The sequence below is a fragment of the Cyclopterus lumpus genome, chromosome 1, assembly GCF_009769545.1.
Source record: "Cyclopterus lumpus isolate fCycLum1 chromosome 1, fCycLum1.pri, whole genome shotgun sequence".
Taxonomy (NCBI): domain Eukaryota; kingdom Metazoa; phylum Chordata; class Actinopteri; order Perciformes; family Cyclopteridae; genus Cyclopterus; species Cyclopterus lumpus.
In genome coordinates, this window is record NC_046966.1 from 20372677 (window position 1) to 20435302 (window position 62626).

At 42.6% G+C, this 62626-nt stretch overlaps 2 protein-coding genes across 3 annotated transcripts; both read right to left on the reverse strand.

Moving 5' to 3' along the window:
- Positions 1-17644: 17644 nt before the first annotated feature.
- Positions 17645-25576, reverse strand: LOC117734859 (cytochrome P450 4V2). The gene is made up of 11 exons (XM_034539166.1): positions 25340-25576; positions 25089-25201; positions 24499-24584; positions 23420-23610; positions 23234-23303; positions 22977-23103; positions 22690-22869; positions 22184-22286; positions 21319-21453; positions 18157-18336; positions 17645-18043 (listed from the first exon to the last, which is right to left on the reverse strand). The coding sequence occupies exons 1-11, from the start codon at positions 25530-25532 to the stop codon at positions 17874-17876; spliced, it is 1548 nt and encodes a 515-aa protein (XP_034395057.1). The 5' UTR covers positions 25533-25576; the 3' UTR covers positions 17645-17873.
- Positions 25577-26198: 622 nt separating this feature from the next.
- Positions 26199-31452, reverse strand: tlr3 (toll-like receptor 3). 2 transcript variants are annotated; one of them, XM_034540017.1, is made up of 6 exons: positions 31298-31452; positions 30739-30892; positions 29695-30161; positions 29391-29585; positions 27380-29229; positions 26199-27245 (listed from the first exon to the last, which is right to left on the reverse strand). In XM_034540017.1, exons 3-6 carry the CDS (start codon positions 30148-30150, stop codon positions 27014-27016), a joined length of 2733 nt encoding a protein of 910 aa, XP_034395908.1. In that variant the 5' UTR covers positions 30151-30161; positions 30739-30892; positions 31298-31452; the 3' UTR covers positions 26199-27013. The 2 variants fall into 2 exon arrangements, with proteins under 2 accessions (XP_034395908.1, XP_034395916.1); XM_034540025.1 differs by having other exon boundaries at positions 31266-31452.
- Between the last annotated feature and the right edge of the window lie 31174 nt (positions 31453-62626).

A 62626-nucleotide genomic window follows, 5' to 3' on the forward strand; every position in this document is an offset into this window, starting at 1 on the left:
TTCTGGCTTCAATGATTAACCGCCTCAGTTTGTTCACATCTATTTTCAGGTCACTCTAGCTTTAATCCTTTTTGCCTCTAATGAAGATTTATATAAATTAGCTACACTGCTACCTTTATTAAAAGGTAAGTCTTCGTAAGGGAAATAGACGGCAACATTAAAAGGTGCCTTTCAATTACTCACACTGTCTCTTGTTTACTTTTTTTTTAAAGTTATTTCAACAAAGAAAAAGAGAAAGCACTGACAGAACAGATTCAGTAGGATGCTTCTAAGCTCCGTTCAATCTTGGCTTGTCACTTGAAACGAGCCGAGGAAGGAAAACAGAGTGGAAACTGGGACACGAGTGAGAACGCATCGAGACAGATATGCCACTAGAAGGAAAGAAAGAAACTCTCAGAACTAGCAATGGGTATACGCATGTCTGATTGGAGTCGATCCGCCAGTGTCACGGAGACGGCAGAGGAAAGAGGAAGGTCTGACTCGAGTGTGACCAATTGATCATGCCTTGCGGAGCGGCCCTCTGTTAGATGGCCAGTTCAGGACGAAAGCAGAGGGAGAGCAGGCCGGCTGTGGGTCAGTGGTTAGCAGGTCCGTCTTTCAATCAGGGGATTGGCGGTTCAATCCCCATCCTAGTCGATGTGTCCTTTAGCAAGACACTTAACCCTGAATTGTTCCTTGTAGCTGTGTCTACGGTGTATGAATGTAACATGATCGTAATTCACTTTGGATAAAAGCCTCAGCTAAATGAAATGTGATTAAAGAGAGAGCGTTTAGCGATGGCAAACAGCGAGTCACTGGGTGATACATCTTACGACTTAAATTACTTTTGTAACCAGTCAAAGAAGTTCAAAAGGCAGCTCTGAAGGGTGTTCAGAGCCGGAGAACAGGATGAGCATGCGCTGCATCCTCCGGTCCCACCGGCAGACTGCGCAGCCGCAAACTGGCAGGACTGGTGGACGTGAGATCTCCACGTGTGGCGCCGCACATCTGCTGTCAGCCTCATCAGTGATAGTGACACAAATGTATGCAGCGCTATCTGCGCTGCTACGTGATGTATTGCGGATGCACTGATTACCTTTATTATAGTGACAGCAAAGGTTACAGGTATTTCATCATCTGGCACTGAATACTAATTCTCTGAGCTGATTCCATGTGTGCTAATAGTAAAGTGTAAGGAGTGTGGCACATTTTTCAATGGTTATTCACAATCAATTACTGTACTTCCATTAACAATATATGAAGTGATTAATTAGGTTCCCATTTAAAACCTCTAACAACTAAACGGTGACACACACGGTTGTACTGTATCAACACAATAAAAAGGGACTGTTGAGGTGTTTCCATTGTTTGCTCTGTTGATCACTGTGTTAAAAAAACACTGTTCTATACAGTTTTGTCCTCAGCTCGTTGTTGCTATGGTCACCAGAGGTTTCATTGAACCAGCAACTGGAAGTCAGCTGGGTCAGTTGGAGAAAGACTCTAATGTGGCGAATGTTCAGGCTCAAAAGTCCCATAATTCCTAAAAGAAAAAAGTACGATATGTGCACAGTGAGCAACTTTAAAAGTCTTAATAACCCTTTCACATTAAAGTTAAGTCGAACATTTTGGTAGCCTAAAATGTTTTAGTCAGCGTTCAGTTGAGCTTAACTCCACCCTCTCATTTCACTTCTGGTTGTAAAAAAAGATGACGGACAAAATGTCAACCTCCAGGCTGTAACCAGGTTATCCACAAACCAATAGGTGGTGTAAAGTTGAATATATCCACCTCGCTTATACAGTCCATTATTAAACTGTTGGCCATTGCTTTGGGTGTCCTGTTGTCCAACTTTTATAGATTTAGTTTCATCTCATGCTTATCAGACTGAAATTGATGGATGCGCTTGAAAGCATGTGTAATTCTCATCCAGCATGAGTCTGCCATCAGACTAAGAAATGATCATCAGATAATAGCAGCCTTGTCTGAAATTAATTATGCATAATTGTCCAATAACTGCTCTATTATCGGTGTCTGGTTGACGGTCACAAATGGAGGCCCATGGGACATTTTTGACTTTGGTACAATTAAATCAGCTGAAATACAATTTGAAGGAGACTACAGCTTATCTCTCTCTTTACAGGTTTTTAGATCATATTTTTTTGAGAAACAGTTTGTACTATCCAGTTTATACCAAATGGCTTCCTCTGGAATTAAAGAAAAAATGAAATTACAGCCAGTTACAAGCAGAACAACCCATATTGCTACTGTACTTTTCTGCAAACCACAGGATCTGTGGAATGTTTTCGATGAGAGATTCATTTCATGTCAGCCTTTCCAACATGTTGAAACGAGTGGTTCGGTGTAGGTAACAACTGCGTTGGCATCAAATTACGATGCAACATAACAATGTAATTTAACACTGAGCAGCGTAACAACATGGGACACAAGCATAAAAGTCCTGTGTTTGTTTGACCCATCATGTGGGAAAAGCCCGTTGGAGGTAAGACGGTAAAAGGTTAATGGTTGAATTTGAGAGTTTGTGCATTCCCGTATTAACCTCATATCAGACAGTGTCACAGGCTAATCCTCTTCACTTGGCTCATAAATAACTTAATTAATATGACCTATCCAATTCCACTCTGGTACACATGTCCCCTGTTAATGTATGTGTGTGTGTATGGAATCCCAGAAGTAATTGTGACACTTATATGGTGACTGCAATTATCGAGTCGTTCCACCACTGGGGAAATGGAGGCGATGACCTGATCCCTTTTTCCCAAAAGCATCTTCAGCACGAGCTGATATAAAGGAATAAGATCATCTCTGCCTTAGCTGCTAAATGCTCTTAATATGTTCACCAGCTAGCTGACATATGCATTGTTGCTGGTCAGGGAGTGGATAAGGGGTTTATCAGAGCTTTTGAGATGAAAACGGCTGGCTTCTGAAACCAAAACATGAGCTGAGAGACACAAACGCTCTGTAAAGCTGAGGTAAATGTTGAAGTAATGTGATAAATCAGTCATCCGGTTCTGCCGAGTAAAGCCAAGGCTGAAGTGTCTTAAAACGGGCTTTCTCTCTACTGTCCAGCAGGGGGCGACTCCTCCAGTTACAAAAATAAATCCAACTGTATGGAAGTCTATAAGAAAACGGGGACAGTCGTTCACCGGTTGCAAAAAGTCAAGATGGCAACGGCCATAATCCAAGATTATTAAGATCCTGATTCGATGTGAGGTCCTTGGACGGGGATGTTGTATGTGTACAGATTGTAAAGACCTCTGAGGCAAATTTGTGATATTGGGCTATGCAAAATAAACTGAATTGAATTGAAAAGATGGCGAAAGACAAATAGCCAAACTCAAGGCATAACGGCAGTCCACAAACCAATGGGGTGACATCACAATGTCCACAGATCATATACAGTCTATTGCTTCACACTACACACATTTTCTGATCCCATCGGATATCAACTTTTTAGCCTCTGTGGGCAACGGCCAATATTTCTGGCCTTTCCGGTGTAGCCGACGCATATCCGGGGCCACAGAGTTGAGCGACGACTACATCCATGAGTCTACGACCTGATTGTACATCTGCATTCATATGCAGATATCTGTTGATGAAGACAAACAAGAAGGTAAATCGTTGACGGACGATTGCCGATGGGTTCTAAATTGCATTTCAGGCAGCGCGGTCAGCCTCTTTGGCTCTGTACACAGACTATTTACCACCAAGCAATCACAACCCGCTCAAACCTGATTGGTATAGTTTTCGGACTGCAGTCCCCTCGTTCTCTGGTACTTTTCCTTTCTCCCTTTTTTTTAGCTGAATATTACGACTCCCCTGAGTTGATTAGAGGCTTATTCCGATCACCTGTTGACAACGTCGTCCTTTCTTTTACTCTCTTAACACCCTTTCTTTTAGGGCTTTGGGGAAGTGGGGAACTGTAGAGCGAGGGCACTCTGATCCTTCCTCAACACTGACCTTGATTTAGCAGAATCAGTCTTTTAGGCCCTTTTTTAGAGTTCTTTGCTGTCTTAACTTTTCTGATTGAGGGTGATTTTGAGCATTCTTTACCTGACTGGAGGGAATATTAAAGAACATCTTTCCGCTAGGTATAATAAGCCAGACCGTTGTGATATCCAGGCAAGAGTTTATGCTTGAAATGCAATGCCTTCAGAAATATTGATAAAACACCATTAACGTGGTGAAACTCTCTTAATCCAAGAAGCTCGTCTTGTTTTTTTTTAATATGAACGCAGCAAATGTCTGTTTGTTTGCTTTACTGCAAACACAATAACACAGGTGGGTTAAACATGTATGTATGTATGTATGCACATGGTTGTTAATACACATGGTTGTTAATACTATGTGAAAGAAACAGTTCCAACTAAATTGGGGCAGAATGCATTTCCATCGCTTCATTCCATCCATTTCAAACGCATGCGTTTCTGCAGCTGAGGAATTTGAAAAGGGAGCGAGAGGACTGTGATTGATCGCTCTCTCTCTCTCTCTCTTTTGGTGGTGGTTAAGTTGCCATAACACACACTGTAGGTGAGAGAACTGTTCAACACAACTCTGCTAAAGTGCCTGTCTGCCCGTGCAATAGCTCCACATGTTTTAGCTGCCGCATTAAGGAGTCTCCAGCGTGCTTAAATATTCAAATATGAGGCTTCAGTGGATGTCCCACTTGTCACGAAAAGTAATAATGTGCACAAGCGGAGCCTCTCAAGAAGTGTTCAGAATGAAAGCGCAGCAAGTTTTATATTTGGGGCACACTTGCATACAAGTTCGCTCGAGGCACAGTGCATTGAGCCAAAGATGTGTGCTCGAGTTTAAAATGTTTCAGCTTGAGCACAAAGCCTGTGCATATCCCTCCACACCAGCCAAGCAAGGAGTTTCGTAAACGGTAATGGCTCCTTTTACACCACCTTCAGTTATCAAGCTCCTCTTTTATGGAACCAGCTTCCACTTTCAGTCCGGGAGGCAGACACAGTCACCTCATTTAAGAACAGACTTAAGACTTTCCTCTTTAATAGTGCTTATAGTTAGGGCTGAATCAGGTTTGCCCTGGTCGAGCCACTAGATATGCTGTTATAGGCTGCTGGGGGATGTTTTAGGATACACTGAGCACCTATCTCCTCTTCTCTCTCTCCTTATGGATGAATTTACATCTCTCCATTGCACCTTATTAACTCTGCTTCCTCCCCGAAGTTGTTGTGACTTTCTCATAGAGTCCATTGGACCTGGCTGTGTCTGAAGCTGGTCCTGGGTCCTTGCCCCTGCTTCCTGCATCCAGCCTCTGGCCTAGACCTGGCCTCCTTCCCAATGGCCCTGCCTACCTCATTGGTCTGGACTCTTTCGCGATGCCTCATGCCTGGTGGGCCGGCCCCCTGCCATGGCCCTGCTGATTTCTCCTTCCGTTTCATGGATTGTGGAAATCTGGATCGTGGTTCATGCCTACTAATTACTCATAATGTCTGTCATATTTATTGAATGTGTTGTAACGCTGTTCATTCTGTACACATGACATCTATGGCTTCTGTCCATCCGGGGAGAGGGCTCCTCCTCTGTTGCTCTCCTGAAGGTGTCTTCCCTTTTTTCCCCGTGAAAGGTTTTTTTTGGGGGAGTTTTTCCTGATTCGATGTGAGGTCCTGGGACGGGGATGTTGCGCATGTGTGTCACTGAGACAAAGTCAGTTAAAGCCTTGGGTAAACAGAAAGCACATACACATTTTAAAAAGCCTTGTCTTTACGAGACAACGCATTTGGAGGAGATTAATGTTCTGCGTTTAAAGGAAATGAAGCTGCAGTAGGCGTTGAACTATAGTGGATGCAGCGGGGCTCATATTTGCAATATAAAAGAAACATATTATTCCATTAAAATTATTTACATACCAATAACACTTTCTACTGAGTTGTTTCACTCTGCAGCTATTCATAGTTCCTTCACATAATCCTTTTAATGCTATGGAAATTCACAAAGTTTTGCTCATTTAAAAAAACACATTGCAGAGCAGCCACTGCAGATTAAAAGCAAAGACTTCTCCGTGACTTAAAACAACAAAACTCTTCATTGTCTCTCTTTTTATACTTTCAAAGACATTTTACTTTTCTCAAATTCCTTTTTCAAGCAAATTATAAAGAAAATCCTCTCCTTACTCACTTTTATGTCGGCACATTTTGAAGCCTGTTTTTATTAGTCTAGACTGGAGGACCAGTTAGTTGTTAGTCTCTCACGAAGTCGCACTTCATCAAAGCCCACAGATGAAAGCAGCCAGCTGTCTAATTCACCTTTTTAGTCTCCAGAGACTATTAACAGCATGAAGTAGGTGCAGAATAACCTAATTGAATCGTTTTATAAAATATGTTATTCAAGTAGGAGTTATCGGTGAGTGAAAACATCTGTGCTTGCCTTTTTTCTTTTAAATCTGCCTTATTAAACATAGTATAAAGGTTGTGGCGTGTTTATCGGCTGACCTTGAAGCACAAACGTTCTCCCTGACTCTGGAGATGTGCGTCACGTATAGATTTCTGTGAAGCCCCGCAGTCTCGCGATCCCCCCCCCCCCCCCCACTCAGTTATAAAGCATCCGCCTCATCATAACTTAATGCTCGAGTTCCCATGCGGTAAATCGGATATTATGGGCTTATGCATTCGACCCTGAAGTGATCAATGTGGGAATCACGTAACAACGGTTTGTGTCTCCCATTACCCCAAAAAACGGCACATGTAACGCAACCAGCACAGGATATTATTTACACAAGTCGATTTGTATTTTGAGATGTGAAATAGTTCCACTAGTTGGGGAACAAAATGTAAAGTTAGAGAATAGGAGGTTAATAATCTGGAGAACACTAACAGGAATGTGTTCTATTTGTTCAGTCTGATCAATACTGAGCAACGAAGCTGCAAGTTTGGGGAAATTGCGAACACAAAACACGTTTCCAGAGGAGATGAAAATGTGATGAATGCGAATGATTCTCAAGCAGATGTTGAAGTCGGCTCAAGTGACTCCCCTTGTGTGTGTGTTTGTGTGTGTGTGTGTGTGTGTGTGTGTCCCTCTACGCCACTCAAAGTGTTTCTGTATTCGTTAGTGTTTTCTCACTCTTGCAGCTGTTGTCAAATTGGTAAAGATATTGTCCTAATTTATTGTATTTTATCTAAATTGGTTTCTTTAGTTGTAAGTGTTTGTTGAGCTCCCGGGATAATAATCTGTGTTTATTATTTATCAACAAGAATCCATGTGGTGACGTCTAGAGGGCCAAAAACAAACTGGTTTAGTTCCTCTTTAACCTGCCGGGGGCCCCACAGACCCCACATGTCATATCTCACAGGTGCTCTATTATTCCAATTTGAATGACTTTTCTGGTCAAGCAATTTGCTCACAATGTCATTGTTTTCTATTTCTGTTTAGTTAATGCGTTTTATGAAATGCCAATGTGTTGGGATCCTGAGGGACTCCAGTCGAACACAATTTATCCTGCATATGCAGGTTTAATAGGTATATTAAAACCAAATGGAAACAAATAAATACAGCTATTTATTGAGTGTTATTGATGTTAGCACACATTAATTTCACATCTAATATTGTTTTGAGAAGTTTACATTTTGCTTTGATGGTTGTTTCTGACAGTAGTTTTTATGTAAGATGAGGGTTTAGACCGTGGATAGCGCCGTCACCGTGGTTACGATAATGAACACATGGTTATGGTTATGTCACGATCGTGGTCATGCAACTGACGGAACATCTCTCAAGTCTCTGAGACCCCCCTGACCTGTGTTGCACGCAGCCCAGAGGACATTTGTTCCTCCGAAGAGAGAAATCTTTTAAACCAAAACATAATTACAATCTTACAAAAGGCCATAGAATTTAAAACGGCTGAGCAAATATCACAAGAGGAAATGAATTAACTATTTTCAGCCGTGGATTAATGCGCATTGAACTCCAAGGCCTGTGTTCATGATAATAAACGGGTATTTGGCTGGGAAAGCAATAGGCCTACTTGACATTGTTGGTTTTGGTCTTTTCATGTGTTCCCTGTATCTTTTTATTAATCTTTTTGTTACAGTAACTTTGAGGTAGCAACCAGAAATATAATGTTAAAACACATCATTACACTGGCGTTGCTGTTACAAATATGTTAATTAAAGTACTCGTAACACTTAACGCCAAAGAGTGGCGAAGACGTAGGAAGTGAATCATTAATCGTGTTTGAGTTTAATTAACAGGTGCAGAGGTTTACTGTGACGTCAAAGAGTAATCCGAGTGTGGGCGTCTGTCTGCCCGGGTGTTTTGATAGGTGTCACATTTAAATCGAGGAATCCATCTACAAAAATGAATTTGCTGTAATCCATAGACATCCCACATAATCCATCTATATATAAGGAATGAACAAAACTAGACAGTTTAAAGACCGATAAAAACCCGCAACCTAATTTCTTTTGAAAAGACTATATTCAGTATTCCTTCAGGGTTTTCTGCCAGATAGGGTCTTATTTCAGTTTAAAAACAATATATAAATAAATAAATACAAATGCGTTGTCTTCTTACCAACCGCTTTAACAAATCTAAAAAAACTCCTGATGTTGATGATGTCGCCTGAAGGTATTCTTCCTCCCAGAGGATGATGAGCCACTACCACTGGGGGGCCACGTCAGCCACCGGCTCGTGGTTTCCCCCAACGCGAGTCCGTCGGGACTGAGGGCTCAACAGAGGGGGGCCGCCTCCCGATGCCCTCATGCGTCAGACAAAACCTCCCTCCCTAAAATATCAAAAGGATAGACACGAATGCTTTTACGTGGAAGTGAACTGAGTTTATAAATAAATACAATATCTCGCCTTCCATTTGTTGTGCAGGTGAGACATCCCTCCAGGCCCATCGTCTTGATGCTCTCTCTGGAGGCTACAACGAAACATGTCAACTTCCTAGTATGATCCCGGGCACATGATGGCGATGTTTCATAAAAGGGCATCTGTTAATGTGGCCGACGGATACGAGATCTTTTTCACCTGTGGAACTGTTATTCAGAGTCTATATGTTGTGAGCAATGTGTATTTGATCATGCAAAGTGAGCTGAGGAGCTGTGGAGATGGAAACAAGCATGTGTTGCATTAGTGTAAAAAAATAAATAATTCTAAGCATCAAATAACGGGCACTAAACACTCGTGTTGTTTCTCCGCCATCTCACTTAAATGCGGCATGATGTCAATTGGAGGCGGCGGACACACGTTGGCTTTTGACGCTGCCCGATTTCCAGGAGGGCAGCGTCAAAAATGGTGCTTCTTTTTTTTTAATGGTGCATTTTTTCTCTCGTACATCCTCGCTCCTCGGAGCAAGAGCCTCGGGACGGCCGTCAATATGGCGGAACAGAACAGGTTCAGGAAATGACAAATACGGGACTTGGGACGTACCCCGTTCTGATCAGAGTCCTTTTCTTTTCTTTTTTTTGGCGTAGCAAACAACAGACTTGAGTAAAAAAAGCTGTTTAAACTCGCTGTTTACTATCTGGACTTAGTCTACAGGCTGATGGACTAAGTATAGGCATTTAAGTTATGCAGGCCAGTGCCTTGCGTGGCAGCTCCGCCATCATCGCTGTGTGAGTGGATGAATGAGAAGCAGAAATTGTAAAGCACTTTGTCCCTGGAAGGAGAAAAGCACTCTATATGCAGTCCATTTACAATATATATATATATATATATATATATATATATATATATATATATATATATGCGCCCAGTTGTATGCTGTAAAACTATTTTATTAAAATAATGATTTGCGTAGAGGGAAGCCCAGGAGAGCACTTATATGTCGCCATGTTTTGAGTGCAGTCACCATGGCGGTTGTTAAAAGGATTATTTGCTTTCTCGCTTTTGATTAGATGAGAATATAAATACTACTATCATAACTGTATGGTAACAAACAATGCTCATGGGAGCATTTCCTAAAATGTGAAACTGTTGCTTTTTCATTTAATTAATATGTACTTTTTACAGTAATATATAAATCGAATATCCAGCTGTTGAATTTGAATCAAACTAATTCTGTATAAATAATTGCCTTTTTATGGGAAGGTGATTGGAGTACTGGAGAGATGGAGATGGACGTGAGGTTAGGAATGGAGTCATTTCATTAAATGTAATTTATTTCGCGTATTGTTCCATCTGCAGATGAGCAGACGCGCATAATCTCTGTATATCTAATATCCTAATTATGTTGCGTAATTTGAAATGAAGCTGCTAAGGTCACTCTGATTTAGTCCACACAATCCAAACAAATCCTCCCCATCATGCACAGTTAATATTTGGGCAAACATGGCTGCCAGAATAAATATTCCATGGCCGTTCTGGCTGTTTGGTCAGGCCGTTTCGACCCATCAGCCGTCATCCTACTTCGCTGTTATGTGCTGGTTTTACTTCCCCCAACTTCCCCTTTTTTTTTAAATATAGGCACGATAAATAGAATGGATCAAGTGACTTAGTAGGATTTAAGATCGTTGTATTATTTAATTATTTGTGTTCACATAAATGGTCCAGACTTTGAATACTGTCAGTCAGATGAAAGAGCTTGAGGACAAGAGGTCGAGGTATTCTAATTCAACCTCTGTGATTAAAGAAAAACAAATTGAGTGGCTCTGGTTCGAGGGACCGTGGAGCTTAAGTTTTGATATCCATCTTTGGAGAACATGTTCAGCTTTTGGACAAGAATGTGTCGGAGGGAAGAGGAGTGGACAGATGCTTTGTGCTGCTTCTTCTTCATATATGGAGCTGCTAAGGATTCAGTCCTGCTTTAACCTTGGTCCTCTTGTGCGTGTCCGCCCTGCTAATGATTATGCCCCCCGTCCTTCTCCTAACGCACTGCTCTGCCCCTTAAAATGGAAATGCACTGCTCTCTGGTACAATTTTGGTATACAGTCTCTCTCTTTTTTTTTTTTTCTTTCTTTATCCCACGGGGCACCCTGGGGTCTCGCCGAGAAGCCAGTCGGAGAGTCTGATAAGGTGTATTGTTTTTAAAAAGCATATAAATCCCCTTTTTTCTTTCTGTCTGTTAGCCTCGATATCCCACCACAGTGTTGTGCGATGTGCTGTAGTTGTCATGTACTACTATTTTTTTTTTTTTTTTAACCCCTGTAATATTAAACCTCAACTTCCGGCCCACTTAACTGTGGCAAATATTTTTGTACAATTTCCACTCGATTTATCCGCAGAGGGGGGGACATTGTAATTATTCATGGCAGGGCTAAAATGTTCATTATCACTGAAAGAGAATTATTGACTTCATCGGTTTATGCGTATCGTGATAATTGATGTAGTTAATTATAATAATACACCTGGTGGCAGAGTCTACCATACATGGTGCCACCTGTTCCTCAGGAGATGAGCATTCATAGCGTATTGTGTCACCACTCGCCACAGGCTCGGGGGTTTGATCCCCTTCTCCCCCTGTCGCGATTGTTGGAGTGTCTTTGGGCGAGACACTGACCCCCAAATTGCTCCTGATGGTTGCCCTTTGGATGAAAGCACAAGATAAATGCAGTCCATTTACCATGATTGTATGATAGCTGCATCTATGTGTGGCGTTATAGCTTTGCTTAGCCATGTGGGTGTGTTTCCTCGCTTTTAATTCTTGTTATTGAGAGCTACGGAGAACTAAAGTCAAATCCCTGGCATGGGCATGGGCTGTAGTTGCACAGTATACTTCATTCTGAATCTTTCCTTTTTTAAAAGGTGTTTGTGTCAGGATTTGACGTCAGGCAGATTCTTTTAATTGCACATTTAATTCTGAGAATTAAATTCCCTCACTCGTTTCCCTCACTAGCACCCTCGATCCTCTTGTGATGCATCTGCTGCACATCTTTGACTGAATTAAGACAACTCTGGGTTGTAAAGTCTTAGCCGTGGCTGAGTTGTAGCGAGGCACGGCGGTGTGTTTCCTGCTAGTTCTGTTAGCGGTTAGCCGAACACACGGTATCAAAGCCAAACGGTAAAAGTGAGCCACTGTTTCTGCCGTGAGGTACTCAGCAGTATGTGAACTGTTGGAGCCGTTAGCTGGTGAGCTGACCAACACACCATCCAGTTCATTACCTGTGGGTTAAATACACTGTCCATGTAACTAAAAGTGTTCAAAATGTTTCTATGGGGCGCGGAGTAACGGCTGTGGATCGGTGATGCACTCAGCTGTGTTATCGCGATACGGCAAAGGACTCCCGCATCTGAGCAAGTTGACATCTAATGTGAATATAATAACACTCAATGTCCATACAGGACCACAATGCCTTCAAATGATATATGTAAGAGAATAAAAATAAAACTCCAATCCAACACCTTTTTGTTTACCCGCGGCTACTTATAATTGAAACTTAACACGAAGCATGTCCAGAAAGTCTTCCGCTTAAAGAGAAATGACTGTACGAAGATGATTCTGGTGTCAAGGTACAAGAGGGCCGAAGCACTGATGTATTGAGCTGTGGCTGGATTTCAAGTCTTACCCCACTGTCGTAAAAAATTGGAGCCATGACCCACATTTCAAACAATTTAGCTGTGAGATTAAGTATTCGTGTACTTCAAGGCCTTCGCCGCCTTCAGCAACGCACACACCCCGTCCACCTCCAATGTTTGGGGATAACTGGCTCACATGTTTCTATGGGAACAGTTAAGATGGCAGACGGACAGGTTTATTTTAACCCCCAAGAAATCCTTTGTTGGCTGTGACTGCCAATGTCCTCGGCAGATGGTTCAGATGATCTGATTTGTGGGATCATTGCTCCTATGCTTTCAGTCTGCCTGATAACTCATTTGCTTTCCTTCCTTATCATCTTTCTGTGTCTCTGTCCCCTTCACTCTCTCCATCCACATCCCCCTGCCTCGTTCCATATTGGACGACACATTTGAACCCTAGTAGTGGCATTCAATTGGTGTGTGTGTGTGTGTGTGTGTAACCAACCAATAGAGATAGCAGTGTGTCATGAAGCTCCAGCATGGTACTCCGTCAGATCCAGGGATACTGTCACATCCCATCCTCCTCAACACTGGTGTTGCTCTGTAGGCCAGGGAGGTCTATAAGACACCACAGAGATGTAGATATAAATACTACAACGTCCCACTACACCTTCTCCTCGTGTCCCCGAGGCAGCCGCAGCATCTCCTCCATCGATGTTAATGGGTCATTAACAGGGATTTGACTATTGTTTTAAGCTAACGGCATCAATAAACGGAAGGTCATGGTTCGTGACTCGCATAAATGGCTTGTTGTAATTAGTTATGGTCTTTAAAGCACAATGAGAACCATGAATGAAACCTCACTAAAAAATGCATCAGTTTTTGTTGATCAGATGGATTTTAGAGGACGGATTAAAAAAAACATTTTATTTATTTTTCCATTCGTCACGTTAATACACAATTGACTTTTTTGTTGTTTCTTTTTTTTATTTCATTTTTTTACATTGAATCATCCCTGGCATTACAAGTAAAATAGATTATTTTCTTATGTAAAGGATAAGCCTGAAGTCTTTGTCAACAATAACAAACTAAATGTGTATTACTCTGTCTCTCGTTGTACCCTTTATGTGGAACAACGTGGTTATTTGATGTGCCACACAGACAATACCAATACCCAAAGTCTAATTTGAACTAATATGTAATTTCTTATAATTAAAGGAACAATATGAAACACTTTAAGGGGATAAATTGGCAGCAATGGAATTGCCCTTGTCATAACTACGTTTTATTCAGTTTATAATCACCTGAAACTAAGAATCTTAGTGTCCTAAAAAAAAGACATTTATATCTACATATATCTACACCACAGAGTCCGGCCATGTTTTCTACAAGTATTGATAAGGCCCAACGTTAATGGTGTCTTCATTAGTTCTTTTTGATGTTTAGAGATAGTTTATTATCACACTGCAGCGTGCATTTGCAGCCCTCTGTCGGGCTGAGCTCCTCCAACTACACACACACACACACACACACACACACATAGTATACACAAACACACACACAAAGCGAGAGTAGATAAGGCCGCTGTGGTGAAGTGAAGAATACTTGAGTTGACGGCAACTATCCTTGTTATTGTACGTGCAATAAAACACGCGAGAGTAAAAAGCCACAGTGTGAGTCATGGGCTGTGAGAAAATTAAACACATTAATCACGGTGGATGAGTTCGTTCTGTACGGATTTATTCTATACTTTGTGTGTGTGTGTGTGTGTGTGTGTGTGTGCAAATGACAGCCGGAGGGTTCAGTTTACGCCGTTTGTCTCGTGGTCAGATTGATCTTGTCGAGTGTAAATCAGTGTCAGGATAGTTTCCTCACTGCAGTAAACGTTCCAGGCTGCAATGTTCCAGAGAATGGACATGTCTTTAATGAAGCTTTTTTTTTTGTTTTTTTAAAAGGGAGATTGCACATCTGTCCTGTCATTCAAGTGTCAGAGCATGGGAAATCTGAGACTCACAGGCTATAGACTACACATGCTAAATGCAGCTGTCAATCAACATGAAGCCGCCGGGCTTTCAGACAGGAAAAAAAAAACATTCGGACCGAAAAAAAGAAACAAAATTTAGATACATTCTGCTGTTTGTGCTGTTCTTACACCCCCTCACACACACACACACACACACACACACACATACACACGCACACATTCAGAAAAGCATACACTGCTGCCTCTCTCTGGCCATCAATTTGAACTACACCTTATTTAAAAAGCACAACAGTTTTAATAACCATCATTTTATAACCCACTGCTATCACTGTCTTGTACGCCGAGACCGTATTGTGTCCTTGGAGCATATGGGTTATGTTCTCCCTGTGCAGTCACAATATTCCATAATCCGATGAAATTGGAAATCTATCTTCATTTGGTGCTTTTTAAAGTGGTTTCATTCAATTTCATCACAGGGCCCGAGGTGCCTGTGATGAAAGTAGCTGACAGTAACGTCTGATTTGAAGTCTTTGATGTTTTTATTGTTGTTTCACAATGTTTCTCATGTGTCTGCTGGCTTGTCTGAAAGGAGATCAACACAGTCAATGTTCAGCAATGGCTGGTAAATAAAAGACATCAAATACTTGTTAGAACATGTGTGAGGCTTGAAACTCCTCAAGGTTGAGCGATGTCTGTGATGGTAGAGATGTAACTGCACTGAGGTCATGACCTCAATAGGTTTCTCCTTTAGAATATGACCCAGAAGCAGGTTACTTATTATAATGTAAAGGTATAAATAGCTGATATCGACATCACTTGACGCAGTGTTCAAGTCCAAGTCAAGAAAAAACAGGAGATTCATGAATAATTAAACCATTAAAAGAATAGTATTTTTAATTAAAGGTGAGAACAACAGCTTGTTTCGCCAGCATGTCGAGAAACTCTTGAAACTTTGATTTGTTTTTTTATGAATAAAGAATTCCTTTTAAACGAATGAAGCCCGGAAAAATATCAACATTTGTTTTATTTCTTTTTCATAGTTTTAAGATCTCCGCAAAAATGATCTGGGCTGCAAGAAGTTATGACCTTGCTGTGATAATGTCCGTGAGCATCTTATATGGCTGATGAGGAATACAAAAAATCAAACAAATATAACAGAGAAAACGTTGGATTGCAATAGCATTGATGTTTTTCATTTGTTTCTCCTCGTTGTTAATCATCTCATGAGCCCTCGGATTTATCTCGTGACCCCTGTGGGGGGAAAGGTGTGAGGGGGTGTGGAGGGGAGGGGTTGGTAACCAGTGCTTTACTGGTTCATACAGTATCTTTTTTTTTGGAAAACGGCACACGGACTTTGAGCCGGTTGCAAACGTTCTTCTGCACACATCTGCACTGATGATGATTATTATGTTCAACAACTCTTCATGAATTAGTGTTCTTCCCTCCCTGTGTAACTGTAGGAATGATACACATGGAGCTTTCTCACCGTTGCGGCAAGTTACTGAAAATTATTACATAACCGCAATGCGCAGCAAAACAGAACGGAGGCACGGCGTAATGGGGTCAGTGCACCCTCCGCTTTTTCTTTTTTTTTAATATTATAAATATTTTTTTAAATATTTGTATTTAAAAAAAAAAAAAAAAAAAGAACATTGCAAGTAAAGAGGAACTCTGTGTCCACAATATTTGCCAAAAATAAGTTACTGACAAACTATGAAATAAAACATAAGAAAATGTATTATCTACTCGGGGAAATAATTCTGGCACCATCCACACACTATGTTTATAGTCATGTGTACATACTTGTTGTTTTTACTACTTTTGAATTGACGCTTCTTCATTAGAAACTATCTGCATATTGTCCTACTGCCGTCACTGATTATGAGCAGAAGCTCCTTAATCCGAGCCATTTATTTTGAGATTCTCAGATAAATGTAGTTGGAGCCTCAGCCATTGATTAGAGATGTGCTCAATAATTCAAATAATGGCATCGGAGAAGAGCATGCGATTCATCATCAGTAATGCCGTTTTGGTTTTGGCCAATGACCCTTTGCAGCCATGTCAGCTAAATCATCTGGTGACATTATGGATGGGGTCATTTGTAAGTGTGCCATGCTATTATTACTACTTTGTTACAATAGATCCTTCTGACCTCAATTCAGAGTTTTGCACATTATAATCATAATAAACCTGAGAGGATCCTCCAAAGAGTTCCAGCCACCAGGGTGATGAGAGGTCAGGAGTTTTAACTAATAGGTTGCTCATGGCGAATTTGACAATGCTCAGAGTTGTGCGAGACGTTTTTGTGCCTTGAAATATATCCGTTTTATTCTATTTGTTGTTCTGTCACAGGACATGGCCTTATTGTTAACGATATTAGCCGTGGTGTATGCCTCGGCGTGAATCCGTGATATCTTGTTGGCTATATTTGTGTGTCGAGTCTATGTCAGACTCCGTCACGCCGGATGGAGGGGATCCCCCGATTGCCTCCTACACTGAGCGTATGTTGCATTGGCTCCGCCTCTCTGGTGGCTTTTGCTTTAATTCCCGTTACACAGACTGTCTTTTTCCAGCACACGAAACAAGAGAGTGACGCACAGTAAATAGATGACCTGCCAAACACGTTAATAAACTAACTTTAAGATCTGTAGTATGATGAAACTGCAGCTCGGGGTTTGGAATTTAACATTCAGCGGAAATACTGCACAAATGAAAGGCTTATCTTTTGTGTTTGTAAATGTAATGAATATGTAATGAAAATGTTTGTTATTAGGTCCTGCTCTGCACCACTAACTTCAGGCTTTCTTTACCAATACCACAAAACATGTATCGGATCATATTGATCCTTTATCATACACTATAAGTATAATTGAAAAATTAAACTTCTTTTGTTTTTGTTTTATTTAGAATTGTGGATATTAACAAAGAAATGATAATGAACCAAAATAGTTGTTGATTTCAGTATATATTCCCTACTTTTCTTAAAAAGCATGGGACCTAGAGTCACTGCCAGAATGGATGGCAGTGACTGATACCAGTGGAGTAGCACCATTCATCTAAATCATTAATAATCACTAAAGTGTTTCATAACGACCAGCTACTTGTCTAAAAGCAATATAACACGTTTCATTTATTCCCATCATAATTTCTTAGCTGTTTATTGCGAAACCTATTCGTACAGTTATTTTTCAGCGCTCTTTGGGCGGAACAAAAGTGAGCAGAGTTGTCGAGCCAGAAAAGTGAATCACGGAGCAATTTCCCATGGCGTAGTTTCTTTATTTATGAAGGCTATAATGATGACATGAATCTTAAATTAAACACCAAGGTCGCTGTTCTCCCCGACCCTTAAGAGGGTACTTAGAAGACATTACACTGTCCGCCACCATTTGAATCGGAAAGGATGTGCTTTGAATAGAGATCGCAAAGGAAGATTAAGTTAGCAGAAATCTTCTGTGGACCGGAGCGCAGGTGCTGATTTGATTAAGTTTGGGTTTTCCTCTTCTCCAGTTTGATCCGGATGCCCTTCTCTGGTCGCAGGATGAGTTCTCCCACCGGCCGAAGATCTTCACGTTCCTGACACGCTTCAATGTTAAAGTTACGCAGAATGGACGCCAAGACCACCTTTTCTTCCATGAGTGCAAAACGTTGACCTGAGGAAAGTTATAGTGGAACACACAGTCAGCAGTTATTACGGAGTCTCTGTGTAAAGTAACCGTGGAGACGGGTCCAGTTAACTACAAATAAAAACCCGTCCAGTTCTTACCGATGCAGTTGCGGAGTCCAGCGGAGAAGGGGACGTACGCATATGGAGGCCTTCCCACTGAATTCTCCGGCAGGAAGCGCTCTGGCCGGAAGTCGTTGGGCTCGGGGAAGTATCGTGGGTCACGGTGAAGAGCGTAGGTAACGATGATGGCATTGGCACCTTTGGGGACCGTGAAACCATCTGCAGGTACGGCAGAAACTTAATCACTGTACTGTAATTACTGTGCATACTAATCACTTAACACACTTTGTTTTGATGTACGATCATTATGAATTTTGACTGCCTCAGCTTAAGCCATTAGATATCACCACACACAAATGAAAGCTGTTTTAAAACTTCAAAAAAGGGTTGAGATGAAACTAGTGTATCAAGTCTGCGAAAAGATGAAATCACAACAACAAAGTCCAATGGCCAGTTTGCTGGTGCCCTATTGAACTCTCTAGTTATGTCACCATATACTCGTATCTACACCATTAAATACAAAGTGAGATGGGTATCCTCAAAAATGAATATCAAAGAGAATGTCGAATGTCCATTTGCAGCGTAAACCAATCAGACCAGATCAGTATAATGCTAATAATATATGTGCAGCCTGATCTTTAGCTGCAACTGTGCAGAAATGGCAGCTTTAAGTATAATAAATACAATATGAGTTAAGTCTAGTAGATTTCTGGCTATGCAAGCCCTTCAAGTGGCCAGCACCCATAATATCACAAAGATTCAATCAGATTCAGGAGAAACGCTGATGGATCATTACAACATGAATATAGTTGTTTTTTTTATTCAAACCTTTATACCTCAGAATGTAACCATGACCTCGGCCCCTCAAATACCTTCTTTGAGAATTTGACTATCCCCGCCATGTCAGAGGAACCAAACACTGACTTACGTGCAGACATCTTGGTGGCTGTAAACATCGTGGCCATAAAATCTTTACAAAACAACAAGTCGCCCGGTCCTGACGGGTTTGCTATGGAATTTTATCAAAAGCTTTCCCTTATGCAGACGACACACAAATCTACATAACTATATCACCAGGGGACTACAATCCCATACAAGGGCTGGCGAAATGCATTGAAGAAATCAACAACTGCATGTGCCAGAATTTTCTTCAATTAAATTAAGATAAAACAGAAGTCATTGTTTTTGGTCCCAAGGACGAACGATCGAAAGTCAGCGCTCTAAGGTGTAGTTATGGATTTAGACCTTAACCTGAACAGCTATAGCAAGACCATTACAAAATCAGCCTACTATCACCTGAAGAATATATCAAGGATTAGAGGACTTATGTCTCAACAGGATTTGGAGAAACTTGTCCATGCATTTATCTTCAGTAGACTTGACTACTGTAATGGTGCGTTCACAGGTCTCTGTAAAAAGTCAATCAGATTCAGAATGCTGCACCTCGAGTCCTCGTGAAAGTGGATCACATCACTCCAATTCTGAGGTCTTTCCACTGGCTTCCTGTCCAACACATAATTGACTTTAAAATCCTGCTGCTGGTTTATAAAGCACTGAATGGGTTAGGGCCTAAATACATTTATGATCTGCCGCTACCTGACGAACCATCCCGACCCCTCAGGTCGTCTGGGACTGGTCTACTTCCTGTCCCAAGAGTCAGAACTAAACATGGAGCAGCAGCGTTCAGTTTTTCTGCTCCACATATCTGGAACAAGGTCCCTGAAAGCTGCAGGTCTGCTGAGACCCTCAACTCCTTTAAATCCAGATTGAAGTCCTTTCTGTTTGCTGTTGCCTTTAATTTCACAAGATTCAAGGATATCTATCAATTTCTGCATCTCACTACTGCATTTTCGTTATTTAACTGCACTGCAATTTCTATTCTATTTCTTGCTTTTTGACTTTGAATGTCCTTGATTGTTTTTAAATCTCGTTTTCTTTTGCATTATGTTTTAATGGTTTTTGAATTGCCTTGTTGTTCAAATGTGCTATACAAATAAACTTGCCTTGCCTTCAGCTGGCATCTATTCTCAGAGCAATGTTTAAAGAAGAGCTCTCCTTTCGACATTCTTCTTGTAACTTTGAGACAGGCCTTTATCTTGCTGCTCTCTAAGAAAAATGAAGATCTGGTATTATGCTCATCATATTGTCCTATTTCCTTGCATAACGTAGATGTTAAAGTGCTGTCTAGGGAGTGTAAACCCAGATATTGTCTTACCTGATCAAACAAGGCCGACACTCAAATCTAAGAGAACTACTCAATGCTGTCCACTCGGTTAAAGTGCCCAGAGGTCGTGGGTTCTCTTGATGCTGAGAAGGACTTTGACCGGGTTGAGTAGAAATATTCCTTTGTTGCCCTTCTAAAAATGTGGCTATTCCGAGGAATTCCTTTTCCTGGATTAAATTACTTATTATTTCTCTCCCCTAGCAGCTGTAATCTCTGGCAATACTCAATCTGGCTACTTCCAGTGCCCACTTTCTCCTCTCTCGTTTGCGATCGCCAATGAGCACCCTAGATCTGTGAGGACTTCAAAGGTATATCTTAAGGTTTCTCTTCACGCAGACGATTTGCTGTTGTATGTCTCTGAACCATCTTGAGCACTCTCCTGTCTTCTATATTTCCTGAATCAATTTGGGAAAATATAAGTATATAAACAAAATGTACAACATCTTTTTCCGCTCAATTGTGACGCAGATGCACTTCCTTCTAAACTTTTCCCCTTTTTAAAGGTGGCCTGAGTTGGTATTAAGTACTTTGTGATTGGTGCCACTCGCTCCTTCCAATCAACTTACTACATTGTCCTTCTGAATGAGTGTAAACCGGATATGAATTGCTGGGCCTTGTTGCCATTATCATTAGCTTCAACCTAATATTTACACAAACAAAATTAGTCTAGAGAAAACCCGGGGTAAGTAATTGATAAATATATGGTCATTTTGTGGGTGAATCATTCCCTTTAACGTGACGATTGTGCCCTTATACTCTCAAATAAAAATATTTAGAACATGATGCAATCCATAACCTTGAAGAAACTCTGGGGAAGAGACAGCTCCAACAAGACTATAAAATAAATGCTATGGGACAAATAAACCTAATTTTCAGTCTGGCCTCTCCTGGATTCTTATAGAAAATAGCGCTGCTTTTGGGGATTTGCACTTAACGAATGAATGTTTGTCGAGCGTCAACACTCGTCTGTAACTCACTGATGTTGCAGTCTTCACCGATGCTGCGGGCAAAGAAGGGCACAGAGGGGAACAGTCGCAGGGCCTCCTTGATCACACACTCCAGGTATTTGAGCTTCTTCAGGTCCTCCATGGTCGTGGGCCGGTCGGATGCACCTTTGACCATAAAACAGTAAACACTGTTAAACTCCTACTAGGTCTTCGACCAATTGGTCATCAGATTGACAAGTGACAAGAGTCTGCAATCTATGGGGTCAAATCAGTCTCAATAATTGCAAATGCACACAGAGAGATTCACAAATGCAAACACAAAGATTCACAAATGCGCACAGAACAATTCACAAATATATTTGTTTTACAAATGCACACAGAAGGATTTACAAATACGTTACAATGCACACATAAATTCTTGAGACTGATCTGACCCCGTAGCAATCATTTCTATGAGTGTACGTTGCAAAAGAAAATCCTACCTATAGACAATTATACATTACCAGGTTTGATAAAGAAATGTAATTATTGTTTTTACATACAAAAAACAACACATCCTCACAAATGCCGACACTCGACCAGTGGATCTAAGCGGCGAACTTTGACCCTCTAGATACCCCCCTGGAGTAGTTTTTGACTTGAGCTCACGTCGTGGAAAAACAAAATGCACGGTGGCCATTGTAAAATCCACAAAAGCGGTGAAAATAATCAAATTATTCTCTATGTATTTTGGCAAGGACTTTCACATCTATTATCCCTGAATAAGCTCCCCCTGAGCAGTAAAGAACAAATCCGAACCAAGATGAGTCAAAAAGGCCTTTGGGCGGGGAAAACAAGCGATGTCATGAAAGTTAGAAGATGTGGGGTGTCGGGGCAGAGGGCATGTTGCTGTTACCGAACACCTCCTGAAGCTCTTGTTGAACTTTGCCGTGTGCCTCGGGGTGGGAGCCCAGCAGATGTACGGCCCAGTTCATGGAGGCTGCTGTCGTATCGTGTCCCTGCACGACGAGGGCCATGAAAATACAGAGAAACAGCACATTGTTTATGTGTTTTAGTCGTTTTTTGTAAGTGAGAGTATTTTAGGAATTTTAGGAACGTGTGTTGTGTTAGTGTCATATATATATTTGTGCAACTGAAATCAGAGGAATGAGTGAGGACGAGGAAGAGACAAAAATAAACTGCTCAGTAGAGAGCAGATCTCTAGCAGGTGTGTTTCCCCCCCCCCCCCCCCCCAATCAAAGAAGACTTTAATCTCACTCAATTATTCCACCCGGGTGCCTTACAGTTATCATGGCTGCGAAGATAACAAAAACTGGGATTTATTCATGTCGTATCATGATAACTTTAATGGATCATAACTGGCAGAGACCATAATAATAAATTGTATTTCTAACCACCAACCCTGAACATAAAGGTGTCCACTTCTTCCTGAATGTCCTGGTGGCTCATTCTGGTGCCATCCTCATACGTGGTCTTCAAGAGCATGTCCAGGAATGCCTGTCTTTTCTTTGGGCTCTGTTCAGAGTCCCTGTCCCTGTCCTCGTCAGCATTGGAAACGATCTCCGCTCTTTCTTTTATCACCTGAGACATAAAAAAAAAAAAATGTAGGTCACGGTTGAGGCCGAGTGTTGATTCCGCAATCAATTTTTTTAATGTAAAAGAAACTGAACGTCCACTCCATTGCTCACGTTGTGCGTGAAGGAGTGCAGGATCTTGAGCGTCTTGTCGTGCTCCCGGCCTTCGCCGAAGTAGTTGTACACAAAGTCGACCCAAAACCACGGTGACCTCTGTCTGCGGCTCACGATGTCACTCATTCTAAAAGGAAGGGGGGGGGGGGGGGGGGGGGGGGGGGGGGGGAAAGTTAGGAAGAAGACAGACAGGAAGGAATTAATCATGTAAATATTCCCCTGTTGTCGTCTCTTTGTGTGATGTCTCAATAACTCACTTGTACACACTCTTCACATACTGTGAGTCAGACTGACTCTGGGCGTAGACTTTCTTTCCCATTGCAGTTTCTGGGAGAAAAAAAAAAGGCCATTTGATAGTTGAACATCTTTCTTTGTGGTATTCAGACCATTTAAATGTGCACACGGGGATAAACGTTTATGTACATGCACATATTCTCACTCACCACAGATGATGTCCAGGGCGCACAATGTTATGTGACTGAAGCAGTCGAATTCACCCTTCCCGGCCTTCTTCTCCAGCTTCTTCACCAGAATATCGGCCTGCTCGTTCATCACCTCCAAGAAGTCCGTCAGGATGGAGAAGTGGAAGGTCGGGGTCAACATCTTCCGCCGCTGACGCCACTTGCTCCCAGTGCTGACCAAAAGCAGAGGACATCAAGGAGAACTTACACAAGGCACATATCCTTAGAATAAAATGACGGAAGAAGCAGAGATGAGAACTTTTGACTGGTTCATCGTCGATTCTAATTGCAGCAGTTGGATCAAGATTTGACCTTTTTGACATTTCGGTAACGCCTTGTTGGAGTGGCAAAGGGGCACGACAAGGGCAGCTTCAACATCTCCTCATAGACATCTCCACACCTTTTTGTAGATTCATTGGAAGTTTACGTCCATGCTCTCACTCGTCCATACATGCATTGCACCACTGACTCCGTCCATACCTCCACGCCCCCTCTTATTTTTCCTATTAACTACATTTGGACTCCCCCTTGTTACAAGCCTGGGCCGACCTTCATGACCACAAGCTAGTAAATTAGAATATATTGGGACCGTCTAGCCTTTGCCCTCGCTCCTCCATAGGGACAGTATTTCCACTGGAGAAGATTGTCAAGATGTTTATCACACATCAGTGTTCCCCAGATGATGATCCCTATTCCTTCTCAGACACTTAGGAGTACTTTCTTACTGTGCCACCTTCAGGTGGAATTAGGAACTGATTGATTGTGGGGACCCCCTTTACCTTCTCCCCATCTTCAGCCCAACGTTTCCACTACCATGACTCCTTTAAAAAATAAAATGACAAATCCCCATTCAATTCACTTTTTACATGTATATGCTTCTATAGCACCACCCTCTGGCTGCAAGTATGCACACAATTCAGTTATTTTTTGCTATGCGATCACAAAAGGGGCTTTGACTTATGTCCCAGTTGCATACTGTGCATATCTATGGGTCTTTATTATTTTTATTCATTTATGTCCTCATATTGTCTGCTCGCTACTGACGAGCTTTGAGTAAATACCTCGTGAGAAGGCCGGTTCCAAGCCAAGGGTGGAGGAATTGGTATAGATAGGCTTTCTCCATGTGGACAGTGTTGGTCAGAATCGTCTAAAAAAAAAAAAAAAGAAGAAAGAATAAGCAATCAAAAACAACAAAGTTGCTATTCAATAGATAACTGGAATAGGGAGCATTGGCAGTTATGTAGCAGTTACACAGGCTGCAGTCATGGAGAGATCAAAAAGCAAAATGACTACAAAGAGACAAAATAAGTACAAAAAGTCTGTTTGTAGACTGTCGTCCATTGTCTGTGCCCAGTGTGTAAAAGTGCAACGACATCCCAGATCGACCATGTTGTCACGAGGAGTAACCGTGGTTGAGGTCAACGGTTGTTTTGCTGAATTCGTCTGTCGCGCGGCTCTCTAGTTACATCTGTGCCGACACGTTGACTGTGATGACTCTACGAGTCACTCAATGTGGATACAAATAAAACACCCTTTTCTACTCCTATTCACTTGCTGAGGTTACACATTTACAAGATAAGGCGTATGGTGGACAAAAGGCCGTTTTCCACCTGCCGTCGGCGTGAAATGTGCAGCGGTCAAGTCCCTGTACCTCAACATTTTCCGCGTGAAACAGAATCACCAGTGGGACCGGTCCAATCCAGATTTTGAATAGCGGCGCATCTTTGAAGTCGCGGGTTAAATCCTCAATTTGACGAAAGAAATCTGAAACAAACAAAGACAAATATGTCTGCAAACACAGTATCCATACAGCGATAAGTAGGCAATTACTTAATCAGTTATGTGAGTCAATTAAAGGTGCTGTGCTGTGTCAGCCTTTGGGGCCTCCGGCTGCCTTCTTACCACCGGCATTGGATTTGAACTGCAGTGCGTTTCCTATGAAGGGATAGGTCCCCGCCGCCTCCGGTATCGGCTTCATGGTGAACCATTTGTGCAGGTAATCGCTCAGCAGCCGGTAGGTGAGGTAGGTCAGAGTAGCGATGAAGATGCTGGTTCCAAGTAAAGGAATCGAGTAACTGCCGAGCGATCCAGCCATCTCTTCTTGCTGTGTGTGTGTGTGCGCGCGGTGTACACACAAGCGTGTATGTGTGTGTGTTTAAATAGCCTTCGCCTGCTGTTCTCTGTAGGCATGCCTCCGTCGGCCCACTGGGTTAAAGTGTGACCACATAGTTATTTATTGCTGTTCATAAGCCTATAAAACGATGTCTTGCGACACTGAACATGGGAGGTAGAGATACAAAAGATGACAATGACTATGGTAAATGTTGGCCCAAATGATGTAATAGACATGTTAATTATTAATGATTTTTTACTTGCCCTGATTAAGACCTCTGTCATATACGTCTCGTCAGGTAAAGCCTAATGGTTAATAAATAACAGCCTTATCCGTGTGTCGGTTGTTAAAAATGTACGTACATAATAAAAGAGATGGCGTTTACCCTTTATCCTGGTTTATGGAGGGCTTTTGGTTCTTGATTTGAATGAGATTTAAATACTATTTATAACTTAATTCATGTTAATACATTCTAAAACAAGTTATTTGTTTTTAATTGAATATGTTTTGTTTTCATTTATTACTTTAAATTAAAAAACATGTTTTTCAAAATATATTTTGTTTAAAAAAAAGTAAGTAAGCACAATTACTTCATTTTAACTCTTGAGACTGAACATCAAGTCCGTAGGTAGCATGAGAACACTGAGGTCATGTACAATATATAATCTTTATGGATTTGGACATTTTGGCAACCTGACAAGAGTTCACATTCTGTAAAAAATAAAATGATTTCCATATTTTTACACACAATACATTTAAATTGGACAACTGTTAAGCCAACACAATAATGAATAATGAAGCAATCCTCCACCATAATTCTGTTTTTGACATTGTGGAGAAGTCTTTAAGAAAGCATGTAGGCCTTAATGCTAACCGTAAACTGAATAAATTAAGAAAATTCATGTTCTGCGTTTAAAAAAAAGTTTCCAAGATTGATCAATGCAATACTACCATTATTCAATGAATAACTGCCACAAGAACCTTCCACCTAAATTATACATTTAAAAGTTGTATCATGACATATGGAGATTAAGATATATAACTTAAAATACCTTATTTATTTAATTAGTTCAAGGTTCGATCAAGGTAAGTGCTAATGTTTTAGTGATTGAGAGATAAAATCATAAGGATTGGCAAAATGTAACTTGGAAAACTTTATGAACAGGCAAATAATAAATATTAAAAAAAGAAGAAAAAAAAATAGCTATCGTGTGAGTAAATGTTTTGTGTATGCAGGCACACATACACAACACCCCCTTTTGCTCGTTACCATTTCAATACATTTGTCTTAATGTTAAGCTGCAATGCAATGTAAATACAATACGACTTGAGAGCATATTTAGAGTAAGCACAATATTCACTCAGGAGGGCAAAACAATCCGCAATAGGCTACAATTAATTGAGCATACATTGGTAAACACTTATTCCAGAGTGAATGTCCAATTACTACAAACGAAACGCATTCACCCTTGCAATCGATTAGTCATGCCGAGTGCGATGAGGAGCTTCTGGTGGAAGGCCGGCACCCTCTCCTTGTGGACGGGCCAGTCCAGGACGCAGCACGAGCGCAACATGCCCCGACGGAGGAAGAGCGAGCGAGACAACTTGTAGTCGTGGACGTCCTGCAGGAAGACCAGAACCACCGAGTCCCGGCTGGCTTCAATGACCTGGTGGAGTGCATGATGGGCTTTAAACCTGAAAGAGACGAGGGCAAGGAGACAACTGTGAGAACCCAGTGTACAACCATACAAAATATACTACACGTCACACAATTCGTAATTTGATTATTACTTCTAAAGAATCTAGAACAATATCTAAATCTGATTTACCGCCTACACCAGGGATCCCGGAGGAGAGTTTCAGTGACGACAAACAAGATCTTTCTGGACTTCCTCATATTATCCACGATGGACTCGAGCTTTGACATGCCGGGGACCGAATCTCGATCCTCCAAACAAAACCTGCACGAGTCATTCTCCAAGGGGGCCATCCGCCTCTCCACCCAGTCGGCGTCTTTCTCCGCGTGGATGACGTAGGCGTCGTACTCAAATTCCCTGCCCTCTTCGACTTTGGCGTCGCTGAATCCCAACGTGCGATTGATCAATACGTTCCAATAAAACTGGATCCTCCAGCCCTGGAACCGCAACAGGAGCGCGGTCACGGTCAGCATGATGACGGCGGTGCTGCTCAGGATGTAAAGAGCCTGAAACAGGGTCATGTCTTTGCAGGAGAGGCCGTCGAAATCCATGACTGAGTGGTTAAAGTAAGCGAGCGGGGTATTGCACAGATACCGGTCCCAGAGACCGGGCACGGCTGTGCCGTGCGTGCCGTTCAACCATGTCGCAAACCACAGCATGCTCTCACACGTGCAGTCAAATGGGTTTTTGTCCATGAGCAGCAGGCTGAGGTTGCTCATGGGCGTTTTGAACACGTTGGGCCTCACAGCTGTGAGCAGATTCTTCTGCAAATTGAAAACCCGCAGTGAGCTCAGATCATCGAAAACGGAGTCCTTGAGACTATTGAGGAGGTTGTTGGCCAGGCTGATTTCACGGAGGTTACTCAACCCTCTCAGAACCTCCGCCGGGATCTCGTCCAGCCCGTTGCTGTCCATCTGTAAGGTCGCCAACCTCGGTGTGTGTTTGAGGTACAACACCGGCCCCCCTAGTTTGAAGCTCTTCCACAAGCGGGCCAAGTTGTTGTGTTGGAGCTTCAGCACTTTCAGGTTCACGAGCCCCTCCAGCATATTCTCTCTGATGTTGGCGATGTTGTTGTTGCTGAGATCCAGGACGGTGAGGTTGGGCAAGGGTCTGAACGGAGAGGGATCCATGTTCACCGCTTCCGCTTTGAGACTTCGTCCCAAATTCAGGACCCTCAGATTGGGCACATTCACAAAGGACGTGGAGCTTAGATTGACCGTCTGGTGGTTATTGGACATGTGCATTTCTTCCACTCGGTCCAGGCCTTCAAACTCTTTGCCGGTGAGAGTTTGCTTGATGAAGTTGAAATCCAGGAGGAGAGTGGTGAGGTTTCTCAAAAAGGAGAAGCTTCGAGGATTAATCTGTGCTATCGCCGTCCCCGTTAGGTTCAGCTTTCGGAGAGGCGATCCCGCGAGAGAGACCAACGTCTTGTTGTTGATGATTCTGAGCGAGGTGCAACTACTCCAGCTCATATCCAGTTCCCGGAGACTCGTCAAGCCTGTAAATGTGTGCTCTTTAATTTCACGAACGGCAGTTCTCTGCAATATCAAACTCTCCAGGGCACTCAGGGGTCGGAAGGAGAAATCATCGACGGTCGGGATGGAGTGACTTTTCACGAGAGCTTTCGTCAATTCGATTCTTTTCAAACTTGTGAGCCCCTTAAATGTGTCCTCGGTCAGGTGCATGATGTGGTTGTCTGTCATAATTAGAGTCTGAAGTCTGGACAGCCAACTAAATGCGCCTCCTTCAATTTTTTCAATGCCGTTACGGGACAGATCCAGAAAAGTTAGATTTGTTTTCTGCAACCCTGCAAAGGTCGTGTGTGTGAGCGTGATTAGCTTCGTCTTCCGAAGAAACAGGGCGTCGATGGCTGTCCCCGACAACTCGGAGCAGAGTTTGGAAATAACGAGCGTGCCCAGATTGCTTCCATCCATGATCAGAGTACGTAGGCCTGAAATGGGCTCAAAGCAACCCGTCTCCAACTGCAACAAAAACACAACACGGGACTTGCAGTGAGATAACCTTTTAGAAGAAAGGGAAGCAAAACAGGCAACTGAAAGCGAGACGCAGCCAATGCTACTTTCTAACACTTGTTACAGATTGTGACACCATTTCATTTCCCATTTCTTGGCGCGTTTCCTACCGTTTTCAGCGACACGGATGACATGTTGAGGACTCGCAGAGACGGCGAATGGCCGAGGAACAAGAAGTCGTCTTTCTTCAGAGTGACGAAGCTGTTGAAGGCCAGATCGAGGCTCACGAGGCTGGGCAGCTGAGGCCGGGAGCCGAGCTTGGCCGACAACAGCTTGTTCATGGACACATCAAGAACTCTCAGGCTCTGTGAACATTAAAAGGAGAATGGAAATGTTAATGCACGAGAGACATATCAAACAGCTGCGCGATGTTACTCCAGTTATTACTGAGCAGCCTCATCAGTGTTACTGTACCTGTAGTGCAGAGAAGGGCTCCCCTTGAAGCTTTAGCACATTACTCGCCATAATCAACCGCGTTAGATTGGTGCAATAGCTCACGTCCTCATTCGTCAGCACAAACACTTCATTGTGTTCCATGCTCAGCGTCTGCAGCAGAGGCAGCGTCTGGCACAGACCCTGGTCCAGCTTGGTGATGCTGTTGTAGCTGACGTTGAGGTGGAGGAGGCCCGGGTACGGGGCCAGCGACCCGGGGGGCAGCGCCTTCAGTCTGTTGTGAGACACGTCCAGGCCGGTGATGCTCCTGGGAAGGTTCGGAGGGACCGCTTTGAGGCTGAGGTGGCTGCAGTCGGCTCTGCCGTCTTGCACGTGGCAGGAGTCCTTCTTATGGGAGGCCACGCAAGTGTGCGGGCCCGTCATGGAAAGGCACATGATGATCACCGGCAGGAGGAGAAGGGAACGTGGGGCATGCATCGTTTCAAAGCCTTTAAAAAAAATAAAAAATTCTAATCTGCATAATAAGCATTAGACCTACTTTACATCTTTTTTCTTGGGGAGCACAACAAGAATAGCACTGATATAATGTAAAGTGAATTAAGGCAAACGGGTTTGCAACACATCTAGAAGACATGGGAATTATAAGGAATATATTTCCTTTTTTCAGCTCTGTTTTGGTCTCCGCCAACTCCTGAGAAGTATCCTATTATTTAGCTGCTAAATGCGCCCATATACGGGCATCGGCTAGGAGCCAGCTTTGTCTGTACAGTTGGGTTTTCACTGTTTACCGAGAGTGACTCAAAACAGGAAAGTTGTGGGCCGTAAAAGCAGCTAAAAGCTGCAGAAACGCTTCAGAGAGGAGAGGGGAACTGAGTCAGGTCAGGTGACGGTTCGCTGTTCATCACTAGCAACATCTTTTTTTTGATCTATTGTTATTATAAAAACGCTGAGTGATGCCACTTTAATATACAGATTTGACTGCATTATAAATCAGAGCACAGACATCTCACTTTGACACTTTGACACACTAATATTTCGGATATAAAACCGGCACAGAGTTCTTACCAGACGTTATTCATAGAATTGAAACCGAAGGCATTCACTTCCAGCACCATCGTCTTCCTTCGGCCGGGAGTCTCTTTGCCAGATGAAGACACAAACAAGGAACTGGCAACTCTGGTTTCACTTCCACGTCGCCGAAATACACCGTCGAATTTAACTGTTTCATGCATGCCAATTATGGAGAAGAGAAAAAAAAACAGAAACACATTGGAAGTTGAAACAAAATGCAGACTTTGCTTCCTAACAAACCAGACGAGATTGAGCATATTTATGTGAAGTGTCTCGTGCACGTTGGTTCCAGTTGTCTATCAAACGCAGAATCGTGTCACTGTGTTTACGGCAGAGTGAGACCTCCGTGTGTTTGTAAACAGTCGACTCATTTACGAGGTGACACCAAATAGGATAAATACCAACATGTTTACGTGCACGACAATTAAGCGGAACTTTGCTGTAAACGAGAAGTTGTTCTACAGCTCTAAAGCCTCCGATAACTTTGAGATGACACATGAATATATGGAAAGGTGACGCACGTGTCCATAAGTGATGTGTTCTGGAAACGGACCTTGACGGTGCTCTCTCCACCATATTCCTCTTTGACGCGTCGGTTCTCTGACACTAGTGTCTGTGCCGTCTCGCCTGTGGCGTGCCACCCTCTCCGGGAGCCGAGGTTGGCACAGGCTCGCCCTAAAAGGTCCGGGCATGTTAGACCGGATGTTGTTTGCTTGAACAGCAATAACGAGTCCGCCCATTTGGCTCTGTGACCTGTCACATTGTGTGCACGATGCTGTCGGATAAGCTATAATATAGTTAATAGAATATATAATTCCAGCTGGTGGAAGTGAGGGATTCATGCACCCGGTGCCCTAAATATACTCTAACAATAGTTAAAATACAAAAGTAAGAGAATGCCATTCAGACAATATAGATGGTGTAGGTGTAGATAGAACTCATGCACTTATTGAAGATTACTTTAATACACATTTTAAAGAATACATGACAACATGCACAACAAGAAAACAATTAAACAAATATTATTATGTATCACAAATGACCATGGGGGCAGAAACATTGCCTTTAAAAAAATTAAATTAAAAAAAATCATAATGTAAAATGCGATTAACTGGGTTGTATAAAATATCTTTCACAAAATAAAATGAAATAAGCTTGATTCACTTAGAGGAGGTTTGCTGATTATTCCTACTTCTAAATCCAGGAAAACATTAATCATTCTAGTCATATGATGATGTTTTATTCTTAGTTTTATTATATTATATAACGTTGAATGATCCCATTCAGAACTTTAGAGAAGTGAAACTTAAGGGAGATAAACTAGACAAAAAAAAAAACTGGCTTAAATATAAATGGCCACTAGAGGGCAGTACATTACTTTGTATTGTGCTGCTCAACATCCCTGCAGTAGACACTGTCGTCCATATTTCAGGTTTTGTCACAAATAGAAACAACACACTGTTTTAATACTGAATAAATAATCTATTCACATATAATCTGATAAATTGTAGCTCACTCAAAAAAAGCTCCTCAGCCTTTTATCTCTCTGTTGCAGCGTGGCTAATAATTTATTGTATGTATTTTACATTATATGTGACTTTTGCAGGGATTCTTTATTCATTCTTTATTTGGAAATGCACAACAGGAGCAGCTTCTCCCAGCAGCAATACACATGCTCTGAATATCACATTTAGCACCTATTTCCCCTAAATAAATACATTGCAAGTAATTGAGTGAAACTAATTTATTGAGCAGTATATATTAACTGTTACAGGCAGCAAGTGGTGTATTATTGAGCTGGTCCAAGCACCAATAAATCTGAAGATAACCAATGGCCATATCCATTTGGAAAGGTCAGCTCGAGTGTAAAAGCAGAAATGACCTTCTGCTTATAGATAAATCAATTGGAACCACAGTTGACCAACAAGCTGCACTCCTGAAAGCAAAAGCAATTCACTTCTTGTAATTGATGGGTAAGGGATGTGTCATTTCCTCCTTCAGGCTGTGGAAGGGAATTTCACTTCAAAAATGTATCATTTATCATTTGTCATTTAAAAATCTTCAATCATATCGTACTAACAGCCACTGTGAACCGCAGTGTGTTAATTAGCTCGACATCAGCTGTCGCACAACAGAGCCCGCGTCCCATCAGTCCCAGGAATGCCATTAACCAGCACGGCAGCATTCAAAGCCACATTGTGTCAAAGTGCTGCTCAGACCAATTATATAGTTCACTAAGATCTTTGATGAACTTTGGTTAGAAGTTTGTCTATATGTCTACGGTGTTCACACCTTATCACATATGTTACATACATTATTTTTAAAGCCTCTTTTAAGCTATAGCATCATGACCCATTTTTTATGTCCACCACTTTGGTCAGAACCGAAATATCTAAAAAAAATCAATTGGATGGGTTGCCATGACATCTGGTACAGTCATGACTGTACCAGATGTCCTTCTTAACCCGTCCACCTTGGTACCCCCCATGTTCGAGCAAAGTGTCGCCTTGGAAGCCCCGATATGGCAGATGAAACCCAGTGGAGAAAACATGATGAAGCCCACTGGGGTGCCCTCCCAGTGGAGAAAACACAATGCCCCTAAGGTATAAAACATGATGAAGTGCCCTCCAGTAGAAAAAACGAGACTCAGCGCACTAATGGGTGTCTTTCAATGGAGAAAACATGACGCAGTGCCATATGGGTTGACCCACATCCTAGAAAACTTGTTACAACCACCCCCCCCCCCCCCCCCCCCCCCCGCCCCGCCCCTTAGATTTTTGTAATGTCCAAGAAAAGATTAAGAAGTGTCTAACACTCATATTAAATCCTGCTTAATGCCATAATGTAATATTTCATACTTGCTTTCTGGATTGCTTTCTGGAGTATACGTGTCATATAATTTCCGGCACAATATCTCTGACAGTGCCTATTTAAAAAAATGTCTCCTCTTTTGACGTAGCATGAAATCTTATTTCTGTTTACCCCTGCACACCCTGTTTGCTAATAGATTATTGATTATGTGGAGATTTATGGAGGGAGGACGCTGACCCCGCGGCCTTTTATTTTGAGCACATTTTCCTTCTTTCGGGTATCTGGATTAATATTGCGGAAACAAAAACACTTGGTTAGGTTTTGGATCGGATCAGGATCCAAAACTACAAAAACACTTTCGGGACATGCAGAGTCGAACACCATGAATGGATTTTTCCTTTTCAGTATTTAATGCGACGACCACAAGCTCTTGCGGTCACGAGGACGTTCAATCCGGGTGTCCGCTGCAACAAAAAAAAAAGATCCTTGAAATTACTTTACGTTGGCATCGATTTTTGTCCTGAAGGGACAAAAAACAAAAATAAAAAATGGACACCCACCAAATCTTGTGACTATTCCCCGACTGGTCGAAGCTACTGGGCTCCATGGGGATGCGTTTTCTTGGATTGATTGGAAACCGGAAAACCAGTCATTAAACCAGTCATTAAACCAGTCATTAAACCAGTCATTAAACCAGTCACAACACCTGAACAAACAACTTGTTCAGGTGTTCAGATATTTGCTGACAGCAAACGCTGAAGTCATTACGTTCACTCACTGCTGTGTTTTCAGTGTTCACCGGCGTGAATAAAACAGAGGAACAGTTACTTTACTTGTATTTGTTTTACAGTTTGTAATTAAAACATTTTTGTCAGATAACTTATTTAAAACTCTCCAAGGTCAACTACTGATTGACTTACTTTCATACGAATAAAACGGGTTAATTTATCTTAGTTTACATGAATAATCATAATAATGACAGATAATATATATGTATACTGTTCTGTGTCCTGCTTATAAGCGCAGGGACGATTTCTACAGGCGGAATACAATTTTTTAAATACCCACTCTAGTTACCCACTGTCTATTTAATACCCTATTATTATATATTATTATATCTATTGTATATTTTAATATAATATATATTATAATATATATATCATGTCTATATATTATAATAAAATAATATATATATATTATTATATATAAAATATATAATATATAATAATGAAATAATATATATAAATATAATATTATATAATATATACATTATTATATAATCAGGACACAGAACACAGTATAAATACCACACACTGTGTATAAATACTCAATGCACTTTGTTAAACAGGCCACAGAGTGATGATACAGTAACTGTCTTTATTACTATAAGTAGTTATACTGTTTCCTCTTTTGCGAATGTGTTTCCTCATTGGCAAATGTGCATGTCTGTGTGACACTCATCCTCCATAGTCACTGTTACATCCCCTCTCTTTTCCTCTTCATCCTCTCCATAGATTAATAGAGCAGCTCCGTCCTGGGATAGGCCTCAGGCCACCTGATTGGTTTAGCCCGGTGTTAAGCCGAGGCAGCTTACAGGGCTTTGTGCCAATGGCTGGATTTCTGAAGACCTGAACAAAGTGGAGAAAGCTAGCACTGTGGTGGTAAAAAAAAAAGAGGCATCAGATTCAGGCGCTAAATTGTGTGCACTGTCAACAGCTCATTAGGGGAAGGAGGCAAATACAGGCACGAAAGCTGTCAGGAATTAGATGCGCAGGAGAAACACAACTTGGCACCGGAATGAGGGATTAAAAGTACGGTGGAACCGCCCTAATGTACTGTGGACTGAGTGACAGGCATTGCTGTACATGTTTCACTTCAGCCATGCGTACGTGTGAATTGAATGCGCTCATGCAAGTGGAATAACTGGGGGAGGCAGCGGCTCCATCAATGGGAGTGTGTGTCTGTGTGTCTGTGTGTGTGTGTGTGTGTGTGTGTGTGTGTGCCACATTCTTCATCTTACCGGCTCGGGTAAATCTCCTCTCCCTCCTTTGCCGTCTGAATCTCTGGAGAGTATTGGAATGCCTTGAAACCAAAAGGTGAGTTTGCCCTCTTGGCTCTTCACTGTTACACACGGTGGGTGTTAACCTATGTTATGTAACCCTGAGCATTTCCTCACAAGGTAATGCCAATATCAACGGAAATCCTCACTTCACACTGATAAACACTCTCATATTGTGGTGCCTGTGAGTTTATGTGCGTATTTACCCCATACGCCTCTTGGACGTTAATGGAGTTAATTGCAGTGCATTGTAATTGTCTGACGTAATGGGCAATCTGCTGTGTGTGTGTGTGTGTGAGCAGCTCAAAGTGGAGGGGAAAAAAAAGAAAAGCTGTCTTGTTAGCTTGACTGTGCACTGATATTTGAGTAAGAGGGGAGTCAAATGCCCTGATTCATCTTCATCGCAAGTGAGATGAGAAGAGGGGAAAAGAAAGAGCATGTACATACAAGGAGCGGCGCAGGCAATAGCGTCGATGTTCTCTCTCTGCCCTCTGCAGAATAAAAAAAAACGACGCTGCAGTATATCTCCCCCTCCCCAGTTTGCTGACCAATGATGTTTGGAGGTCAGACGACAAGCTCTGCTACCGGTGTCAGCCACTGACACACAGCTTGAGTGGTTGTTCCATCTCAGAGGAAGGGAGGGGCACATGTGCAGTTTACATTACAACACAAAACAGAACCGAAAATGGACTACTCTCGGTATCCCTTATCATATTTAGGACATGAACACTCACATTACGTAGAGGACTCCACTATGTGTCACACAAGATGTCAGTGTGTAAGAGTCAGGAGAAAAAGCATTCACTGACATCCATGTGATCAATGAAACCCACATCGAGGACTGGACATTATAGAATGTCTTCACTTCAGTGAGAACACACACTGTCAGCAGCGACCGCTGTGCAATTATCGACATGTCATTGTATTCTTTTTACTGTTTATTTGAGCATTAGCTGATGGTATATGTGATCCTCATCACTGGCTAGTGCTCACAAAGTGCTGACTCGGGTCTCTTCTCCCAAGTGCTCCCCAGGGTGTGACAGGATATCAATATTGAACTGGAATCAGCAGCATGGATCTACTTCTGTGCTGTTAACTCTCTGAAGGGCCGATGGGGTGAAAACCTTATTGGGGCGATACCTCTTTGCAGTTCAATTATTATAAACCAGTGTAGTCCATAGAGAAGCTTTACAATTCCCCTTTCCCTTGAAGCAATAGTTAAATGAAATAAACATGTATAAAAATGTTTCCATTTATATGAAACAGACAAAGACATCTTCGCATGAAGCTGTGAGTGCCGAATTAGACATTGCAACTGTTTGAGCATTGAACTTTTTTGTACAGTAGACAAATACAGGACCCATAGACGTAAATCGCCATTGGCATGTTCGGCCACTTGGGGGCAGCAGAAACGAGCTGTCAACACAACATTAACTCGGAGTTGATATGGCTGGTGTGTTAGCAAACAGTTGACTATTTACAGAGTAACCTCTCTGGGTACTCAGCAAACGTTAGTCCAATATTCCCTCTCTATTTAGCTCTGTTTTGGTCTCCTCCAACTCCTGAGGAAAATGCCTGGCTCTGATGCTGCTAAATGTTCATTAGCTATAGTCGCTAACCATCCTCCAGAAGCGCTACGTACAAGATGAGGAGCATTTCTATGCCCTTGGCTCTCGTTGCGGCGACGGCTGAGCCGGTAGCTTGCGGCTAATGGTGCGAACAGCACTAACGGTGCACGCTATGGGCAAACTGCCTAGCTAACAGTGTTTAACTGAGGGGTAACTCAAGGGTGAATGCTATGTCTCCGCGACAAGCTGGAACCGCCGTATGAGGCCCTGCAGAGTGGTAGCCCTGAGCTTGCCAGTAGGGCACCCTCACTGTTCACGAACATGCACTAAACACAATCCAACCAGGCAATGCTTCATTCTCTGCTCGGGTAGACGTTACTCCATATATTTATGTAGCAAATAGCTGATGTTTACTCAATTCTTTCGTTTCTCACAACCTGTTCCTCGGGATTTGTGATGAGATCTAATTCGTTCCTGCAGTTTACAGACGGTGCCTTGAGCGCTGGGCCCCGGTGTTGCAGAGACATCTTGTGTGAAGAGATGCCACTGCGAGGCCACGTGCTGGAGGCTGTGAAACAAGTGGCCTATTCAGAAGGAGATTACACCCTTCTAACACCAAACTGATTGCATGGAAGGCAGGCAGAGCTTTGTGCCAGCACCTTAAGCTTTGGCTTCAACAATCTGGCAGTACCAATACCCCTGTCAGGGATAGTTAGCAGATGGGACGTAATGTCCTCTTGATTTAAAAAGCCATATGGTTTGAGGTAATGTTTGAGGTGCACTGGTTCCTTTGCACATACAAATGTTTTAATTAGAAGAACTCCTGCAGACCAGCAATAAGATTTTAGAGTTCAAGTAGGTTTCAGCTGATAAATAAAGAAATAAACAACAATTTTTTTCTTACGACCACTATTAAAGTTCATCCCCCTTTTGGCTAAATACACAAATATTTCTCCGGGTCATGGGGTCAAAACTGATTTAGCGATTTAGGTCTCTTTTGATGTAGCGGAGCCGCGCTGTTACCAAACAAGGAAGAGGGAGATTCACGGGTCACATTCCTCATCCTAAAAAAAAATCGTATTGCTTTGCCCCGCTGCATGAAACGCGTTCAGAAGGACTATTTGTGACTTGTACATTTCCAATTTTCACATTTCCTGTTTGTGCTAAACCTGTGACACAACACGCCTGTGATGGCAGTGTTTTTCTCTGCTCCACATCCTGTGTAGGAGAAGTCAAACGAGAACAGTACAGTGCTTTTTTTTACTCATTATGCATGCATGTTTATAACTTATTTGCACCATCATGTACATAATGCGTACAGCTGTTGTATGTTTGGTCTGGATTAATCTCCTGTTGCCTCCTAATGAATGTCCCGACTCTCCCCTCTGGGATTGCAGGTCTGATAGGATTAATAGAGCCATTACTTAATTACAAGCCCCAGAAAAAGCTGAAAATCTATGAAAAGGATTTACAGCTTTTACAATAAATCAAGAACAGAATTCTGAAGCAAATCTTTTCTTCTTTTTTTTTGTAATACATTATTTTCCCTAACAGGCTCATTAACAAGTTGATTCTGCCAACTCTGTACGAGCAACCCCAGCTGGGTTCTCTGCTGCTGATATGGAACATCACAATAATTACTCGGTGTGTGAACATGGTGCGGACATGGGCAGAAATACATATATATATATGAATATATATATATATATATATATATATATATATATATATATATATATATGCAGTTGTTCATCACAAACCTTTTGTTAAAATCTGATAAATGTCAAATCAGGATTCCCACTCTTATCGAGAGCTAATTTTCCAGGATATTTTCAGTGATGATATGTGTGTGAGATATGTTCCTCTCTGTGGAAGTCTGATTTAAAAGACACTCAGTCTATGGCTATACCTTACCGATAAAATGATGTATTACATTCCTACTGTAGAACTCTGGCAACTAAACCAAACATGCTGAACAATTGAACGTTATTCAACCGTTTAAAACAAGTTGGGATGAAAGCGACGTCATGTGAAGACATCTGTGACGTGACTGTGAGGTGTGTTCACAGCATTTTCATAACGTAGACGAACGCAGCCTATTCAACATGCTCAGGTCCGTAAACCTCCATTTGAACGTTGATCCAGAGCATAACTTAACCCTTTCAGATTGCAGGCTTATCTCTTTGAGGAGCTCCGGTAGATAGACTAGTAGTTCATTCTCAGTTAATACACAGTATACGCTCTCATTTTCTTTATTATTTAAATTCTTAAATGTAATATGCCCTGCGATTTTATTTTATTGTATATTTGTAAAAAATGTTTTGCTGCTGCTTCAAGAAATTTCCACCTGGGGATGAATAAAGTCAAATCTAATCTAATCTAAAAGAAAATAGTTTAACTGAGTTGAAATAATTGTCCAGGACAAATACACGATTTTCTTTTTTCAAGGTTTAATGGAGAATCGTGTACCTTAAAGATCAAAGTCGTGGGCCAAAGATCATTTGGGCTATCATGTCCTGCTGTGATTTAATGGAAACATATCTAGGGTGTCTCTCGGCCCTTTTCTCAATGCATTCTGGGATGGGCTACAATAATAGAATATCAAAAGTGTGAGAACTGGATGGATAGATCAATTGAGATGGTACCTATGATGTCCTCTATACTGGCTAGAAACTCCATCTACTCTAAGGACAGACATGTGTTTCAAAGCACAACAATGGCAAATGATTATATATCTCATATCTCGTATATATATTCAGATTAGATATCCTAGAATCTGCAGCACAGATTCAGCTAAAATAGCAGGGAGTACGAACATCTGAACATCTCAAGCGAGACATTAAGAACACAGTTCGTCCAAAACCGCGAGGGCTCTCTGTGCTCTGCGTTCCCTCCAAGATAAGCAATTATGTAATCTACCAGAACGCAATCATCCCAATGTTATGCTCGTTTGTGTTTTGGTTTGTCACTAGTGTGGAAAGAGCATCCCCAACTCAAAAATGGAATCTGAATATCTATAGGATTGCGCAATGTCCGTGTCGAATTGATGTGTTGAAGATTGTTCCGTTGGAACCTTTTATTGGCTGAATCACATTTCATTCGCCGCACCTGCTTCACGATGCCTTCAACATCGCCATTGGTTATGAACCATTAGCTCAGGTGAATTTAGTGGGGCGGTTGATAGTGGACTAAATTGTCTTTGTGAGTCATGAATCATGCTTAGGGGTACTTTCAAAGCACATTATGATGTGTTTTTAAAACGTATAATTTCAACAGAGTCAGAATCATTGCAAAATGTTAAGTGTTAAAAGTTATACTTGAGGCAGATAACAACACACGTGTCATGTATTGCAAACCAGAGATTAATTGTCATGTTGAGGATATAGTTAGTGGTTCTTTATGTATCCCATCTCCTTTACCGTTGTCGTCAAGGGACATAAAACACATTCAAACACATTTAGTCAAGAAAAAAACCTTGTATTTGTATTTATTTATTTCATTTTTAAAAGTTAGGTAAATGCTAAGTAAAAAGACGCTCCCAAACGCATCTCTCCTGAGCTGACAATGAGTGTATTTTCAACACCAAACACCTGATAGTGTGAACCACAAAAGGTTCAAAGACGGGATCTTGTGACACTGCCTGAGCCAGCTGGCATATCCACGAGTTGACTGGCATCACAACCTCTTAAAGATGCTCTTACTCTATGTGACATCACTGTTTATTGTTCCCTGCATGCCTACTTTCTGCCCCTCATTTCACTTTTTCATAATCCATCGTGTCCTTTTTCTCCCGCGCTCCTCGTCTCCCGTTTGCTCTTCTGGTTCTCATTCTGGCAGACACCACATCGGCATCCAGCTACGCAACATTTCATCAGCCACGACGCGGCTTATCAATCCACTCGGCAGTCACGCGGGAGAGGCCTGGCTCGACAATCATCAGTGAAGGCTATTGAGGTGGATGAAGTGCAGAGTAATATTAGAAATGTGTTACAGAGACGCCGTCTATCAGTAATTGCGTTTGGAAGACACACGCGTGGGTAAACATGAAGGGGTGTGTTGCATACCGAGCGTAAGCCGCTCTGTGTTCGCTCCATGCCCCGATAAGGAAAAAGCAGAGAGGTGGACGAGGTTATGAGCTCCGAGAGTGAGATTAGGGTTGCTACTTTATGTCGAGGGAGCGCAATGATCCCACAGAGATTTCTATCAACACCAAATCGACATGCATATTGAAACTGAATCTAAATAAAGCCGAGAGTCTACAACCTCGCAGCTCTGATGTTAGTCTGCTAACATGTACACATTGATAACCATCGATTGTTACCATGGTCACCATCTTAGTTTGCTGAACACAAAGTAGAGTTGTGGATGATGGGAATGGGAATATGTACGTTGTGCGAGTATTTTGTGGTAAAAGGAAAGTATTGGAACACATTGGGCCTTGATTATTATTAGTTATCACAGTTATTATAGTTCATCCTAAGGGCATGAGCTTCTCAACCAAATTCCATGCCAATACATCAATAAACGTTTGGCCATTTCACGTAAAAAAAAACTCACGAAGGTTGGAAAAGACACGGGATCACCAAAGTCACTTCATCCTCTAGGAACCATGAATGTCTGTCCCAATTTTTGTTGAGATATGTTACTGCGCAGCCCTATAATCTTGGGGCTTCAAAAGCATGCGTGGATTGTTATTAAAGATCCTACATCTGGCAGACGCCACGATGTTTGGTTATATTATTGTATCGAGCAAACTATTCCAGGACAGATCCCACTCCAGAGTCCTCGGGTCGAAAAACACATTTGCTGTTTGTGTTTTAGAAAATTCAGTTTTATCACCTAGCGTAGCTTCACACGGGATATTTCGAGAGGGAGGAATGAGCAGAGAAATTAGCAGTCTGGTTTCCTAAAATAACCCGTGTGCCCTGCTGCTGTAATCACGGGGTTTGACTCATTATACGACGACAGCCTCTGTTGGTGGGCGCTGCACTCCTGAGTGTTCGACAGCTGCTGACCCCTCATCCGAAGGCACGCCAAACAGCATATTGTGCCATGCAGTTGTGCTGAACATGAAATATTGTCACTAATTTGAAAGTAACGGCTGTCAGCTGACACCTCGGAAATGAGAGACTACTCAATATGGAGTAAAAAAGGAAAAAGAGAACCTATTTCAGTGTTTTGCGGTTTACAGTATTGCATGTGTTAGTCACATTTAATGGGTTTTAGGAATGCTCGAGTCTGTGTTTTTTATACATGACTCTGGGAGACCACGCTGATTTCAAGTGTTGTTTTTAGCTGACTTTCACATATCGTTGCTCTGTTTTGGTCTCCACCTGCTGAGAGAATGTGTTTCTTATGCACAGCGATGGGCACTAAGTCTGCCTGTCTGCACTTTGATTTATGATAATGACATTTGGGGGCAGCACAACCAAAACAACGAGCTAAAAGAGGCTAAATATCTCTCTAGCGCTGCAGCGTTGACGGGTATGCTCTGCGTCTTTGTCACTACGAGCAACCGTTTATGTATTGCACACATCATCTGATCCATTATAGACAATGTTGACGAGTGGGGCTTTAAAGACTATTATAGCGAGTCAGGAATAACACACACTCCTTTTCTGGTAAACCAGCTAAGTCAGAAAATTGCCTTTTGTAAGACCTTTTACAATATAGAAAAATATTCGTACGACAAATATTACAAAATACTCATTTACTTCTGCCTCTTTTCTCTGCCTAGAGTCTCATCATTTCTAACATCCTCAGCACTATGGGATACCAGTAATTGAAAAGTATTAAAACACTTCAATAAGTATTTAGTATACAGAAAGTGATACATTATTTATGAATGGCTGTATGAGTTGTCCATCACTTAGTATCGTCTTCAAGTCCAGGATAACGATGCAAAACGTTATTTACATTTCAGTTCATTAGAAATAACCACGCCGAGAGGATTCATGGCCAGTATTACCTTTTCATTTATATTGTGTTGCTGTTATGCAGCTTTGGTTGATCTGTTGTGAGCTACAGATGTTACAGACATCATGTTTTAGAAATGTCTCTCTTCACTTCTAAAGATTAATTGAAGTCCTAATATGCATTGTCATGCAGTAAAAGATTCCCATGAGGTAATCATAGCTCGACAGGTACACAAATGATGCAGCTAGAATTCCGCCTCCAGTGCGGTCCTTATCGTGCATCTCTGCTCCTCCACGTCCTTCACCGTGTCATGTGTTATCATGTTATCCTTCAGCGTCTCTTTTTCCACCATTCGTCTCTGTTCCGTTATGTCAGCCTCTCCACAACATCTGTCACAACAAACGCAGTGCCAGCTGCAATGTACAAACTGTGTGACGCCGGCACTTTCACAGGGCAATGGTGCCTCTCTTTGATTGGTGGAGCCCAGTAGGAAGGCAGAGGGCAGGGTGAGTCTCGGGTTAGAGACGAAGTGCAAACTGTACTTTGGTGTTTGAATGATGGTTCGCTGTCATAATTCCGCGTGCCATCCCCCTCACCCCCGTGATCGAGAGGTAGAGATCGACGCTGTTGAAAAAGAATTGTGGAAGCCAAGGATTCTTAATCACGATCCCGACGGCGATGAATTCAAATGAAAATGTGTCTAATAAGAAACAAACACATATTTGTTAACGTGAAAATGAAAGCGTGCAAACATTAACAAAAGGGCAAAGGGGCGACTCGCACTTCAGTGACACGGCTAAATAGAGAGATGATGCAGGACTCTTACGTCAGCAGCATTGCTCTCTCGCGGCTTTGCTTTGGCATTTCACCTGGCGAGCTCTCAGACATCAAAGCGAGACTGGAGTGGCATTAAGTCATTGCCGGACAATGTCCTCGCGCACTCGCACACCATCCACTCATTCAGCACCACTGTGCCACTTTAACATTGGCCAGACGAGAGAACCTCAGTATCAGCTGTTCCAAATGTGGATCTCTTTGGAAGGCATCAGTGGAAAGATGTGAGCGAGGGCCACTGCTCAGATAAAAGAGCTATTTTTCTCACAAGATCCATGTGCCAGCCTCGTCTCCTTTATTGTGGGCTATTCTAAAAGGGGCCATGAGATGTGTGTGTGCGCTGGTAGTATTGGATATTTGATAATTGCAGACACGATGTGGACAATGATAGCTGCAGCCATAAAAGCACGACACATGCTTGAGGGTGTCAGGCCCTCTGAGATAAGGTTGCCATCCTAAAAGGGAAATACTATTAAGGGAAGCATTATTACACATTTGTCTTTGGAAGAAGGTCTGGCACAGATCCAAATTGTAATGTAGTGGTCAGCTTCGGTGGGATTATATCTTGTATCCAAGGTCAGCATCCGGATCGCATTCACATCAACACTTTGACTCCACTAGATGAGTGTTGCACACTGTTGGCACCACTACGACTGATGCTTAGAGCCGATGTCGGAGGGGGTTGGTGAAGAGGCCTGAGACTCTATGACAAAGTCCAGGAGGCTGAGTGATGGCAATGTAGGCCTGTCGATCGTTCACTTCACCACTTTGAACCAGACTGAGATAACTAACTATTTGCTATTACATTCTGTAAAGACATTCATGGCCCCCTGACATGTCAACTGATTGTTATGCTAAAGATGTTTAACCTATAGGTTTAAGGAGGAATTCTAAAATGTGTTTGTGATCCCCCTGACTTTTCATTTAGCACAATCATGACAATCAAATATTTAGATTTATGCAATACTTTGGTATACGTCTAACTACGGGGCTGCACTGTGGCGTCACCTCGGCGTCACCTCACAGCAAGAAGGGGCCCGAGTTTGACCCCCGATTCCGGGCGATCCTTCTGTGTGTTTGCATGTTCTCCCCCCCCCCCCCGTGGCAGCGCGGGTTCCCTGGCTTAAGTTAATTGGAGACTCAAAATTGCCCGGCGATAAGCTGGCGACCTGTCCAGGTGAACCCTGCCTTCGCCCAATGTCAGCTGGGATCGGCTCCAGCATCCCTGAATAACGCGGCTTGTTCTGTAATGTGTTTCTCCAACAGTATTTCTGCACCTGTAACACTAATGGACCACCACATATACCGTATACATAATGTATCGTCATTGTCTTCTCAGCCCCGTCTGAATGGATTGCTGAGAGTATGTCTGTGGACAACATGTCCCACATAAAAAGGAAAATACATGGCAACAGTGAGGCCAGTTTGGGCCGAAGAGCTGGTGCGAAAAGACCACACACGCACAGATGTGGTCTCATTGACACTTCAGAAAGGTCAGCTAACAATAGCCATCTAAATGTGTCCACCTTGATGCACAACAGAATGACACTTCACCTTAAATGAGTTAATTTGACTCGTTATCTGTTGTCAAAATCTCTTAGGTTCTCTATTTGACATTAAGACAAATTATATAGCAGCAATCAACTATTTTCTATGTAAAGATGTAGTGGAAAGAATGAAGTCGCTCTCCCGCTGTGTGAGTTATAATCCAAGCTTCTCTGTGCTTAGTTGACACCTTTTAGTGCACGTTACCGGTTCCCCATCAGGTAAACACTGTCACTGTTAATATGAATAATTTTTATATGAACATAAAACCAGGTAATAAAGCACTCCATCATAAAAAAAGCAAACAAGGTAATTTATCAGTTTAATTACATGCAAGTTGTTAGATGTTAAATGAAGCAGTGTTATTGCTCTTATTTGATGATATTGAGCTAGTTTTGCATAATCATGAAGCTGAATAGGTGAACACAGCGTTGACACTAAGCTCTAAAAGGATAGTATTTACAGAAGAAAGGATGCGTTCCTTAACTGACATCTTCATAAGGTGAAAGGGTTATATATTTGCTTTGTGTTTGACCCAATATCAACTCACGAGAACGTCTGACAGCCGTCTAGATTTTAAGAATTCATGAGCAATAGAGCTTCCACTTTCTCCTGCAGATGCTGTGCAGTCTGCAGATCTGTGTCTCTGATGTTGCCCTGAGACTTCACACTTCATGATGAGTGCAACCATTAGACGGATACATTTGTGTTTGTTTATTTGCTTCTTTAAGTATCCATATTAGATAGAAAGGATTCATTCTATTTCGTTTGAAACGTGTAACAATGTGTGAAATGTTGAAAGGTCATGTTTTTTTTGTTTGCCATGGTCACAATAACCAGCACATCACTATAAAGGACTCCCATCCAGTCTGTAAATAATTCAACAGCTTTGTGATGTGTGCGAGGGAGAGGGGGAGAAAAAAAAAAACACACAGAGGGTGAATTCCCAAGCTATAAACAATCCAAAATCAAATAAATAAAGTTTTGATACAGGGCAAGGCTTAAGGAGAGAAAACCATAATTCAACTCCTGGCGTTAAAGACTTTTTGAGTTTAAAATGCGCGCAATAAATCACACCGGAGCCGATATAAATCAACACCTCTTAAGAGTTTAACACGTTTGCCACGTTATGTCTCTGTCAGCAACTGAACAAATCAACACTTGCAGGGTTCACACTGAACCATTTCCTGTTCGGATGCATCACGTTGTTTAATGGTTGTTAGAAGCTAAAGACGGAAACTAATTCATCCCAAAACAGCTCACAGAACTGTCGATATAGGCTACTGGAATGTGTTATCCTATACGAAATAATTGCTTTTTTCTACTACAAAATGTCTACTGCATCTGATGATCTCGACAGCGTAGCTATTATGACAATAATAAAAGTAAAAGTCAATGCTTATTGCGACCCATAATGCAGATTTATCTTGACGTTGTAACCCCATCCTCAAAACACGAGCCCACCTCAAACATCAAGCTATAAAATGACTTGTCATTTATTAATAGCTCAACATTTGCCTTCAAACGGTTTGACGACAACATGGTATGCTGCCAGGGGAAAACACACGCAGGTGGACATTTATTCCCAGCGTGGTTTTCTGAGGCTCACTAATCCCGACTGTATTTATCGTAGACCGAGAGGTGAAGTGGCACTTTCCTGTTAATAGCAGCGAGCCACGCGCACGCGCACACACACACACACACACGCACACACGCACACACACGGCGCTATACTTTGTGTCCTCTGTCGCGCGGGCACTGATTAAACGGCGGGCGTTGCCATGGCTACGCGAAGACCCAATGAGAAGCTCGCGGCGGACTGTCGCTGAACGAAAAATAACAGAGGCCATTTTGCACACGGAGCATCATTCAGTAATAAGACGAGCGGAAACGGGAGGCAGGTTCAGCCCATTTCTGGACGGATAGACGCGGCGCGAGACTGCGGCGCGGCTGTCGCTTGTAGTGTAGTAGAGAGAAGAAGAAAAAAAGAAAAGAAATAAAAAAGAAAGACATGCCGTAACTATTTGTGCCGCCTCTTCCGTTTGAAGGTTCGCGTCGAGAGGAAGAAAAAAAAAAACCCAGAGACAGGGCAGCTTCACACCGCATTGCTACCCGAGCCCCGGTGACCCCCCCCCCCCCCCCGGAGTGAGGGAGTTGCCTTTATAGCGAGCTGACCGACACCGGGGACAACATCGGCGCGCGCGTGTGCGTGTGTGTCGGAAAAAAAAGAAGAAAAAAACAGGTGTACGGTTTCATCACATCACAGGACGCTTCTCCCCTCCGAGCCGCTGCAGCGCCCGGTGGACGCAGCGTCCCCCCTCTTCCGATTTGAGGACTTCGGTCGGTCTTCGCAAATGGAAGAGCTCGGCTACCTGGCGAAATGTGGCGGAATCGGCCGAGTGCGGCGGCAGTCGCTGTGAGGTGAGGTGACGCTACAGTCTCGGGCAGTGTTGTTGTTCAAGGGGGGGGGGTTACTATATTTCCTCCGCGCCGCTTTTAGAAGCTGAATACCGAGCTGTTTTAAGGAGGTAAACATGATATTTTTCTTTCTTTACTTTTTTTTTTTTTTTAACGTGCGTTACAAGCAATTAAACATATAACCTAATTTGAAGCTGGGCGAGAACGGGGCAAACGAATGGGCTCATCCGGGATGCGGTGAGTCGCCTCTGCTCCCATTAAAGTGCATTCCAGGGGGGATGGATGTCTGTTTCCAGAGCATTACAAGGGAGATGAGGTCAGGTATGGGAAGGATGTTAAATACCCCCCAAAACCACAAGATTGTAAGCTGTAGAGATGTTGCTTAACATTAATAGTATATGTGTACATTAAAAGACATTGTTGGTTGGAGCAAGACGCAGGAATCGGGGTATCCATGTTTAACCTACATCCCACATGCTCGGGATAATCTCTATTGTTTGCTTTCACTTCAACAGTGCAGTGCAGTGTGTTTTGGCTAGTGGTCAAAAATATATATGTATACATTAATCTTAGTGTGGTCAATGGTGCAGGTTTATCTTCATCATTACTTTACCGTTTAGAGAAAATTGTATTGCAGTTACTTGTTTATTATAGCAAACAGCTAATACATGTTCTGGTTGCATTCAATCTGACTGGATGAAAACCAGTGGGCCTCTGGTACTGCAGTCGTGTGTTTTATGTCATATTTTAAAATATATTAGATCTGACAGAAAGTGGTAAGGAGTAGTCAGCCCTTGTGTGTGTGTGTGTGTGTGTGTGTGTGTGTGTGTGTGTGTGTGTTTGTGTGGTGCTGGCTGATAAACGGATATAAAGGGATGATGTAATGAGGAAAAATAGAAAAAATGGCCAGCAGCGATGGACGTTATATGAGTCCCAATTGAATGGCGGGTGAACTGGGTGAGTGGGGAGGTGCCCAGGATGCACAAAGTGTAACACTATCACTCCGGGAACCGTGTGTGTGTGTGTGTGTGTGTGTGTGTGTGTGTGTGTGTGTGTGTGTGTGTGTGTGTGTGTGTGTGTGTGTGTGTGTGTGTGTGTGTGTGTGTGTGTGTGTGTGTGTGTGTGTGTGTGTGTGTGTGTGTGTGTGTGTGTGTGTGTGTGTGTGTGTGTGTGTGTGTGTGTGTGTGTGTGTGTGTGTGTGTGTGTGTGTGTGTGTGTGTGTGTGTGTGTGTGTGTGTGTGTGTGTGTGTGTGTGTGTGTGTGTGTGTGTGTGTGTGTGTGTGTGTGTGTGTGTGTGTGTGTGTGTGTGTGTGTGTGTGTGTGTGTGTGTGTGTGTGTGTGTGTGTGTGTGTGTGTGTGAGAGGGGTCATTACTGGACTGTATCTCCATGTATTTCTCTGACTGAATACTTGCGTCTGGGAGAGAGGAAGCGGCACAGTGGTATGCAGTATGACAGGCAACAGTTGGCCGCTAGCTGTCTGGCGAGGGGCTGCGGCGCCGATAAACAGGTTCTCATAGAGGCTTAAATATACACACCTAATGGGGGATCATTGCATTTTGACTTGATTGATGGCCAATGAGCCAGAAATTATGTCTCTGTTAGCATCAACAGCACCTGCCAGTTTAGAGTTACTGAGTGTGTGTGTGTGTGTGTGTGTGTGTGCGTGCGTGTTTGAGTGAGAGAGGAAGAGAAAGTGGGAGGAGGAAAGGGGGATCAGGGCAGGCCACTGGGGAATAGGAGACAGGGATACAAAGTACAGAATGTAACAGGGGGGTTACTCTCACAGTTGAGCTTATTTCTCTCTTTATTTCGCTCCATTGCACGCACATGCACTTGTTTTCGCCTCCATCTGCCCCGTCTTCAGAGGCTGATGTCATGGCTCAAGGTCTGGCATTTGAAAAGCTATAGCCCAGTTCTTAGTCTCACTGATTATAGGGGGCCGGCCGCTTGTTCCCTGAGCTTCCTCAATGGCCGTCTAAAATCAGGTCTTGCTTTTGTCAAGTGTTTTAATTGCAATAACTTAAGAATGGACACGAGGGGAAGCAGCTGAGTGCACATGGGCATTGTGCCAGGCGATGGACACGTTTACAGTGAGTAAATGTTTTAGTGGGAGAGTCGGAAATGAGGAAACAGACAAAAGTGGATGTTACCAGAAGGGTTCTTTTAGTGTTAAAATAAATACATAAATAAACTCTTTCTGACAACCAACATCTCCAGAGGGCGGTTAATTCCAGGATCCTTATCTTTTTGTCACGAAGTGAGCTTCAGAATAAACACTAGTTTATCGCACCAGTATAAAAAGGCACAAAAAAAGTCTCTAAGCAGTCACGGATTTAAACACGCTTTAAACTAATTAGAGACTCAACGCAGCGGCATTAGGACTCCATCCAGCTAAGTGTTGGAAGACTACATAGTAGGTCAGAATTTACAAATGCTGAGCGTTACATGCTGTTTGACGAGTGTTTGCTGCCAGGTTCTTGCGGATCATGGCTAACGGAGAACCGCGTGCAGAATTTGAACAACATAGTTTTTCATAATTTCTCTTCATAGTCAAAAACAGATGCAGCACCTCAACTCTTTGCTACTGCAGTATCCAGTTTAAGCTAAAGCGATATGTTTTATTATGAATTTACTTTATGTAATGGAGAAAAATGTGTGTGTGTGTTGTAAGAGAGAGTTTCTGTTGAGACTGTATGAATTGTTTCGTCCTCTGGAGGGGATAATGCTTCTGTTTGACCTCGAGGACTTAAACCTTTTGGGATTATGGTTAGCTGGTTTAAAATGTATCATAAACGGCTTACATATTCTTACTTCACATCTAAAAAATGTATTTACTGTATCAAGAAAAGAAAAAAACAGTACGTTTCTACTAGCTCAGTCTGCATCATGCGTTGCTATCGTCTCTGTTGAGCAATCTGGTGGATATATATTTACCTTTTTTTTTTTGTTTAATCTGCTCCAGGGTTTAAGTGTTTTCCAGTAAGTGACACTTACTAATGTACATGCACGACTCTCCTGCTTTTTATAACCTGCCACTTACTTAACTGGGAATGGCGGGACCTTACCGAAGCTGATAATGAATTAGGTGTTGAAACTGTACTGGCGAGACCGTGTCGACGCGGCCCACCGTGGTCCGGAGTTGCTCATAGGTCAAAGTGTCAGTGTGTTTGAGTGCGAGTGTGTGTCGGTCCGCTATAAAAATAGTTTGCTCTGGTACTTAAATGAGATCATTCCTAAGCTGCTGCCGCTGTGTCATGTCCGTTTGAATTGTTTTCATAAATCACTCCTTCGCACGAGAACCCCGGCATAACAGTTGCTCATCAACGTCACGTTTTAGTTTTAATACGCAGAGCGACGTGACCCAGAACTGTAAAGCCACAACAGTTGAACCCGTTGGTGGAGTTTGCTCGGATGTTGATGGAGATGTTGTCTTGTCGTCCTTTTGTGAACTCCCATGGGTTGGAGGATAAAGTCTGAAGTAAGTGGATAACAACTGGAATAGTGAACTCAATACTTTATTGGTCTCCTGATTCTGGCTCCGAAAGTTGCATCATTAGCACATGTCAGTTGTCAGCTTTTCACCATAGCTCTGTGAGCCTCGGCTTATGAACAGACATTTCTGGGCAGGGGGGGGGGGGCAGCTGCTTTTTGACCATGTCTGCAGGCACTCGGGTGTGTGTGCCCAGCGGACACCCCGAGGTCCGAAGCCCGGGTGATTGGTAGACATCGTGGCAGGAGCGCTGCTTATTATTGGACTTCATGCAACGACCACTCGTACGAATAGATTTGATCTCAAGTGGCTTTTGTGAGTGCTTTAGGAGAAACTTGCCTTTTTTGAGTTTGAAAACCAGATACAAATTAGACTTTAAAACATGATTGACATTAACCTGATTGACTCGACTTGTAGGCTACTGTAATTCTAAATGTATTCGCATAGCCAATATCAACATTAATCTCAAAACTGAAAGACGTCCTGTTGCAGTCATCGACCGCCTTGCTGTGGTGAGATGGTTTTCATATCCAACCACTTCCAACTCCTCAGGTGTACACACTATTAACAGAACGAGTTATTTTCCCCCATTCCTTGGCTTTAGCAGGTGCCCTAAGTCCACTGATGACACTATTACAAACATTTCCTTTATTGATCTCAGAAAGCAGGACTTCCGTATTGGATGCATTGAGCCAGGATGCATAGCATGATATAAGATATGGGTGTTTTATTACGTTATTAATTCTCATGTGCACACACTCATTCACCCACGGGTGGCAATTTATAATTCATCATGTTCACGCAGATGTGTTTGCTGAATCTCGTACGAGCTCACTGTGCGAAAAAAGCATCCGAAAATGTTCTTTTACTTGCTCCATTGTTCGTGACGCACTTACACTGATTGGTCCATTTGAGATGTCGACGGACACAAGCTACCAATGGAGCCACATTACCGGACATTCATGGATTTTCCTTTGTCGAGACATGCTGAACTCTTCCTGAACCCGACCGTACGATAATTCGTCGGATGTTGATTTTTGTGCCCGTTTTGTTCATTGTCAAGTATGGGTGTGAAGGGAGGAGGTGTGGGAGTGATCTAAATAGCACGTTGCACAGTAGCTGCCTGCTCGGTTTTAGGTATCCAGGCACCAAATGTGAGATGCTAATAGCAGTTGTTACATCATCATTCTGGGAATAGCAGGGAGTCTGGGGTCTAGAGGTGCCTCTGGGTGACCTCCCTGCTGCATATATTCCCCCTGCGTGTGTATGTGGTCATTTCCAAATATACATTCCCATATGGATTACACAGCAGTGAGATTATTAATGACACAGGTGAGTGGACACATAATTAGTCTGTATATATATCTACAGCCAGATATGACGCACCGACTGTGATTAAAAAGAGAAAGAGTCTCTTCTGTCTGCCGCTACGCGTGCGCGTGTGTGTGTGTGCGTGCGTGTGTGTGTGTGTGTGTGTGTGTGTGTATGCTCATCTGTGAGCGAGCCGCCGTCTTCCGGGCCAAAAGAAAGATGTCTGCGTCTCGTGCGAGCAAACAGTTGGGACACTCCGGTTGTCGGTTGTTTTCTTTCGCCGCGCGCTGCTGACGTCATCGTCTCTCCGTGTGACATTAATTAAAAAGCCGCCCCCCCCCCCCCGCGGAGGAGAGATGGCCGTGCGGAGGCCGTCTGCTCACTGCCGCCGCCACCCTGGTTAATTTAACACGCGCAGCACGTACCTGACGCATTTTACGCCATTGAACTATTAAAAAACCGCATGTTTACAGTGTTGTGTGTGTGTGTGTGTGTGTGTCTGTGTGGAATTGCACGCATGCAAACATGTGTGCGTGTGGTAAAATAGAGATAGACAAACCTGTCGCTTGGCCCCTACCCATCTACACCAGGGGTGTGGGGGGGTGGTAACTTTCCAGTCCCACAGACAAGCATGCCTGAGTCTGAAAATAGCCGTATCTGATCACTGCTTCACCCAAACGGGGGACTCTCTTTTCCCTGTCACTCCCACTTCTTTGGCTCTCTAACTTTCTCCTCGTTCTGTTGTCTCTGTGCTCCCCAGGCATTACACTGGGGGGTGAGATCTGGGAATAAAGCTTGACCGGGAGGAGAGACTTATCCGGAGCGGAGGGTGGAAGACCGATAACAAAAACCCAAAACAGAATAAAAGAAGAGAAAGAGGGGAGGAAGAGGCACCTGGGCTCACGGCTCACCTCTACCTGGCTCTTCTTAGCGAGCCTCCGGTCTTTTTGGTTTTTATGACGGTAAGAGTTTCGTTTCCTCCGCTTGATGGACGGTTGCACCTGCACTCTGCCGGCTTGAGAGGTCAGGCCTTTTTTTTTAAGGGTTAAATGTCACAAAAGATACCCGGACTGCAGGGGTTTGTTTGCATGTCACGGGGGAAATAATGCGCTCGTGTGCATTTTCCTGCCAAATTACAGTATTTATTAAATACCAGGTTTTGAAAGGAGATTTTGATTTACGGATTGACACACACAGGTTTAATTTACCTTCCTCGCTCATGGAAGAGAATTCATATAACATATCTATGTGTGATTTTAGGAACAAGTGAGTTTTAAAAAATGGCTTTTCCTTTTAATGAAACGATTGAAAAGAACCGATCATATATCGCAGTCTGCTCCTTTCGTGACACGTCTACAGGGACTGCAATTTGAAGAGATTGGAATAGATTTTACAACCCAATAACACCAGAAGGGAATTGTGTTCATCTGTTATGCCAAACGCCACAATTATAGGCCGAGAGTTGAACTTTTGTCTCTCGTGACAGGGAGCGGGGGGGGGGGGGGGGGGGGGGAAATGGTGTCAAATAAAACGATGGTTGCCACCTCCAGAAATAGCAAATTACAGTTTTGTGGATTTCAAAGTTTTATACGTCAACCCTAGAGGAAGAGAAGTAGAAATTAACTTGAATCAACTCGAGTGGATGTTTATTTTGCATTTTTTTACGTATTTTGTTTGTCTAAATGTCCACAAGAACTTCCTGTTGTTTTTCCCTTTTTTACGTCTTACCTTTCCATAATTTGGCCCCCCTGCGATCTCATTTTCTTCCCTCTGCCCCTTTCTCGCGTACTTCCATCTCTTGTTACACACTTTTTCATGGTCTCATCTTTCCCACTCAACAAAAGCCATGCTCCAATCCCTCCATTTGGCCACTCTCGGAGGTGTTGAGGAATGTCACCTTGACCCCTTGGGTACACAGTTAGGGGTGGTTCCCAGCCTCGGTCCCTAGCACGGGTTCCCTTGGTTCCCTTTCTCCTGGACCTGACGTACAGAGGGGCACTCTGTCTGTTTCCCCGTGGGCTGAAAGTCACGGGACACATGTCACATTATTAATACCATAAATGACTAATTTCAGTCCCAGTAAAAAAAAACATGTGTTTGCAGAACTCGATGGAGCTCCGGTAAAAACATTAAAATAAGCCACACTGTTTGGGACAGAGGTGGATCTGTACGACTCTGTGATGTCGGGTTTAGGAAGTAGTTACTCTGCTGGAGAGAGAGACCAAAGTAAGTCAGGTTTGAAGACAGATTTATTTCTGTATATGTCTTGAATGAACTAGAATGTGTTGAGGTGTGCATTTCTTACACACCAGGGGCTGTACAGAAATACTATTGTTTCACTGTTTGCAGCTTAAACCTTTTAAAATCCACCGCTACTGTCACTCTGCGTTGTCCTCCTCTTCCTCATTCCTTCCTTCCTGATACGAGGTGTTTGTTTAAAAATGATGCACAAAAGGACAAAGGCATTCAAGAATTACAGCCTCATGAGAGTGTGTGATTCTCCTCGTTCTCTGTCTGACACACAAAATACCCTTTCAGAACATGTTGGCATTACTTGCCGCGTTGCTCGTTGCCACACTCAGTGGATTGAGGTGTTTGTCGCTTATTATTACCACCGTGGAGAAATCAATTAAATAAAGTTGTTTTTTTAAAATCTAATGCATAGATGTTATTCCTCAATGTCAAACCTACAATGACTTGATTTGAACTTCACGTCGCGAAGACCTTTTTGAAGTTTGCCGTTTCTCTTTTAACCGCCGGGTTGTATTGGAGGAATTTAAAAATGTTTAAAGGACGACGTCAACTCGCGCCTTTAAGCCCAGAGTACGTACACATTCCTCAGATGGACTTTCGCGATGATCCGGACCACCTTAGAGGGTAAAGGGTCCTGCCTATTGGCAGTAAATATAGCGCCTGTGCTAATCAAGTTCCTCTTATCTTCATGCTTGACACTTTACACTGGTACCTGCCTGGGGAATCCAGACTATGTGGTTGGTGGGGGGGGGGAATGTAATCTGAGCCGCAGCTGATAGCCCTCCCCGCTTCAGTGTGCGTCAAATGACTATTTTCAAAATGTTTGGATTGTTTGCACATGTCTTTCTCCTAAAGGTGCGATGTGAGATGTCTTCATTTAAAATCAGCCACTCATTTCTTTCCTGTCGAGGGTTCATTGATCCACAAGGCTTCTTTGCCGTCATGCTGTAATTTGTCACAGAAGTATAATTTAATCATAAGCATTGTGTTTGCCTCACTCGTTCTCTAGAAAGGAGGGTTTACTATCCCAGTAAAGTCTAATAGGAGCTAATTTCTGCATTCCTGAATATCTCTTAATGGCCTCTTAATGACCACATGTGCCAGATTCAGTTATCATCTTGGGGATGCTGGGATGGCCCACACTGTAGCGTGTGTCCAAAAAAAACAAACAAATATTTAATTCAGTGTCATCTACAACCTTTTTGCTGTCTTGTATAACCCATAAATAAATCTTACTGTGGATCCTATATTCACTCGCATTAGGTAGACGGGGCATTTTCCTCCCGTAGATAGATTCCTGCTCTCAAGACATAAAGACCGTCGTGCATTTGAAAGAAAATGGCTTCATTGCTGTCGTTATTTTCGTGCCTGTGCTTAGTATTTTGTGAGCATAATAACGTTCAGGGGTTTAGTTGTTCTGAGGCTGAGAGCTCTGTTCTTCCTTCACGCAACCGTTTGAGTCGAAGAAGCTCAGTCAAAATGTCAAAAAGTCTTTCAAAAAATGCCTTCAGGCGTTCAGCACCTGGCAACAACTTGTCCCTCCTATTTGCTCTTCCTTTCGTGTCATCGTACCCTTGGCTCGCATCAGTGGTTGTCTCCGTTTGTAGCCCGGGGTTCGATGGTGTCGCAGCCTTTATTAAACCGAGCTGCGCATGCGTCTCGCAGAGGAGGCGATGACACCGCGGCAGCTCTGGAGGTGTTGTTTACTCGCAATGCTGCTGCCGTGTCCCCAGACGGCTCCAGCCAGACGGCTTATGTAATACTACATGCTAATATTGTCTCCTTTCAGTTTTCGGTTGCCGTTTGTCTGTTTCTCTGTGATTCCCATGTTCTCATCTATGTTTTGTTTGTTTTTTTATTTGCCAATGCTCGTCCATAATATTTATTTATTTATCTTCTTCTGTGTACACCAGAACAGTACAAAGCGAATGCATCGCTATAGTTCTGCATAGAAATTGTAAGATAACAAACCCACGGAATTGTCACATCCAATTCCTTCTTCTTTCTCCCGCCCACCACACACGTAATTGCATTAGTGCCCCGAGGCCAGTGGCTGTGCTCGTTAGCGGGGTTGTGATGCAATCTGCAGAACACACGGGCCTCTGTTGTAAGCAGTATGGCCAGTGAGTGGGCATGCAGGGTCAGCGTATTGACCTCCCCTATCCATTCATACGGCCGGAGGGGGGGGGGGTCTGCTAATGAGTGGCAAGGTTGAACTAACAGGGCTGATAACGGAGGCTCGGTTGGACGTTCTTGTTGTTCAACTAGTGGCAGCAGCATTTGTTTGTTGAGATCATTTTTATAAATGCATTAACGCACATGTTGTATTGATCTTGATACACACCATGGATGAGTAGGATATCACACTATTTCTGAGTGGCTGGAGAGCGTGGCTGAAACTGTCAAGTGCTCTGGATAATTCTGTTTTTTTTCTTTTAATAACCTTTTACAAAAACGTGTCCAAAACAAATATTGTTGTCAAGTGACCAAGGTTATGTGCAGGAAAATAAAACACACATGCAACTGTGCAGTGCTTTAAGTCCTTTTTTTTTTTTAGTTCTTTATGACAAGATTATGTCATTAAAACTTATTTTTCTTCTCTTGCTTGTATGGAAATAAAAAATTCCACAAATCCAGATGCGTACAGTGCCAGGCAGTGTATGCAATACTGACCTCCGTTCTATCTGAAGTTCCCACGGCCTTAAAAAAAAAGAAAAAAAGCCTCATTATTGAAAGATGTATCATTGACAGGAACAGGACCACTGTTCCATTATAGTTGTGCTTCAGTAGGTTGAGTGGCCATAGAGCCAATATCATTTTTTCTTTGAGTAAAGCGTGACTTGACATTGTTTGATGATCCCGTGATCCAAACTTTAAAAAGAAGAAGGATGCTTCCAGTTCACTGTTCTACAGTCATCCTTCTGCTGTGCTGTGGTACCATTTCAATTCCCGTGAATGATTTATTGTTGAAATGTTTACTTTTGGCCGATGTCAAACATGAATACGTGAGTGTTTTGAAATACTTGAAGCTGTAAAACACCGCGTCCACTTCAAGCACAACGGGTAATAACCGATGGCGAGACTCTTATTTTCATTCCCAAGCCTCTCCCAACCGATTTCACCACAAAAATGCACCACTAAAAGAACTTGGCTCCAATTCAGGAATCGAGGAATGGAGCAATGGAGCAATTTTTGAATTCTGCCTTTTTTGGAGGGGGTCACTCTCTCTGTCAGCTGGGTTTCAGGCCAGCCGCGTCTCGACCGAGATTTATGTTGGATCTCCGGGGACCTTCTGTTGCCTTTAATATTTCTGCCATTTTTTAAAAATATCTTATCGAGCTTTCAACGGCTGATAATCGTTTGTGCACAGACCAGCTGATGGAACATAAAAAAATGTCTATCTGCTGACTTTTTGGTTGAGCCTCTAAATAGATTTTCTAAGGAGCTTTAATCTGCTGACATCCTGCGAGTATGTCTCAGCCTGAGTGACCACTGCAGGGGTCAGGACCCTTGAGGCCATAGGCGGCTTATCTCCAATGATTGTTCACTCCCTCTTGACAAAAATAACTGTAAAAGCCGTTCTGAAATGAAACAAACGAAATGGAAATATGCCATTTCTATTGAAATCCATCCGTAGCCATTTACAGTAGGCACACGATTGAACAAATTGTAAAATGCCATAATATTACTTGAGACAGTTTATTATTATTTATTTTTTTTAAACATTTTCATTGTGAGAATTTCTCATGAAACGATGGTGACATCTTTGTTTTTAGACACTTGTTTTGATGCCAAGGCAGGCTGCCAGTGACTAATGGCTTCCCGGCCGGTGCTCTTTGAGGACATTGTTTGTGTTTCACTTTCCTTCCTTTTTGTGTTTCCATTACACTGCCTGGTTTACATCTGCCACCGGGTTGTTGTTATTGACATTCTTTTAGCGTAAGCACCGAGCCAGATGACCTCACTTTTGTTAATAAGGACATGCCATTTCATCTTAGTGCCGTCTGCGCGCACATTTTAAGAGATCATTTAAGATATGCAGATATGGATCGACTTCCCACGAATTATCTTACGTCTTTTAATATTGAATTTGTGTCTCCTCCAAGAGTCTTGTCGAGGTCAACAATATTCTTAAAACTCATCCCAGGATGTACATAGGGGCAATAATTAATAGCATCGTTGCTCTTCTTATGAAAAGAACAATGGAGGATGAGCTTACTGACGAACAGTCGTCACCACAGTGTCTTTTCAAAAGCATTCAGAAATCAAACCCTTTGAGTCCATTGATGTGAACCAAATGGGTCCCAGTAGGTCACTCGGCAGACTAATGAGACCTTTCGGGCTTGTGGTGTTGGACATCATTGCTTTCTGTGGCTTATAGCTCTGACTTGGGTATTTGCAGCACCATAACTATTCCACGCAGTAATTATACACACACTAGTCTCCAGAGCGGCCCACCAATGCCAAAATTACAGTCGGCGGGTAAACCACGGCAAAGTAAGAACGTGAAGACACTTAACATAACGAAAGGCCTCGGCCAGCGAAACGAGGAAACCAAATTGAAAAACCACTTGTTTGTGTCGAGATGAAATAGCTCTCAATGTAGAGAAGAGTTTCTGAGTTTTAATTTAAGTGAAATGACAACAAGTGCTCGGTCTGTTCACATTCGTACCCACAGTTTGTAAGCGTCGCATGGAGCAGAGAAGCGCCGCCCGGGTATTAATGGAAACATGCCCCCCCCCTTCCCCTCTAGTAAACCGCACACTGTGATATATGCACGCCTAAAAAAAAAAAAAAATGCATGAGCTGCTAATGATCTATCTCCGGCTTTAGAGAGCGCTGCCCATTTTGTGATTTAAAAGCTTAAAAAAAGGCCCGAGCAGATCGTGAGAGTGACTCGGGGAGGTGTAGAGCCCGGCGGGCTTTCCTTCAAGTGTGCAGCCATAACATTACACCACGGCCACAGCTGCTGTGTCGCCGCCAATCTGTCCCCAAGAAACATGATCCTGTTTATAATCTGACCATCATTTTGGACGGCGACTGCCTGCGACGCCAGACCCATGATTTACCCCGGTGCGTGTGTGTGTGTGTGTGTGTGTGTGTGTGTGTTTCAGAGATAGATTTACGAGCGCGCTCCGGGTGAGGGTGAGGGTTAGGTCTTCAGGGGCTCAAAGTATCCCACAGTGCATGGCTTGACGTAGTACCACAAGTAATAATGTTTTCTCCTGACCAGCGTCAACTGTCCCTCACACGGTGCCAACGACGTAGTTGTAGCTCCACGTTGGCAGTTGAGGATACATTATTGATTTTTGATTATTGTTAATGACTTTTTTTTTTATACCATAGGATGATGTAAGGTACTCACGAGTACTCTCTCAAACATTTGCATTGGCTCGCGTCACTGCTAACGAAACATAATCGATGGCAAATTAAATTCCAAGTGCAACTCACACGACCCCTTTTTATGAAATAATCAGTGAATTTATCTCGTAAAGGGGTTGTTGAAGGTTATTATTGACTACTCATCGAGGCAAAGCTTTTGTCATCTGTCGCATAGTTGTCAAAATAGTTTTGATTGGACGGATACAAATATAGTATACATTTGTTAAAAACAGTGCTCTGTGAAATAAATGTACTCGGGGTGGCACAATATATAGTTTTTGTATTGGCAGTGTTGGACTTTAACAGTTAAAGTTAAAATAACTAAGTTAAGTTCTTTACCTCCTACGGGAACGTCTGAAACCTAAAGCCTCGTTTTATTTTTATTTTCCCAGCCGAATCAAAAATGTTTACAGGATATTCGACCTTGCTTTCTTTATCTAATTTTTATCTACAGGGTTTGTAAACAGCCAGTAAAGGCCATGAATATGAGATATGAGTTAACGGATCATTACAATCTTTCCTCTGCAAGATGGAGGTTGGCTTATCGCTTGTTTCTGGGCATATCTACAGCTTACGCTCGTTGTCTTTTTGATTCGTCATAGTTTGTTTTGTTTGTACGCTCTCTGGCGTTTCAGGGAATGAGTGTAATACTAGTGTACAAACTCTGTACATACTCTGAGCCTGCGAAGGCTCACGCTACGGTGTCAAGTGCAGGCGTCTGTTTTTTTTAAACTTCTTTATTTTAGATCCGTTTGTGTTTATAAAAATTTAAAAAAAACTACATTTTGCAAAACAAATTTAGCATGCTAAATGTGAACCGGCCATTGCTCCTCAAGGTCACATGGAGACAAAGTCAGGAGAGTGATAATAAGGTGACCAAACAACCTTGACATACATTACAGTATGTTCAACGAAATCAGATAACATTATATCTGCCAGCGTTCATTCAGGATTAATTTTTTTAAACATGAAATCACAACATAATCGACAATCTGATACAGATTTATTTTTTAAAGGTATCTGGCATGCGTGTGTCCACTGTTGGGACCCGATCAGCTGCAGACTCCCCCCTTCTCCCTCCAGCGGCGTCGTATACCGTATACCCCGGTGAAATGTTAAGAAGGTATGAAAAAAAAACAGATAACCCCCCCTCCCCACGCCTAATGTGGGATGCCTTTTTAAAATGTTCATCACGGTCAAATACGTGTCAATGCTATGCCACGCATCTCGCGCCATTCGTCACCAGAGCCACCTGCCGAGGCAGTTTACACAGTCCCGTCAGAATATACTTGCATACCGTTTCCAAAAATAGCCACAATTATCAGGATTTTACTTGTCAATGCGAAGCCCAGAAGTTGTCGTAGTGTTGAAGCAAAAAAAAAAGTCTCATTTATTAACGCGGTGACAGGGATTCAAGCACAAACGGTACGCGCTGTCACTTTATGTGTCGGGAAAGATCACCGCGGACACAGATATGCGAACACAGTGTCTGTGTACAAATCCAGACGTGGACTTTTTGTTTTCCGTGGCGTCACGTCATTCGTACAGATGTACTCACCGGGAGCAGACTCTGCCCGAAAACATCTGTTTATCTTCCTGTTACAACATGGGAAGTGAAAGAAGAGATAACAACAACAACAAATATAAGAAGGCATTCTGATTGATTTTGGGTGTGCACACTTTTGCGTTGTACTTTTAAATGTACATTTGTATGCTTGGATTTGTAATAGACAAGAATATTTCACGGAAAAGTCATGTGACCATCTCTATTGTCCACACGAGGCGCTCTCTTCCAAGGATTAAAATCACTTGAAACAGTCACACTGTTTCAGTAAAGTTCTGGAGCTATACTGTACATCACATGCCCAAATCCTCTCAACAATATCTACGTGTGTGTGTGTGTGTGTGTGTGTGTGTGTGTGTGTGTGTGTGTCAAGGTCAGCAGTGAGTGTGTGTCAGTTATTTACATACCAGACATGTATGATCCCCACTGCAGCCACTGTCGGCTGTCACTCGCGGTATCCGTCATGCACACTAAGTCCCGTGATGACACACGTGCACGCATTAAAGCGGCGATGCGGCGGTCGGTGTTGCGCCTCCTGGCTTTTGATGTGCGCCCTCATTCGTATCAAACATGCACCCCACCCCCCAAACAGTTCCAGGAATTAAAGTCTCCAAATAGCGAGAGACTGGGATCACGTATAGGTACATTTAGGTAAACATTGCATTCTGTATCTGTCATTTTCGTTATTTACGTTCGGTTTTTGTGCTGTGAAGCGTTCACTGAGGTCATT

Coding starts and splice junctions, on each gene's coding strand:
- LOC117734859 (XM_034539166.1), bottom strand. CDS start 25,532: ATGGCTGGATCGCTCGGCAGTTACTCGATTCCTTTACTTGGAACCAGC. Junction 23,104..23,233: donor TATGTGAAGAGTGTGTACAA/GTGAGTTATTGA, acceptor CCTTCCTTTTAG/AATGAGTGACATCGTGAGCC. Junction 18,337..21,318: donor CGGTGAAGACTGCAACATCA/GTGAGTTACAGA, acceptor CCGTACCTGCAG/ATGGTTTCACGGTCCCCAAA.
- tlr3 (XM_034540017.1), bottom strand. CDS start 30,150: ATGCATGCCCCACGTTCCCTTCTCCTCCTGCCGGTGATCATCATGTGC. Junction 29,230..29,390: donor CATCCGTGTCGCTGAAAACG/GTAGGAAACGCG, acceptor TTTTTGTTGCAG/TTGGAGACGGGTTGCTTTGA. Junction 27,246..27,379: donor CGGGATCCCTGGTGTAGGCG/GTAAATCAGATT, acceptor CGTCTCTTTCAG/GTTTAAAGCCCATCATGCAC.